The 67,441-nt window shown below is 33.3% G+C and overlaps 5 protein-coding genes across 6 annotated transcripts in view; 3 read left to right on the plus strand and 2 right to left on the minus strand.

The window, feature by feature from the left end:
- LOC21405354 (G-type lectin S-receptor-like serine/threonine-protein kinase LECRK1) overlaps positions 1–1,967 on the minus strand; it is a 2,593-nt gene extending 626 nt beyond the window's left edge. The window contains exon 1 of the mRNA XM_010095526.2: positions 1–1,967. This exon is cut by the window's left edge and continues 626 nt beyond it. Within this exon, the coding sequence (XP_010093828.2) occupies positions 1–1,967 (1,967 nt within the window).
- Positions 1,968–10,980: 9,013 nt separating this feature from the next.
- Positions 10,981–21,145, plus strand: LOC112091113 (non-structural maintenance of chromosomes element 1 homolog). 2 transcript variants are annotated; one of them, XM_024163958.1, is made up of 6 exons: positions 10,981–11,444; positions 12,663–12,859; positions 13,853–13,933; positions 19,679–19,909; positions 20,418–20,495; positions 20,570–21,145. In XM_024163958.1, exons 1-6 carry the CDS (start codon positions 11,330–11,332, stop codon positions 20,798–20,800), a joined length of 933 nt encoding a protein of 310 aa, XP_024019726.1. In that variant the 5' UTR covers positions 10,981–11,329; the 3' UTR covers positions 20,801–21,145. The 2 variants fall into 2 exon arrangements, with proteins under 2 accessions (XP_024019726.1, XP_024019727.1); XM_024163959.1 differs by lacking the exon at positions 13,853–13,933.
- Positions 21,146–29,749: 8,604 nt separating this feature from the next.
- LOC21405355 (nitrate regulatory gene2 protein) lies at positions 29,750–37,605 on the plus strand. The gene is given in 7 exon segments (XM_024163947.1): positions 29,750–29,906; positions 31,204–31,325; positions 31,327–32,438; positions 32,954–33,025; positions 34,131–34,348; positions 35,482–35,705; positions 36,443–37,605. Coding segments are annotated over 6 exon segments (2,403 nt in total). The 5' UTR covers positions 29,750–29,906; positions 31,204–31,263; the 3' UTR covers positions 37,158–37,605.
- An 8,035-nt stretch (positions 37,606–45,640) lies between these two features.
- On the minus strand, positions 45,641–47,434 carry LOC112091116 (cannabidiolic acid synthase-like). Its single transcript, XM_024163962.1, has one exon. The coding sequence runs from the start codon at positions 47,416–47,418 to the stop codon at positions 45,778–45,780; it is 1,641 nt and encodes a 546-aa protein (XP_024019730.1). The 5' UTR covers positions 47,419–47,434; the 3' UTR covers positions 45,641–45,777.
- A 3,326-nt stretch (positions 47,435–50,760) lies between these two features.
- LOC112091111 lies at positions 50,761–51,651 on the plus strand. The gene is made up of 2 exons (XM_024163956.1): positions 50,761–51,286; positions 51,401–51,651. The coding sequence occupies exons 1-2, from the start codon at positions 50,761–50,763 to the stop codon at positions 51,649–51,651; spliced, it is 777 nt and encodes a 258-aa protein (XP_024019724.1).
- The last annotated feature ends 15,790 nt before the right edge of the window (positions 51,652–67,441 follow it).

Raw genomic sequence — 67,441 nt, forward strand, 5'->3', positions numbered from 1 at the left:
AGTAGTATATTTTGAGGTTTCAAGTTGCAGTGTATCACATGGACTCCACACTCTTCATGTAAATAGAAGACTCCTCTAGCAACATCTAGTATGAACCTTACTCTTTCTCTCCAAGCAGGGCGCGGAATTCGCTTAAAGAGAAGATCCGCAAGTGAGCCATTGCTCATCAATTCATAAACAAGAAGCTTTCTGGAGCCTTGAATGCAGAAACCAATCAACTGAACTAAGTTTCTGTGATGAGTTCTTCCAATGGTGGCCATTTCAGCTCGAAACTCTCTTATTCCTTCTTCCACAACTTTCTCTAGTCTTTTCACTGCGACGGCTTTGTTGCTCCCTGCAGATAATACTAAAGTCCCTTTATAAACTGCTCCAAAACTTCCTCTTCCCAGCTCTTCCTTGAACCCATCAGTCGCTCTCTCAAGCTCGTCGTAAGAAAACGATTGCAGAGTGAAATCTTCGGCCAGTCCCACATTGGAATCCAACAGTTTCTTATACCTATGAGCTCGGTGCTTATAAACAACGAAACTCGATAAAGCGAAGACAAAACACAAGAATGCAACAGAGCCTAAACTTGATGCCAGAACCAATATTGGAGCATTCTTACTTCTAACCGAGATCTCCGGATTTACTCGATCTGGAGGAGAGACATGAGTTGGAGTATTAGAGTTTTCCAAGACCACTTTGAAGAAAGCCATAGGCGTGATGTCTTCGATTCTCTTGCCATACTTAAGTGGAAGTTTATATTTCCTACACTCATTAGCACTTGTGTACACTGCCCAACAATTACAGTCATCAAGACAGGACTTGCAACAAAGTTCTTCCTTCAATGGAAGAACTGAATAAGGATAGTTAATCCACGACACATTCTCTAAAGGACCAGTAATATTATACCTCGTGATCGATTCTGAGGCTTCATTTTCTCTACAATTATGACCTTCATCGAAATTCTGATAACACCCGAGAGATTTCGAATTGGGGTCAACGAAATCAAACCCGGGAAAACAACGACAGCTTGCTTCCTTTCCCTCCAAAGCACAGAAACTGTTGAAGCCACAGAAACCTTTGACATCGCATTTGTTCTCCAAAGCCAACCACTTGACCACAACTCTTGAGCTTTTGTTGCTCCAAAAATAATGCGAGTACAATCTGAAAATCCCGTCATCACCAAGCGTTGCCCGGTGGATAATCGCATGACTCTCATTTTTCTGTTCTGCAGAGCTTCCATCAGCCAAAATGCGTTGTTGAGACAAACGTCCGAAATCTGTACCTCTAACTTGCAGATATAAGAAGCCCGTGCGGTTAAGATAGAGATCTGATTTATAACCATAAAACCCAGAAGCCCAATAACTCTCTTCTGAAGCATATGAACTGTTTAAAGGGTACGCAACAAGGTTTCCATCTTCTTGCATACCGAGCAAAAATCTCCCACTTGAATGGTCTGAAACGGACTTACTGGACACCAAATTTTTCCCAGAAGTGAGATTTTGGCCCCCCAAAATGGTGTCGGTCGGAAAATGAAAGCTTTCCCAGATAACACGAGAATTATTGTCGTATAACACAAAGTTACCGGAATTAAGCATGGAAGCTGAGCTTGCTGGGCCTGACGTCGTAGCAATGATTACTTGCTCTCTGCGTTGGTTTTTTTCATCAGTCCGGAGACGAACTAGCACGCCGTTGAGAGTTAGTTCCAAAGTGGCTTTTGAAGAGAGTGGCGGGTCGTCTCGGTTTGCAGTCCAAACAACTGTTGTTTCTGGTTGGCTGAGCATAAAAATTCCGACCGCAAAGCCGTCGTCTTGGCTGTAGAAACCGAAGGCGAAGAGGCCGGAAGGTGAGAGCCATGAAGTGGTGTTGTCGTTTGGGGACAAAGAGGAGCCCAAAGCGATGGCGTTTGGTTGGTTTGTTTGAGCTTTTGTGTTGATGGAAAACAGAGCAATGGATAGTATGAGAAAAACTGGTGGAAAAGCCATTGAAGACATGAAAGGAAACCAGAACAACTTGTTTATTATTATTTTTAAGGAGATTCTCTGTTATTTTGAAACAGAACCTTTGTTTTGAGCTTATTTCAAGATTTTTTTTTATTTATTTTTGGTTGAATGGGTCAATCTTATTTCTTTTTTTCTTTTTCCTAGTCACGACGTGCATGCCAAATTTTATTTTAATTTATGACTTGTAAAACAACTTAGTACGAGTTTTTTATTTATCAAATTATCTTAAATTAATCATTCCGTGATCTGAGTGTAAAAATCTTGATGAAAAAGGATATGTAAGATTCGTGTACATGTTCAATGAGAATTAATTTTCTTTAAGAGTATGGATAAGTTTAGATTTTTACTATTTATTTTTAATTATTATCTTTTTAATTAATATAATAATTTGATTAAAAAGTATATTAATTAAGAGTATGGGTAAAAATTCAGACTTATACAGTCTAAAAAATATTTGTCTACTTTCCTTTTAATGTTAGAATTTTACACACTAAGATAAACTGTTAAGAATAAATCATATCATTTTTCTGTTAAGACTTCAATAAATGAAGAATGTGAAATAATTAATTTTAAACAATTTTAATAAATATGCGACTCATTCTAAAATGTTTTAAAAACCGCGTATTGAAAACGTGAAATCTATAGTTTAGAGGCTAAGGATGTATTTTTTTTAATCAACATCTTTTGTGGTGACATAGTAATCCCACATCCAACCAATGAAAAAGCAAAAAGAAATAATGACTGGATTTTCTATTTTTTCCTTTTAAATTGTTTTTTTTTTCCAATAGTTAAAAGAGTATTTTTTTTTATATTAAAGACAAGATATTCACAACATAATTCGGAATATAAAATCTTGGTGAGTGGCAATCTACATCATATTGTATGTGACATAACCTATGGGTATTTATTGACAAAAAGTTGGAAGTGTTGTAAGTTTAAAATATAGGTACAGGAGTTTATTTTTCATAGAATTAACGCGAGACACGCGAGTTTTGATGGTAGTGTCAATTTTTAATCGTAGATCAAATCAAAATTATATTAAATTAAAAAATTATGTAAAGTAGATAATTTTTAATATAAATCTGACCGTTAAAAATATAGAATTATAAATATATATATATATTGTAATTTTAGAAGAAAATTTTCTTAGGTGAATTGTCGTCTTTTTCACGTGCTACTTAATGAGTATAAAACTGTGAAAGTCACAAGATTCTGAGTTCCCATGAATTAATGAGTATTATACCATTAGACAATTAGAAGAATCTGAGAAACTATGGAATAAGCCTTTCATTAACATTAATCAAATATATATATACAAGCAGAGAGAGCACAACTAGTGTCTAGATACAACGAACTTGTTAGTTTCCTAAATTCAATCAGATAACCTAAAATCAGAAAATATACAAGTTGGCTAATTACAAATTAGATGCATAATATTAATATATCGTACAAATACATAAAAAGTATCACACATCCTTAATTAAACAGAAATTGTTGATGATTGGAGTTAACACAGTGCAAGGGGTCAAGATAGGCTTGTAGGGTTGTATATCCGGTGGATTGAGTGGGTTCTCAGGATTTTTCAACCCACATAGATTAGTTTTGATATCTTACCCAAATATTGAATTAAATGATTAGATGTCTTAGAATTTATTTATTTATTTATTTAAAAAAAAAACTTCAACTAAAATTCATAACATCATATTTCCATTCTAAGTCTCAGTCTAAACTCGCGCATATATATATATATATATATATAAGATAAACAATATTAGTCTGGATACAGGTCATTCATTATTTCTTTTTTTTATTTTAAAGAAAACAATAGAGATCCTTTCATTCAAACTTAAGAAATATGAACAAGGGGATCATTTTCTTTCCTATTCATCTATATTTGAATGATAAACAATATTAGTCTGGATACAGGTCATTCATTATTTCTTTTTTTTTATTTTAAAGAAAACAATAGAGATCCTTTCATTCAAACTTAAGAAATATGAACACAAGGGGATCATTTTCTTTCCTATTCATCTATATTTGAATGACTACAATCGTGTGTGTATATATATATATATATATATATATACATACAATACAGTGAATCAAATAAGAGAGCTAATCTAGGCTAAGAATCCGGTTGACCCTTAAACAAAGGGGATTTCATATTACAGCTGGCTAGTTAATAATTCCTACAATCTCTCCAATTCAGTATTGTTGACAACTCACGCTAACACTCCTCCTCAAGTTGGTGCATAGATATCACAAATGCCCAACTTGTTAAGTGAGTTGTGGAAGATCTTGCTAGAGATGGCCTTCGTAAGTATATCCACTAATTGGTCTTCAGATTTAACAGATGGGAACCAAACTACCTTGGACTCAGGATTCTGCTTGATGAAATGTCGATCCACTTTAATATGTTTTGTCTTGTCATGCTGAACTGGATTATGAGAAATGTCAATGGTTGCCTTATTGTCGCAGAATAAGTTCATTTCATAATTAGGTGCAAAGCCAATCTCAGTCAATAATCTCTTAAGCCAAAGAAGTTCACAAAGTCCTATGGCCATGCCTCTAAACTTAGCTTCAGCACTTGATAAAGCCACCATTATCTGTTTCTTGCTTCTCCACGTGACAAGATTTCCTCCTACAAACGAGAAGAGTAGCCTGATGTAGACTTCCTATCAGAAATGCTCCCAACCCAATCTGCATCGGTGTAGCCATCGACATTGAGATGATTGTTCTTGGAGAACATAAGTCCTTTCCCTGGAGCAGATTTCAAATACTGGAGAATTCGAATTACCGCATCCATATAGTCTTCACTTGGTGAGTGTATAAATTGACTCACTACGCTCACTGCATAGACAATGTCAGGTCGAGTGTGTGATAAATAAATTAGCTTACCAACTAATCTTTGATATCTCTCGTTATTAGTTGGTACTTGATCTGGGTATTCTCCAAGCTTATGATTATGAACAATCGGAGTATCGGCTGGCTTACAATCAAGCAACACTTCATATAATAAGTCTAATACATATTTCCTTTGATAAAGAAATATACCTTTACTTGATCTGGCTACTTCAATCCCTAAGAAATATTTGAGATCCCCAAGATTCTTCATTTCAAACTCAGTTGCTAAATTTTCCTGAAGCCTATTGATCTCTTCTGTGTCATCTCCTGTAATAATCATTTCATCCACATAGATTATTAAAGCTGTTACCTTTCCCTGTTGATGCTTTAAGAATAAAGTATGATCTGAGTTGCATTGTTGAAAACTGTGCTGGGTGATTGTTTTAGTCCATATAGTGAGCGTTGCAATTTACATACAACTCTTGCTTTTGAAGAAACACTATATCCTGTTGGAATATCCATATAAACCCCTTCTTTAAGATCGCCATGAAGGAAGGCGTTCTTTACGTCAAACTGGTGCATCGGCCAATCTAAATTCACTGCAAGAGACAATAGGACCCTAATAGTATTTAGTTTTGCCACTGGAGAAAAGGTTTCTTGTTAGTCTATGCCATATGTTTGCGTGTATCCCTTCGCCACAAGTCTTGCCTTGTATCTTTCAATGGATCCATCAACCTTATGTTTGATGGAGAAAACCCATTTGTACCCTATTATCTTCTTTCCTTCTGGCAATGGGACAAGATTCCATGTTTCATTTTTCTATAGTGCCTCTATTTCTTCTTTTATTGCTTCAGCCCACTTTGGATCTTCTAAGGCCTGTTGTACTCTGTTGGGAACATGACATGAAGACAAATTGTATACAAACACCTTAAGAGGTTCTGCTAATCTTTGAGTCGATACATAGTCCGCAATTGGATACTTTGATCTTCTTTCCTCCAAATCTGGTGAATATCGGTTTGGGGGCTTTCCACGATTATGTTTGAAAGGCAAGTTATAACCAACGTAGATATCCAAACTATCAACATGAGAGGGTGTAGTGGGAGAGCTTACCTCAAGAATATTCTCGACGTTAGGTACTAAAGAGGGTGAGGGTGTTGTAGTTTCAGCCTCAGTTTCTTGTGTAGTTTCGTTACTCATCCTGCCTCCTGACCCGGCTTCTTGCTCAACACTAATCATCGCTTCATCATTTTCAATCACTGGACTGTCTGGGTGTCTTCTAAGATGTTCAACTTCAACTTGTTCTGGGGTGTGGGTGTCTTTAAATACCTCACAATTCCACCAATTTTGCTTTTCATGTATTATCTCCCCCTGAAGAGAAGAATTGGTTGCTGGTGAAGAGTAAAAACTTTCAGTTTCCACAAATGTAACATCCACGGTGACATAAGTATGTCGTGTTGTAAGATTGTAACAGTGATATCCTTTTTTCTGTGTAGCGTACCCCAAAAAAATGCAACGTACTGCGCAGGGATCAAGCTTAGTGCGTTGATTTTTATGGAGATGAACAAAGGCAACACATCCAAACACTTGAGGAGGAATCAACAAAACAGATGGTAGAGAAACATGGTGCGAGAGAGCCTGTAACGGGGTCTTGAATTTTAGGTCTTTTGAAGGCATACGATTCAATAAATGTATTGCCGTGACCACAACAGAATCCCAATATCTACTCTGCATATGTGCTCCAATCAATAAAGCATGAGCAGTTTCTAAAATATGCCCGTTTTTCCGTTCGGCCACCCCATTCCATTGCGGTGTTTGAGTATAAGAAGTCTCATGTAGAAGACCATAATTCTGGACGCAAGCTTGAAATTCCTGATTAACATACTCTCCACCATTGTCAGAACGAAGAATCTGGGGGTTTGCTAGAAACTGAGTCTGAATCATTGCATAAAAAGACTTAAACAAACCAAAGACCTCATCTTTATGTTTCAGCAAGTATAACCAAGTCATTCGAGTACAATCATCAACAAAGATCACAAACCAACGAATTCCAGAACAAGTAGTAATTGGGGAGGGTCCCCAAACATCAGAGTGGATTAAGGCAAATGGAACATCACTTTTATTCAAGCTTATTGGAAAAGGTACACGATGACTTTTAGCTAAAATGCAAGTTTCACACTTAAAGTCTGAATCATGTAGAGTTGAAAATAAATTTGGAAATAAATACTTCATATAACTGAAAGACGAATGTCCTAATCGACGATGCCATAGCCAAATCTGCCTCTCCTTGACACTAGTTGAGTGGTGCATGTTATTTGTTTTCCCCAGGCTAAAATCATCCATGTAGTACAACCCCTATCTCTTAGTACCACGCCTAATGATCTCCTGTGTGAGAATATCCTGAAAGAGACAAAAAGTGGGATAGATTAAAGCAACACAATTTAGTTCTTCAGTGGCTTGGGCTACAGACAATAATTTATTTGAGAGAGATGGAACAAGTAGAGTATTGGATAAAGAGAGAGAGAGTGATAAAGTAACGGTTCCAGCTCCTGTAACGGGATATGTGACGCCATTAGCATTAGCAATGCTACTGCGTCTTGGTTGGGTAATCTTGGCAAAGTCGTTGACATCGAAAGTTATGTGATCAGTCGCTCCTGAGTCAACAATCCAGCCACTGTAATTATCTTGACTAGAACCAAGTAATGCAAATCCACAATTACCTTGGTTATTGAGAGAATTTGACTCATCTGATGGTTCCACCAACAAAGTAAAAGATAATAGAGGTTCTGCGTTTACCAAAGTAGCCCGTCCTGGTTCGCCATTAGTGTTGGCTTCACGTTCACGTTGTTTTCGTGCCTTGAGTTCATTCCACCACTCCAGGTAACCATGTAACTTAAAGCAAGTTTCACGAGTATGCTTCATGTTCCCAAAGTGTGTACAACCTCCCTCGTTGTGTCTTGGCCTTAGAAGTTGTAGTGACTTTTCCACCACCTGTTGAGGAAGATCCGGCCTTGGATATTTAAAGTGTTAGTGGCTGCAGGGGTCCTGCCTTGACTCCTTTAGAGGCCATAGCAGCGGCCTGTGTAGGCTCCGTGTTCGACTTCATAACCGATTGTCGTATAGCCTCCCTTCGAACATGGGCATAGGCCTGTTCAACCATAGGAAATGGTCGGATTTGGAGCACATTAGCCCGAATTTTATCTAGGCGATCATCTAACCCATTGAGGAAGAGATAGACTCTATCCTCCTGTAGAGCAGAATTATATCTCTGTATATCAACAGGACATTCCATCGGGTTTGGCCAACGAAAATCGATTTCTCTCCACAAGCCTTGCAGACCATTGTAATATTCTTCAATGGATCCTCCGGCTTGTCTCATTCTAGTCACACGTCTCTTCAAACCATACACTTGAGAAGTGTCGGTTCCGTCAAAATAAGTGGTAGCAACTGCATCCCATTCCAATTTTGCAGTTGGAAAGCGAATAAAATTGTTGATTAGAGTCGGGTCCATGGAATTAATTATCCATCCCTTAACAATTGCATTTTCTGTTCTCCATTTCCGAAACGTTGGGCCTGATGATTCAGGTTGTAGAATGTCTCCATTGATGTATCCCATTTTGTCTTTGCCAGAGATATACATCTCAACAACTTGGGACCACAAACCATAGTTGGAGCCGTCTAGCTTGATGCCGATCAGAGCAGCGGGAGGTTCGTAGGTCAGCACTTGATTCTGGGTTAGAACTTGCATCATTCGGGTCGTTAAATCATCGAGGATAGCAACGGTAGAGTTCTCACCATATCTCTGGTGCACCACCACGTCCGTCGGTTCTGCCATAGTTTCTGATCAGTTTTGGGGAAGTCTGATTGTAGTAGAAAACCTTAGGATCTTGTCTCTGATACCATGATCACAAGGGGATCATTTTCTTTCCTATTCATCTATATTTGAATGACTACAATCGTGTGTGTATATATATATATATATATATATATACAATACAGTGAATCAAATAAGAAAGTTAATCTAGGCTAAGAATCCGGTTGACCCTTAAACAAAAGGGATTTGATATTACAGCTGGCTAGTTAACAATTTCTACAATCTCTCCTATTCAGTATTGTTGACAACTCACGCCAACAAAATATAAACTAACATGCAAATGATTGCTAATCTCCAAGCATCACTCTATGTTCTAGTGATGTAATAAAATAACATACGACTTTGTAATTTCGTATTTCAGTTTCCTCAGGTTGGGAAACTTAACCCAAATCAACCTAATGAAATTTTGAATTCGATGGATCAATTTCCCTGACTTTAAGTTCGGGTATCACGTCGCCATGTATTCTTGTTTTGACAAATAATTAACAAGAAAAATAAAAATGACTAATTTAATAATAGTTGTCTCATTTTGTCCTATAACTCCATATGACATAAAACTTTCCTTGAAGTTATAAGTTACAATTTTGATATTTCCAATATTAATGAATCAACGTTTTAATGGCTTTAATCACATGTGTGGCGTACTATATATATATATTTTGAATGCATGGCTTACTTAAGTATTTGGTGAGTGAAACACAGTAAATTTAAACAAAATAGTATTTAAAATTTCAAACAATCTAACAAAACACAAATTCTTCTTGCTTTAACATAGATGTCACTTCGTCCTTTACTCACAACCCCCCGCATTATGGTCACCCACCTTTTTAGTAACTAAAACCTAACCTCTATATGATTAAAAAGGTTAAAAAATTGACATTTAAGTGATGAAAGTATTAAAGTTTTAACTTATGATAAACTTATATAAAAAGAGTATTTTGTACCATTCTAAGTTATAAGGAGAAAAATGAGATAATTTCTATTAATTGGCGGCCGAATTTAGATTTATCTTAAAAAAATAGTATCACAATATTATTATTATTATTATATATATGTGTATATATAATATATTAAAAAAATCATAAAACATATTACAGTCGATGACAATGATTTTTCATGTTTTGGAAGTGCTGCATAATAACTCATTTTAGAGGGGGCTAATGAGAGATTATTTTTCTTGAGTGGGGGTGAAATGGGAGATTCCAAAAATTTGAAAGCTAATAACTAAAATTAAAAAATTTCAGTGGGGACGGCAGCGTCCACTGATCCTAACATGCCTCTACTGCTACATCCTTAGTCGAATGTGAAAAAATGCAAATATGAAATATTTTTTTAATACTCTACCATAAATTTCTCATTGCTTTGAAACTGTTTGGTTTGGATTTTATTTTCAGTTTTATAGTTTGATTTTTTTAAAAAAGAAAAAAAAGGTATAACTTGTTTGTTTGCTTCAACTTGAAATCAATGGAAACAAGATTTTGGAATCAGATTCAAAATCCTTTGTAGAAAATGAAGTGTTGAAAAATGATTTATTTGATTCTATATTAAAGGGTTAATTTCACAAATGATATCTTAACTTTATCATCAATCTCACTTTAATTCTTAAAATTTAAAACATCTCAAAAACTCATTCTGCTCCGTTAGTTTGTTTTAGTTTCAATTATTTTTATTAATTTTAGGTGTACAAAAGATAGAATATGCAGGTGGTGTTGAAAAAAAATATATTTTATTAATAGAATACTGAATATGCACGTGATTCTAACATAAAAATGTAACATAACACTTTGTTATCTAAATATTATTCATATTTTGTTTTATTTTTAATACCCAACTGATTAGAAAGATTAAAATTGAAAGAAACTAATAGATCAAAGATTTAAGTTTAGAGCATTTTGTTAATAACGTTTGATTCTCACCATTGAAAATTCGTCTACATATATATAATATATATATAGATATATGTTTTTTATGATTATATGTTTTTATTAATGGTTACTTATCAAATACATAAATTTAATGTGTGATGTAAAAAAAAAATACAATCTCACTAATTCTCATATTTTTTAAATCAATTACTTTAAGGGAGTTCTTTTAATAATCTACTTTACTGATAATTTTAATTTTTAATTATTAAATCTGATTAAAATTACATCAATTTAAAAACATATTTAAAATAAATTTAACATTTAAAAAATAAAAAATTACCGCTAATTCATTTCTTCAAAATTATAAAAAAAAAAAATCCCTTACTTTAAAGCTATATCATAAAAATAATAAATATCGGCGCAACCATCTCGAATCATGCATGACGATATTGATTGCCTATCCTCTCGATTCTTCTACCATTAGTTCACTTCCCGCCAAACCCATATAAGATAAAATCCCCTAAAACCTTCCTTCAAATTCCCGCCATGGAGTAATGAAGCTCCATTAAGCAGTCTCTGGAAAAAAAAACCCCCCTTTATTTCCCGAGAAAAATCCCCCATTTTCTTTCAATCCAAACACTCCTCCTCAGTCCCTGAATTGATCGAAAAACCACTAGCCAATGATCGAGACCCCGGCCTTCGTATTCCAATCATAGACTAGCCTAATCCCAGCCCCCAAAGTTAGGGTTTGGCAAATCGCAAGGATGGCGCAATTGAATGTGAAGCAACATACGCTAATTCAGGCTTTGCTCTTGCGAGGCCCTCTCAAGGAGAACGAGTTCCACGGCATTTTCACGGGCCTCACCGGCAAAAATCCAGGTCTTTAATCTTCCGAAATTCCCAGTTTCCGTACTTCTCTTTGAAATTCGCTTTCTTTCTTTCTTTCTTTCTTTCTTTTTCTAACAGTGAATTTGGTAGCTAAAATGACGATTTTCTTCGAAGCCTGCATCTTTGTTAGAATCAAAATTTTGAGTTTTCAGTATATAAATATACCAAATTGACAAATCGGGTTTTGTATAAAACTTTTTTTTTCCCCTATGTTTTTTAAAGTTAGGTGTTGATTCTATGTTGTAACCACAAAAGCTCTAGGCTTAGGTTAATGGTGATTCATGTCATCATGTGTGTAAAGTTAGCTCTTCTTTTTTTTTTTAAGTGGTAGAGTTAGCTCTTAGAAATGCAATATTTAAAAATGGTATAAAATATAATCATTTAAACCACGTGGTAACTTGCTAACCAGATTATTATTAAAATTTTTTTTTTTGAAAAACTAGATAACCAGACAAACTGATCCTAGATCCTGAATATGAATATATATTTTTTAATCATTTCTTGTCTCTTTTTTATTTGCGTTGTGTTATAATTGAAAAGTATGTGTGTTTCCAGAGCTTTTAGCTATTGCAATTATGTTAAGTTTATGCATTTGCAAAACTGGTCTTAGAAGCAATGAGTTGGAGTTCATGTGTCACATTTATACATGTGCCCTTGCTTGGGTGTGAGCGTGCGTGTGTTTTTTGAAACTTTAAATGTGCGTGTATGTTGTGTAGCATAGGCGTGCACGCGCGCTTGTCTGCGTGTTTAAACTTTCTATCTGCAATTAGAAATCTATCAAAGTTCATATATCTATATTGGCCTTCCACATGATCTTATTATATTACCATAAAAGATCCCAGCAAAAAGGAGAAAAAAGAATTACCGGAGACTTGGAGTTGTTGAGTTGGGCTGAAATCACTTAGATGATCTTCTTGTCGCAAAAATTGTCATAAATGTTCTAGCGTCAGTTGTTTTATTTCCTTTTACAGATTCTTGGGCACAGAATCAATTGTAATTGAAATTGATACCAAACAAGGTCATAGTTTTTTATAGTCTTTACTTTTGATTTTTGAATACTCGAGTTTGGAAGTCACAAAAATTGTCACGAATCTTTCAGCAGCAGTTAATGTTTCGTTTTCTTTGTTTGTTGTTGTTGTTTTCCCCTCCTTTTCTAAATTTGTGGACACAAAATCTGTTGTAGTTTGAGACATCTGTGATTTGAAACAGCTACTCATCAGCAGCTATTTGATGATTATCTTCTGAAGATAAACAAGGGGCTTTCGTATGCTCAGCTTGAGTTGCGGGGCTGCAGACATCAATATGATGGTCAAATTTATTATGGAGTGGTCAATAATGTCTCCGATGAACAATCCAAGCTGGGAACAAAATATTCAGTTCCCCAAATTGCGTTTTACAAGGCTATTGTGAGTATCTCTAGGATGTTTTACTACTGTTGCTTGAGCATATTTGATTTTCTGGTTCTATCTGTTATCAGAAAGTTGAATTGTGTGATCAAAATATGGGAGCTTATTTCTCTTGAAATTAGCAACATACTCCTGCGGAACAGTACCGTGCTAAGTTGGGTATATACAATTATGCGAAGTAAATATAATGTGTGGATGGTAGAAATCACGACATATGCCTTCTGACATAGGAAATAGTTTGGCGTGAAGTGGATGAACTTCAATGAAATAGTTCAAGAAGAGTTTCATGGATATGATTATCCATTTAAAATGCATCAAGCCATATCTCCAAGACCTATTGTTATCTAAAATATCTCTATTTTTTCCCTAGTATCTTTTATATACTTTTTATACGTCACTGCCCTACTTTCAGTTTTGGCAAAGTGGTGGTTGTCATTTTCTTCCCTAGAGTTTTGCCTTCTCGAGAAATTTCTGGAAGAAAATTTAAATTTCTTCAATCTTCCGCTAAATTTTCCCCCTACTTGGATACTTGGATACTCTGCATAAGTAGCAAATGAAGATGACAATGAAAGCTTCTCTCTTGCAAAAATTCGGACACCCATTTTTCTAAAGCGCCTTTTGGCATTCTTTTTTAACTTTTCAAGCATAATCTTTCTTTCCTTCCTCTCTCTCTCTCTCTCTCTCTCTCTCTTCAGAAGAAAAAAGAAATTCTCTGTAAAAGTTCTATTAGACATGTTTGGTCTCTCTCTCTCTCTCTCTCTCTCTCTCGCGGCGTGTGGCGCTCTATAGAAAAAAAAAAAAAAAAAAATCTCTGTAAAAGTTCTATTAGACATGTGTTCTCTCTCTCTCTCTCTCTCTCTCTCTCTCTCTCTCTCTCTCTCTCGTCGTGTAAGGCTCTTTAGAAAAAAAAAAAAAAAGAAAATCTCTGTAAAAGTTCTATTAGACATGTTTGGTGTCTCATGTATTCTCATGTTACTCTGGTTCACATGTCAGATAGAGGCTATTGTGCAAGATGATACAGCCCAAGGTAGCATATCCAATATCGCTGCTCTTAATCTACGATTGGAGAATCAGGTTCGCTTACCAATGATTTATTTTTCATCAGGCAATGTAAAAGCTTTCCCTGTTGAATTAATTTGTCTTCCATTTTATGGTATGCACTTACATTTTGTACTTAAATTGTGGAAATCCGGTGTAAATAGGCTAATCTTGTACAGTTGTTAGTTTCCTTATTTATAGGAGATTTAATTAGTTTCCTGATTTTTCTGATTACTAGATAAGTAGCTTCCTAGTTTTGTTATCTAGTCTGCTAGAATTAAGGGATTCAACCGGCTGTGGTTATCCCCTAAGGTGTATATATATATTTGGCTGTATAGCACGTTTTTTTAATAAGAATGAGAATAATATTCTTTCTCAAAACCCTATTCTGGTTCTCTGAAAATCTTCATGGTATCAGAGCAAGGTTGCTAATCCGGTTTTAGGGGTTTCTCTATTTTATTCAAGACACAACCTTCTCTCTGTTATAGTCATCACTGCAAACCCAAAATCCACCTCTTGGCGTCGGAAACAAGCAATACCCTAGGAACCTCGGCTGGTCAGGATTGCTTGAATGCAGGTAGATCAGAGGGCTCAATTCTTCTCATCACTCAACACAAGTTGAATGGTCAGAATTATCTTCAATGGGCCAGGTCTGTAATGATGTTCATCTCAGGCAAAGGGAAAGATGATTATCTCACGGGAGTGGCTATTTCACCAAAACCGAATGACCCCAAGTACAAAATCTGGAAAGCAAAAAACAATATGGTTATGTCTTGGCTAGTCAATACCATGGACGCAAAAATTGGACATAATTTTTAGTTCTATGACACTGCACACGAAATATGGATGGCGGCTCAAGAGACCTACTCAGACAACGATAACACTGCAGAATTATTTGAGATTCACGACCTAAGACAGGGTGAGTTAAATGTGACTCAATACTATAATTGTCTAACACGTTTTTGGCGACAATTGGATATGTTTGATAGTCCGGCTTGGGAATGTCCTGGAGATGCAAACCTGTATAAGAAAATTATAGAAAAGGAGAGAGTTTTCAAGTTTCTGCTAGGGCTTGATAAATCCCTTGACAAAGTAAGGGGGAGAATTCTTGGAACCAAGCCACTTCCATCCATTGAAGAGACATTCTCGGAAGTCAAGAGAGAGGAAAGTAGGAAGAAACTTATGCTAGGAAGTCCACTACCTACAGGAATAGAAGGTTCAGCCCTTGCGGCAAGGGGAACTTATGTAGCTCATGACACAAAGCAGAAGAAGACTCTGCCTTGGTGTGATCACTACCGGAAAACTGGACGTACTAAATAAACCTGCTGGAAAATCCATGGTAAGCCTATTGATTGGAAGCCGAATCGAGAAAGAGAAGCTCAAAGTTTTGTTGCTGCTCCCGAAGACAAGGAAAGTCTATCAAACTCGGAACCTAGTCTCTTCAGCAAGGAGCAAATTGAATGGCTACAGAAGATGTTCAACCAGAACTCAAACCTTGCCCCCACTGTTTCCATGGGATCCATTGCCCAGAAAGGTATTTTTTCAGCCACTCATTGTATCAAAGCTGAGGATTCCACAGGTTGGATTGTTGATTCAGGAGCCTCAAACCACATGATTGGTGATGCTTCATTATTCCAAGAATGTTATCCTTGTCTTAAAGATTATAAAGTCCGGATTGCTGATGGATCACTTTCCTTAGTAACAGGAATTGGAAAAGTTGTCATCGATGATATGTTAACTCTTCAATCTGTTCTTTTGGTTCCAAAATTAACTTGCAATTTGCTGTCAGTTAGTAAACTCACTAAAGATTCTAAATGTGTTGCTCAGTTTTCTCCCACTTCATGTTTATTTCAGGATTTGGATTCGGGAAAAATGATTGGCAATGCTAAGGAAGACCGGGGACTCTACTGGATTAGGGACAAAGCCTATCCTTACTCTTGGGCTCATCACTCCACTTCCTCAACAGTTAAAGATTCAGACCATCTTATGTATTTTGATTCCAATAAAGACAATTCCATTAGGTTACTGCACTTTCGTTTAGGACATCCAAATTTCTTGTATTTGGCAAAGATGTTTCCTTCATTGTTTATCAATAAAAATCCGAAAATTTTCCAATGTGAAGTTTGTCAATTTTCAAAACACTGTCGTAGTACTTATCCTCTTCAAGGTTACAAACCCTCTCATTCTTTTTCAGTCATACACAGTGATATTTGGGGACCATATCGGATTCTAAATATAACTGGTGCAAGATGGTTTGTATCCTTTATCGATTATCACACTCGCGCTGCTTGGGTATTCCTTATGAAAGAAAAATCAGAGGCTGAACCCTTATTTAGAACATTTCATTCTATGATTAAAAACCAGTCTAGGTGTTTAGAACCAACAATGTTAGGGAATATTTCAACTCAATCCTAGGACCCTATCTACTCGAGAATGGCATTATCCATCAGAGTTCCTGTACAGATACCCCCCAACAAAATGGAATAGCAGAAATGAAGAACCGACACCTTCTTGAGGTTGCCCGTTCTATCCTATTTGCCAGCAATGTGCCAAAACATTTTTGGGGGGAAGCAATTTTAACTGCCACCTATATGATTAATAGGATGCCATCTCGAATCTTGGGATTTGATACACCATGCCAAATTCTTAAACTCTTCCCACAAAGCAGGGTGGTGAATACTATACCTCTCAAAGTGTGGGTGTTCAGCCTACATCCATATTCCTTCTTATCAACGAAGCAAACTTGATCCCAAGTCTATCAAGTGTTTGTTCCTAGGGTACTCACCTCATCAATAGGGTTACAAGTGCTATTGCCCATCTACTAGGAAAACATATAACACTATGGATGTGACTTTCATGGAGAATGTCCCATATTATTCCAAAACCTCTATTCAGGGGGAGAAACTACAAGAAGAATATCAGTTTTGGGATAGTATGATGTTAGAAGAACCTGAGAAAGAACTCATGAGTGATCTCCCTCCTGAACCTGTGGTTGAGAAGGAACTCTTAGTCTACACCAGACGTAAGAAGACCCCTAAATTAGTAGAGCATCTTGAGACTCCTACGCCTTGCCAAGCAAACAACCCGAGTTCAACTCCAAATGAAGTGATACAAGGTAACACTGGACCCTATTCCTCTTCTAATGATGTGTGCTTGCCTGATGATCTTAGCAAGTCAATTGCTCAAAGGAAAGGGATTAGATCGTGCACTCAACATCCTATCTCATACTTTGTGTCATATGAGAAGCTATCTCCGAGTTACAGGGCCTTTACCACAAATCTGGACAGTATCTAGACGCCAAGAGACATTCAAGAGGCACTACTACATCCAAAATGGAGAAAAGTAGTAAATGAAGAGCTAAGAGCCTTGTAGAAGAATGGCACGTGGGAACTCACTTAACTCCCTTAGGGAAAACATGTTGTAGGATGTAAGTGGGTTTTCAATGTCAAATACAAAGCAGATGGGAGTATTGACAGGTACAAGGCAAGACTTGTGGCAAAGGGGTTCACACAAATCTATGGGATTGACTATCAGGAAACCTTTGCTCCAGTTGCAAAAATGAATACCATCCGAGTTCTACTTTCTTTAGCCGTCAACCTTGACTGGAAGTTGCACCAATTTGATGTTAAAAATGCATTCCAAAATAGAGATTTGAAAGAGGAAGTATATATGGAGATCCACCCGGTCTCAAGAAGCCAAGTGATTGCAAAGCAGGTTTGCAGGCTTCGGAAGTCACTATATGGTCTTAAACAATCTCCAAGAGCTTGGTTTGACAGGTTCACCAAGGTAGTTCAGAAGCAGGGGTATTTGTAGGGACAATCTAATCACACTTTGTTCATCAAGAGAACTCCAGATGGTAAGATCACAATCCTTATTGTCTATGTTAATGACATAATTGTTACAGGAGATAATGAGATAGAGATTACTCGGCTAAAAAGGGTTCTAAGTCGAGGATTTGAAATTAAAGATCTTGGAGTCCTGAGGTGCTTTCTCGGAATGGAGGTAGCACGGTCTAGTTAAGGAATTTCAGTCTCGCAGAGGAAATATACACTGGACTTACTAAAGGAAACATGCATGCTTGGCTGCAAACCTTCGGATACTCTCATGGATCCTTTCAACAAAATTGGAACTAAAGGAGACTCAGGTCCAGTAGATAAAAGAAAATATCAAAGATTAGTGGGCAAATTGATCTACTTGTCTTACACTAGACCAGACATCAGTTTTGCAGTCAGCACAGTTAGTCAGTTCATGAATAGTCCAAATGAAGAGCATCAAGAAGCAGTGTACAGAATTCTGAGGTACTTAAAGATGTCTCCTGGCAAAGGTATACTCTTCAAGAAAGGAATCAACAGGGGCATAGAGATTCTGTCAAATGCAGATTGGGCAGGGTCTTTGACTGATAGACGATCAACTTCCGGATATTGTTCCTTTGTGTGGGGAAATTTGGTTAGCTGGAGGAGTAAAAAGTAATCAGTAGTTGCATGGAGTAGTGTTAAAGTTGAGTTCAGGGCCCTAGCTCATGGAATTTGTGAAGGGATGTGACTAAGAAGACTCCTAGAAACTTCCAATTAAGACTCCTATGAAACTGTTGTGTGATAATCAGGCAACCATCAACATTTCAAAAAATCAGCCCTTCATGATCGTACCAAGCATGTGGAAATAGACCGTCATTTTATCAAAGAAAAGATAGAGGATGGGATCATTGAAGTTGTCTACACGCCCACGCGACAGCAAACGACAGACATATTAGCCAAAGCCATTGCAAGAACTCAATTTGACATTCTTCTATCCAAGCTGGTAATGATTGGCATACATTCTCGAGCTTGAGGGGGAGTGTGGAAATCCGGTGTAAATAGGCTAATCTTGTACAGCTGTTGGTTTCCTTATTTATAGGAGATTTAATTAGTTTCCTGATTTTTTTGATTACTAGATAAGTAGCTTCCTGATTTTGTTATCTAGTCTGCTAGAATTAAGGGATTCAACTGGCTGTGGTTATCCCCTAAGGTGTATATATATATATGGCTGTATAGAACGTTTTTTAATAAGAATAAGAATAATATTCTTCCTCAAAATCCTATTCCGGTTCTCTAAAAATCTTCATAATTACAAATTTTGGCTTCTTATAGAGGAGGAAAAAATTGAAAAAAAAGTGTGTATGTGTCTTATACACAACCAAATTTTGAATGATATATTGTTTCGCATATTCATCTATCATTTGGCATTCCCTGGTTCTGGGAAAAATGATAATGGGAATGAAAGTTAATTGTTTCTAATTTCTAGATAAGCAGACGCTTTTAAAGATGGTTGAGGGGTTACATATTTAATTTTCCTATTGAAGAGTTCACTATGATGCATATGCTCACATTCCAATGACAGGAGATGCAGTGCAGGTTTAGCTACAAAAGAACATAGAGAAATCTATAGGTTTAAGGAGTATAAAAAATCTTGATGGTTAGAATAAGCTCTTCGCATTGTGCTAAAGCTCTCAACGATCACTTAGTTAAATGAAAGTTGTCGAGTGTCTACTCTAGTTTGCTAAAATTTTGTTCCACTTCTTTGTATATTAGTATTTGTTGTATATTCGTCTAGTGGCTTTTCTACGTGTGATAGACTGCGATAGACAGTTTTATAACAACTACATGAATAAAATTAGCATCCATACATTTATATAGGAATTCCCTTGTGAATTTCATTTGCCCATACGCCCACTTGCCCTCTGGTGAATTTAATTCATTTTTTGCATGACAATTTTGCTTGATAACTCTTGCGTTCTATCTTTAGGTCCTTAATGGGACAGGTTCGCAATCACAAGGTGGTTATATCCCTGCATTGAGGAATTTTTCTGCTACTCAGAAGGAAAAAACTCTTCGTGAACTTCTGCGTGACCAGTGGCTTAAACAAACCCCAGATGGTAAAATTGGACTTGGAATCAGATCCTTCCTCGATCTGCGAAGTTGGTTCCGTAATAATGATGTTCCTTCATGTGAAGCTTGCAACGAAGCTGGAGTAAAGGTTGTACTCGCACTTTTGGTTGCCCTCTTCTTTTCCTGCCATAACTGAGAATGGGCAATCTATTCCATCTCTTATGTTGGCTAAAGTTTTCATTTTCCCCTCATTTTTCCCCGTTTCTTTCAGTTGCTTAGTTAATTTTGCATGTTTCACATTCACTCAATTGAATAATCTGAAATCAGCCTGCAGTTTCCTGGCTGTTCTTGAACTTAGTTTTTGTTGTTGCTTTCGTTCAATTGAATAGTTTGAAACCTGCTCTGCAATTTGCTGAGTGTGCATTTCATACTTATTTTTTATGGTTATTCACTATTGTCATTACCTATTATACCCAGTATTGATACATAGGAAGATGAATATAATTGGACGAATTGATTTTGAAGTTAAAAGTAGAACGAAATGCTAATGCTAATTATTTTGAAGTTGTATGGTTCGAATGCCAATTTTCCTCATATTTTCCAATAGTCTGCTGACACTTTCAAATCTGACACTTTTACTTGGCTGTTTCTGACAGGCACAACTGTGCCAGAATGAAGATTGTACTGTCCGAATTCATCACTACTGTTTGAATAATATGTTTTCCCAGCGCAAGGTATGGATATTAGCGCACTTTTATATTTTTAGACATTCTAAAAAATGCTATTCCATAAATGCCTTGTGTTTTAGGGTGGACGAGTTTGTCCTCGCTGTGGCACGCAATGGCAATATGAAGGACCGAAAGAAGAAGCTGTTGAGGAAGATGACAAGTCAACTATGGCTGCTTCGAGCCGAGCACCACCGGCACCCAAGCGAAAGAAGCCAAGAATTGATGATGCAAGTGAATGGGGTTCTTCTCAAGCTTCCGTACCCAGTTCCCAGCCGCGGAGAGTTACTCGCAGTTCTGCCAGCGCTAGATAAATTTCTTACTCAACGCCCCTTCATATGTTTTGAAATATTCTCTATAGTCTATATACATATTGGTACAAATGTGCATGCATTTAGAGCTTTTTTGTTATCGGCTTACGTGACATCTTCCATCCTACGGCGTTTTTTGTTGGTACTGAATTTGTGAATGCAAATTTAGTTGTCCGGGTATGCTCTTTTTGTACATACCTTATAATTGGGACTGTTGAATTAGGAACTTGAGAGGGCATGCTGCAGAAAGCTTCTTGGATGTTTGTTCTATGATCACCAAAACAAAAATCACAACTTAAATTATTTTTTTAAGTTTTGATTTTTTTTTTCCCTGTGCATCCAAAACAAAACCGGTCAGCGTCCAATTGTCTTAAACCTTAAGATATTGAGAGTTCTTTGACGTGTAAACTTTAAATTTGTCCATGAAGTTTATCTCTTAACTAATCTTGAGATTAATTTTTCATAATTAAACTCTTAAGCAACCATAGGAGTTAAATTTATGAAAAAAGGAGACAAATATTTCGGAAATAGTAGAAAATATGTCAATATGAAAAGCTTAAGAAAATATATAGGTTAATATTTAATTATAGAAATTAATAGGTCATAACTTGTCAAGTTATGGTTCATAACCAGATAAGTTATGGACAAACTTGTCAAGTCATGGTTCATAGTCATACAAGTTATGGACAAAAATTGTTAATAACTCATCAAGTTATGGTTCATAACTAAAGAAATTATGGACAAAAATAATAATTTAGCATATTTATTAATTTATGTAAACTATTGACATATTAATTTTAATTTATCTCTTGATCTATTTCTCTCTTTCTCCCCGAATAGTTCTTAAAGTGCATGGGTCATCATCAAGGCAACTTATAGGATGTTTTTGGGCTGGGTTAATGGCGCATTAGTTACCATTAACTGTAACATTGGAGACCACCATCTCTCCGGTGTGTTTTCCCCTCCTTTTGTAAAGCGAATCGGAAATCTATTATAAGAATAACGAATACTAAAAAGAAAATTCTTATTATCCCGGTAGGAATTTATCTCTATAAATACAAAGAGATGACCCCACATGGTGGGTCCCACACGTGGATCTTACAAATGAGCTTTATTTTTGTGTTTGAGAGATAAATCTCGGGATATATATGATTGTTCATACTAAAATGTCAGATTTCTATTGGACATTTGTGCCACATGAGCGTGATAATGTGGTGCACTGGTCATTGATATAGCCAGTTTGAAATACTTGGATAAAACCTACCCTACTATCCTCTAAAGACGGTCCAAATTGCCCCGATAAGTATTATTTAGGGTTCGTTTAATTCGTTAATTCGAGTTGAGATGTGACTTTATGTGAGAATTTTTTATTATAATAAAAAAGTCAAATATGACTGTTTTTAAGAGTTTTTTACTGCAGTGAATCGGTGAAATGAACGAAATTTTAGTTAAGTTGACATTATTTGTCATGATTTATCAATATAAGGATATGAGTAAATTAATAAAAGAAAGAAAAAAAAAAAGAAACGAGCAATATTAACTTAGGCTGCTTTAACGTACGTAATATCACATGGTGAGAATAATGATGTCTTTGATTATTTGGCATTTTTCTATGGTTTGATAGATAGATTAGACTATATCAATTCATTTAAAAAGTACAAGCCAAATATTAAAAGCGGTGGGGATTCATTTTCAGATCTCCTTAGATCATAGTCACATGCATTACATTTGTTTGTTCAACTTTATTGTCCTTCTTACTCTCGTTTTCTTTTCTTCTCTCCCTCCCTATGTATATATACTAGTTTTTAACAGCACCATACGTATTGTCGGGTTAAAAACACTTGATACAATTATTATTTACTGAATAACGAGAAATTCATTTATACTACCATTTAAGAATTTTTTAAATTTATTTTTTTTTAAAATATGCGTAAGGATAACATCTGATATAATAGGATTTTTAAACTACCATTAGTTCTTATTTTCAGCAATTAAATTTGTATCATAAATTATTTATTTTGCACATTTTTTAATCTGGTGTGATTTTAATAAGATCTAAGAGTCTCAAAAATTAGTGACTCTACAAATAAAGAGGGATGTATAGATATAAATCTAGATGTAGATAGATAGATAGATGTATGGATATGCAAATGTACAAATAGATGTATAAATATTGTATAATAATATATTATATCATGCGCATAGATAAATATAGTGTAAGAAAAGATTTTGAGAGAGATAAATTAGATAAAAAGTTAATTTAAGGTATATGTAAGAAATTAAAGGATACTTTTTTTAAAAAGAAAAATAAAAGGATACTTAAATAGGAGTGTACATTGAAAAAAAAAAAAACAGGGCAAATAGGTAAAAAAAACAAACGAAAAATTTACATATAACATATAGGAATATTTTCTTTTGTACATATAAAAATGTTAGAGCAAAATGTACGATGATCTTTAATGAAAAATAACCAATAAGAGTGGTTTTGGGTGAGAGAAAGGTAAGAAAAAATAAAAGTAAGTTTCTTTAAAGGAAAAAAAAAAAAGTCTTCAAGCTGGCATCGTCAATACAGAAGGAAAAGAATTAAAGAGAGCAAAAAAAAAAAAAAAAAAAAAAGGAAAAAAAGCAAGAAATGACACGTGGACGAATATGGGAAGAGGATTTTGCTTCTTTATAACGTTAGATTAGATGGATGCATATATAATTGCCAAATTCTATTCCTTTCTATTCCTTTTACCTCTTTACACCCTTGATATTCATGCCGATCTACAACTTCTGCTTTTTTATATGATTTAACAATTGCTATTGTCTTTAAGCAAAAAGCCAAGTAAATCCTTGTAAGCACTTTAGAGTCAAATTAAAAAGGAGTTATTTATGATGACCTATCTTTTGTTTTTGTCAGAATCCAAAGAGTGCTTTTTTATTACGCACATCCTTGAATGATTCTTTGGAGAAAGAAGAAACAGCTTTTACGGCCCAAGTAAAATACCTTAAAAGACTTTTCTATTTTAACTTCTTGCACTATTTATTTTTTATTTTATTTTCTTTGTCCTTTTCGGAGAAATGGAATCCAATAGTCAATGGTATGTAATTGTAATCACCAACATCTTGCCCGGCTTGACAAATATCCGAGGTGTTACGCCAAGATTTGAGTCGTCCATTCACAATTTGCTTAGCCACAAAAAAAATAAAAAAAATAAACCTCCAGGAAGAAAAGAAAAAATCTTAGTTTGGTTTTAATCTCGGCAAAACTCTTATTGAACTAAAGTGTTGATAGAATTAGCATTGAGCACTAACAACAAAGAATTGGCGAAAAAGGTGGATATCTACGCCAAAAGCATGCATATGATGTATGTACAAGTCCTAACTCAAGGGTGGCTTAATGATATAGAGTACCGTGGTGAGTTTATGGTTATAAAAGTCCGTTCGGTTCGCTAATTCGAGTTGAAATGTAATGGTGTGTGAGAATTTTTTATTATAATAAAAAAGTTAAATGTGACTGTTTCTTAGAGCTTTTTACTGTAGCAAAACTCAAATCAGCGAAAAAACGGGGCCATGTGAACTTTTGATTTTTGTTAGTCTAGTATTTGATTTAGAGCTTCTAGGTAAAAAAAAAAAAAAAAAAAAAAAAAAAAAAAAACAAAAAACCCCTGTTGAGCCGATCTGGACTTAAAGGTCTGTTCGTAATGGTTTAAAAAAATTGTTTTTAGTTTAGTCTCAAGACCGCTTTTGAACCTATTTTAGACAAACACAATTAGCTTTTAGCTTTTATAAGTTTTTTTTTTTTTTTTTTTTTTTAAAAAAAGTTAACTCCTTGATGCTAGCACATTTTGATGCTAGCACATTTCTCTCTCCTTAACTACGAAACTTGTGGAGGTTTAGAACGTGATACTTTGAACATCAAGACCTTCTTGAAGGATGTATTCATTTTTTTTTTCTTTTGGTGCCAGGCATGAACGAGAAAAAGATTTTACCATGGAGCCTCAATCGAAGCTTACTATTATTAAGATGTTAGAAGATAAAGGAGAAATTGAGTACGAGATTATACTCATTTCTGGATTCAATTCCAAAGCTTTCCATCTAAAGTTTGTCATTGGAGATGACTTGAAAGATGAATTGTTATTAGATTAGTTTGTCTCTTAAAACTAGATTGACAAGTGACAATAAAATAAATTAGAGTCTGTAAAAGAGTCTGAATGAGAGTCTTAGCATGTTTACCTGTAATCGGAATGGGCATGATTCAGAGTGGGTAAGATTTATAGTCAGAATAAGTTGTTTATTTGGTGACATGATTTGGAATCGGAATCACTCTAAATCTCATTCATGCGTTTACTTACACTCATAATCAAAATGAAACAGTGTAAAAGTATTAATATATCTTTTAAGTCAATTTGATATTCTTAATTTAAAAAATAAATTGTGTACTTATTATATTAAAATTAATCATAATTAAAATATTTAGTGTAATAATAGTGTATTAAAATAATAAATATAACTTGTACAATTATTTAAAATATAAAAATAAATTGTTAAAAATTTAAATAAAATAAAAAAATAAAAAAGTGTTAAAAAATTCAAATATATTATTAATTTATCAAACAAATAAAGTACATACTTTATTATATTAAAGTTAGCAATAATTAGCTCATATTATAATATTAGGCAAACGAAATATGTTGTAATTATTATTTTTTTAATTTTATATTTATAAGTAAAATATGGGGTATGATAGTAATTTAATGTTAATATCAAGAATGAGAGTTCTAATTCAAAGGGGGTATGAGAGTGTCAATTCCATTCCTCAATCTTAAATTTGAGTGGGGTCCATCAATCTCACTCCTATTGTAGAATAAAAGAGAGTGAGTAAACATTGAATTGACTTCGATTCCCTATTTTTATTTTTAAATCTTGATAAGTAAACATGCCATCTGTGTTTAGCACTCCTCTTGACTATATAATTAGGTTTGTCATTGGAAAAATGACACAACTTTCTTCTTAATAGTCGTACTTTAACATGTAAAATTATAAAATTAATATATAATAAAATCACACACGGTCCTTTTGGTCCTTGCAAATGAATTAGGAGCATTGTAAGTTTATTACTTCACAAACATGTATCAAAACTTAACTTGGATAAAAATAGGACGACGATAACAACTTTTCGATAACATCTTAGACAATAAAATTAATAATTTAATCAAAAGTAGTAAGGATTATATGGACACCCAATTAAAAGCCTTTGTCCAAAAACAGATGCACAGTAGAACCGGATAAAAAAAATCCATTTTTTTAGCTCGTTTAGTTCGCTGATTTGAATTTTTAATTTAAATTGAGATGTGACTTTATGTGAAGATTTTTTAGTGTAATAAAAAAATTAGATGTGATTGTTTCTGAGAGTTTTTTACTGTAATAAAACTCGAATTGATGAAGTAAATAGGGGCATTAAGTGTTTCATTTGTTCCTTTTTATTTTATTTTATTTTTTAAATTTTTGGCTCTTTGTTTGTCTTACTTCCAACCAAACCGACACATAAATTACTTTTACTTCGGATCACTTCATATCAAACCTTAAATATTATCGGCATAGCGTTGTGGTCCTCAATGTTTAACTCTTACCAACTATTGTACTTTTGCTTCAGAGAAAAACTTATTTAATTTGAGAAGCATATTATTTAAGAATGAAAGAGAAATGAAAAGAGGACTAATAAATTTTTCATTTTTTGAGATTGAAAATGAACGGCTATCTAAAAGACTAACATTTTTTAATTTTTATATGAAAAAAGTGAAAAAAAAATTATACGTGATTAATTACATTTCATTTACTCCCAAGAACCACATTGTTTTCAGGGAGTTTCTCTGATATAAAAAAAAAAAAAAAAAAAAAAAAAAAAAAAAAAACTCACTCATAATTTCTTATTTTGAACCGTCATATTTATATTAAAAATTATTTATTCTGTATACATTTTTAATTTAATGTGATTTTAACTAAATTCAATAGTTAGAAATCTAGTCCTAGGCCTATAAAAGAAACTCTCTTTATTCTTAAATTTAAGATTCATAGAGTTGTGTCTTCACAATTGGACCTGTATTTTCTTAAAAGAAATATTAATTATTACCACAAACCTTTCTTCATTGTACACAAATCTTCTACCATTTAATTTTCCCGCATATTTTCTTCCCAAAAGAACAGTCTTTGATATCACCCTGCAGCTCGGACCGTTTGTTGACCATAATTCATGACATGGCCTTTGTGCAAGCAAGCGCGAGAGAAGCAAGCAAAGTAGAAGCTTTGCAGAAGCAAGACGAGGAAGCGGAGCTGTCACGTTCCTAGTTGTCATGGGAAAGGCAGAAATAAGAAAGAGATTATTTCTTGAGAGCTTGTCTAGTACTATCGATATTTTTAGTGTCTCTCTTATATAGCATGTTCAAGATGTGAAAGTTTGATTTTTTTAGTCCGAACTACAAAAAAGTTTGAACAGTATGGTTTGTAGCATGAATTCAAAAAGTTATAATTTTTTGTGGTTTGGTTAGTTTAAGACATTATATATAATGGTTCAAACTTAGGCTAAAACTCGTGCATCTTTACATCGGTTTCTAATGGGTTCATGGTTTAACTCACATGACTCATGTGCCAAATGGTAGTGGCTTGACAACTTGGTCTTTACATTTTTAATGGGCAAAAGGAGTTGAGAAATAAAATTTCCCGAATTGTCGAGCTTAGAAGGGTTAACAAGGTGATGGCAAAAGGAGAATCATAAGGATGCAAATTTGGGCGTGGGGAAGAGGAGGGGGAGAGAGGGAGGGATTAGAAGTCGCAATTTGGATCATAACAAAAGAAAATGACTTAAAATTTATACGAAGTTATTGAGTTTGGTTGTATTATAAATACGGTTGGGTCATAATCAAGTTGATACGATTAACACGATTAATAAAATGATAGTTCTATTCACACATTCCTTTTTACTCTCTCCCTTTACCTTAAATTTTCTTATGACAAAAATACCCTCACATACAATGAAAAAAAATGACAATTATAACATATTTAATTATGAAATTTAATTTCATTAAAAAAAGAAACTAATTATATAGTTTTATCTCTGCACAAACCCCACATGTTATATCTTAAATTATAAATTGTTGCTATTTTAAAATTTATAAAAAGCTCTTTAATTTTCACCTTTCAATGATTATTTTAAAAGTTATATTGATATAATGTTAAATTTTCTTTGCTATTGATTGTATGACGATATGAAGGGATAGAGAAATAATACTATCTAAATAACAAATAAAATAAAATGGTGGTCTGAAAAGAAATTGAAGTGGACAAGAATTAATTATTTTATAAAATAGTTAAGGATAATCTTAGAATGTAGGGGTGTTTAAAAGGTAGATTTAGTTGTTTTAAATTTATGTGAAATATGTATTTAAAGAGCTGTGAAAAGTAAAATAAGAGTTTGCATGGAACAAACTCTTAATAAAATGGGTTGAGATTGAGTGACCTTCTAATCTAATAAGAATTGACACAAAATGACATGATTAATTATATGTACTATTTACAATCCAATTGTACATACATAATCTAAAATATAAATAAAGACATTTTTAAAAATACTAATAAAAGTTATACTTGTCAGTTACAATAGGGGTGAATTTAACTATTAAATTTAATATCCACGTGCCACACACGTGATTTGTTTCATCCAAACATCTAAGGGTGTTCAAAAAATCTGCCAAACCGTGAAAATTGTTCAATTCAAACTAAATCGTTAATTTTTTTTTGAATTATTAGGTGGTTTAGTCCGTTTTTTAATCTAATTTTTTTGAGCAGTTTAGTTTGTGGTTTGGATTTCCTAAATCGCACAATAATCCGCCTAAAAATGTACATATATAATTTTTAATTTTTAAAATATTTTTTATATTTATTTTAATTTTTATTAGTCATAATAAAGGTTTTACACTTACAAAATACACCCTATCATATTTTTGTTAGTTTGTATTAAAACTTTAAATGGTAAATTATTAGACATTTGTTATTTTTTAGTTATATTGTAAACTTGAATCTTATTTTTTACTTTTATTGATTAACAATTTTATAATTTTTGAATTATTAATTACTTTTATTGATTAATAATTTTATAATTTTTATGAATTATTAAAAACTTTTTTAGTCTTAAACCATCCAAACTGCTTATGAGTAATTTGGATCAATTTAATTTTTGTCAAAACCATCCAAAAGAAAAAAAATTATTTTTAATTTAGTTGGTGGTTTCTAAAAAAAACTGTCCAAACCGACGACGAATACTCATGCAAACATCTAATACTTCTCAATCAATTTAATAGCACTCTTAGACTTTTTAAAAGTTTAGGGACATTTTTGCTAAGAAGAAAAAGGATCAAATTGTAACCATATGTGTAGATTGGGGACAAAATGAACTACTTACTCAAATGAAAATTTCAAAATTACGAGTAAGGACGAATTTGTCAAGCCACCGAAATACAAGGGTTAGTCGGTGTTAGAAACCTAAACAAGCACTACGAATTATAACATTAATAAAAACTTGAGCAAAAAAAAAAAAATGAAAATTATATCATAAACATTACTTATATCACCTACCTTGCAAATTAATTAGTAATTTTCCGTAAATCAAATATTAGTAACGACTAATGAGAAGACTCAATAGTACGACGACAAAAAAAAAAAAAAAAACCTAGGAAAGATGCAATTGCAAAGAAAGTGCGTGTGACACACGCGTCGGAAGTGGAGAGAAGTAGGGCCCATAGTCCACGCAGTGACGGTGTGAGAGTTTGAGTGGAGAAGTGTATGCGCCCACCTTTTTGCATGCATTCGCTGCTCTCTCTCTCTCTCTCTCTTTTCTATCTTTTCTTTCATTTTCATCCTCTTCTCTCTCTCCCACACAAAATAAAAAACAAAGAAAAAAAAAAGTAAGAAAAACTCTCTCTCTCTCTCTCTCTCTCTCTCTCTCTCTCTGTCTGTCTCTCTCTCTCTCTCTAAACTCTGAAACTGCTGGTACAACTGATTCTTTTCTTCTCGTATGCTCTGAAATCCAAGCTATCATCATCGTCAGCGTTCACCTTCTTCGATTCTTCCGGTATTCAATCCAAATTCCTTTTGTTTAATTTAATTCCTTCAATTTTTCTCTTTTCATGTCCGATTTTTGTTTCTCAAGAATCGAGATTGTTCGTTTCTCGATTGGCGGTTAGTTTCTACCAACTTTTCTTTTCTTTATTTCCTTTATTCGATAAATTATGAGATTTTTGTTGCCAATTCGTTTGTATATCTAGTGTATGTTCTTTCTTCGATTGTTCAATTGCTGAATTTTGTCTGCTTTTTCAATGATTTTGCTGCGAAAAATGATGCTCTGAACTAAGATTTTTTCTATTTCTGGTCTCTCTCTCTCATCTGTTTTTGATGTGATTGTCGGTTTGGCTTATCAGAGCAAAGATAAAGTTCATAGCAAAGATAAAGTTCATAGTTTTATGCATTTTAACTCGGAGAAACTGCAAGTTGATAGTTTTATAGTCTATGGAAAAATAAATAAATGGATAAATAATCGTCTCTTTCATTTAAACTGATTTGAGTTATTAATTTTAATTTTATTATCATTAAAAATTCTCACAAAAAAAATCATAAATAGACGAACTGAACGATCCCAATATATACATAAAAAAAATCATCCTCTCCTTGTTTCTGCTGTTCTTGTTAACATTTTTAGCTTTGGATTTCTTTGTCATATATTTCAGGTGTTTCTGATCTTCTCTTGGTTCTTAGATTGAGCTTGTATTATATATTAGTATAGAACAAGTACTGTACTTGTAATTTTCTGTAATTGCTTATCTATGCTATTTTGCTTCCCCAAATGAATACTTAGAAGCTGGTATTTTAATTGTGGTTGTTCCGCATTGCACGTTAGTCTTTTCTAAAGAAACTTTTGCAACTGTTCTGTTGTATATTGGTTCCGCATTGCACGTTAGTCTTTTCTAAAGAAACTTTTGCAACTGTTCTGTTGTATATTGGTCGGTAGATTTTCATTTTCCCGCTTAGAAATAGAAATCTCTAGTAAAGTCTCTGAAGCTCGTCCTACTTGCTGAACTTTCTGGTGGGTGTTCGTTAGATTCTTTTGTAGAAGCTTTTGTCAAGAACCCCAAGAGGAGAAAGTTTAATCAACCAAGATGTCTTCTGAAGTATGCTATGATAATTATACTTGGGAATTTTACCCGTCATTTTTAACTTTTCTGTGGGCTTGATTTATTTATTTATTTATTTTTGTGTGGAATAAAGAACAAAATTCTATTCATCCAAGTGCTTTACGAAGAGGGTTCCTTTCTGTTACATATAATTCATTCATCCTCCACTAATTTTGACGTGTTTACAAACTGAATTATCAGGAAGGAGGTGATGTCCATGTCACATAGTGAGTGAGATATATAGCAGCCAGGGGTTAGAAAATGGGGGCGTCAACTTCTAGAATAGAAGAAGATAAAGCCCTGCAGCTATGTCGAGATCGGAAGAATTAGGCAAGCACTTGATGGCAGGTGCTCATTGGCAGCAGCTCATGTTACATATATTCAGTCACTAAAAAACACAGGACTGGTTCTTGGGAAATTTGCTGAGCCTGAGGCTCCAATTGAATCTTCATTGTATACTTCCACTAATGCAACACCGGAGCCTCTTACTTTAACTGAGAAGGCACTTTCTCAATTCTCATTCTCTTCTCCGTCTGTGTCACAACGCGTGGATGCAACAGAAACCTTTTCTCCTACACCTTCTCCTCCTAGCTCTAGTCGAATTCACACAAACTATATGAAATTTGGTGGCTTCACTTTCAAAAAGGTTGAAGAAAAACCATCCATACCCATTGTTGGGACGGTGACCTCCTCGAGTACCCCGCAGAATACCACACCACGATCTGCTAGTAGACCTGAAAACTCACCATTTGAAGATTCTTCCCTCCCTTCTGGAACTCCACCATGGGATTTCTTTGGTCTTTTCCATCCAATTGACCACCAGTTTTCTTTCCAAGATGGTAAGGGTGTAAACCAAGGGGGTGAGAGTTCTGATGATATAAGACGTCTAAGAGAAGAGGAGGGAATTCCAGAGCTGGAAGATGACGAAGAGAAGGGTTCTGTTCATGGAAAAGAAGGATCTGAGGATTCTGAAGATGAATTTGATGAGCCAGCCACAGTTTCTCTGGTTCGAAGTTTTGAAAATCGTAATAGAGTACATGATCACAGTGAAGTTGATACTTCAACTGCTGTGCCTTCTGCAGGAATTGCAACTTCAGAAACTGAGTTATTGAACGGCGAAAAAAGCCACTCTCCCGCCATGCCTTCTGCAGGAAGTGTAGCTTCAGAGACTGAGTTATTGAATGGGGAGAAAAGTAACTCCCCTGATTTATCGCCATTAAGGGCCACTGCATCAGCAGTATCAGTTGCATCTGAAACAAATAAAGCACAAGTAAAAGAGGGTTGCATAGAAAACAAGGTTATCCCCAAGGACTTCTTTTCAAGTATAAAAGATATTGAGTTTCTATTTATAAAAGCTTCTGAATCGGGTAAAGAAGTTCCAAGAATGCTTGAAGCCAATAAGTTGCACTTTCGTCCAATATTTCCAGGGAAACAAAGTAAGATTCTTCATCTCTCTGTATCTCTCTCTCCCTCCCTTCCTCCCATGCCACAATGCAACTTTAGACCAGGGGAAGGCTTTGAGTTTTGTTCAGTTGTTTCTTGAAGATTATCAGCTCAAATACACGTGTTAAATATATGCTGGAAAATGAGATTTGATAATGATATTTATGAGAATATTCCGCAATTTTTATCAACCTCATGTAGAAGTTGTACCAATATCTCAATTTCAATGTAAAAGTTGTTTCCTTACACTCCACAGTTTGCTAATTTCAAAACAAATAAAATACAGCTTCTTAGAGGGGCTCACGGCTCAAGTGATGGCACATTTAGTCTTCATGACTATGAAATAGTTGATCTTTTAAGGATTTTAGAGAAGTTTCTTCTTTCATGCTTTCTTTCTTTTTTTTTTTCTCCCCTATAAACACCTAGAAGGGTTTTTGTTTTTATTTTTTATTTTATTTTTGTATTTCTACGTGAATGATAAAAATAAGAGAACCCTCCATTGTATCAGGTGGTTCAACAGCATCTACACTTCTGAAAGCTTGTTTGTCTTGCGGAGAAGATCCAAGTCAGGTTCAAGAAGGTAGCGTCCTTGTATATGTGCTTTCTAATTTGTTCTGCACAATGTAGATTTGAATGGTTGTGATTTTGGGTGTGTATGGCTTACATCTGATTAGCAAAAGATTCTCAGATCAATAACTTATCCCCTGTTTAATAACCATTTCTTATCTTAATTATACTTTAGACACGTATGCATGAAAAATACCTGAAAAAATGAATGTGCTATTTCTTCTTGATGTTTTCAAAAGGCTTCTAGTCACATAAGGTTTTTTGTATTTCGTCTTGACAAGAAAGGGTATGGACTTGGCATTTTTGAAGTGGAATTGGAAGAGCTGAGGTATTAAGTTTAGTTTTGCATAGACCATGTTCAAATCCTCAATAAATATTGCTGGAAATCTGATAGAACCTGGAACACAGAGGAAAACAAAACTGAAATTATATTGAGTCTCAAAAACTGGAATGAATACAGGAAAATAAAGATAGTTCTTGAGTTTTCGAGAGGCTCAAGTCTCTCCCAAGAGTCACACTCCACAATCACACTCCAAAACATGACCCTATCCTCCTCTCTCACTCTCCCTTTATTTTGTTACGTCACTAACTATTCTCACGACACAGAAGCACAAATCCCCATGACATTAGCTAATTCCCCAAAATAGCCCTCCAGTACCAAGTAAAAAGCTAACTCACGTGCTTAGGGGCTTAACAAAATACAGGAAATCTGATTAGGGGCTTAACAAAATCTTCAATATTCAGCTGAATTACTGCTTTCTGCAGAATGCTGCGTGGATATTTTAATCAATTTAACAAAAAGATTAAATTTTAAAATGATTACATATCAAGCATTATGCTTTGTGTTTCGTATATTGCTAAAAAAGCGTACTTTTTTACCTTTCCTCTTTTACTGTCATTGCACTATTAGTATGCAAAAAGTCTAGTAACATTTCTATCCAGTTCCACTGAAGCGTCGTCCAAGCTACTAAGCACACTCCTATATTCAATAACTGAATTGTAGAGTATCTCCTGCTTAACTATAATTCTTAAACAGAGCATCTTGTTATCTCAGCCATAATTTGGCTGATTATTATTATTATTATTATTTTTTATTTTTTTTTTCTTGTCCATTGCAGAAGAACCTGCTCAAACAAATACTAAGTATCTAACTTGGCATAGGACAACATCATCTCGATCATCTTCATCTAGGAATCCTTTAGGAGCAAACTCAAAGGACGATATCGAGGAGTTAACTGGTAGTGTTTTTGAAAATATCTGCATGATCTCAGGAAGTCATGCCTCAACGTTGGATAGGTTATATGCATGGGAGAGAAAACTCTACGATGAAGTGAAGGTACTGTCAATCCACTAACAACCTCACCATTACTTTTGTCATAATTACGTTGGTATGATTAACATTGTTATTCTTTTATGATTTATTAATTTTTATTCTATTGAAAAAAAAAAATCTATTCAATCTGAGCTGCAAATAATTTCCTTTGCTCTTGACCTACTTTGTAGCATTTTAGTTGAGGGAAAAAACCATTATGGTACCTTGTAGCTTAGCATTTTATCAAATTGGTGCCCTCTTATTCAGCAAATCTCATTGCAGTACCCTGTAACATTTTAATTGAGGGTAAATATCTTTTCTTTTTAATTTATTTTGTAAAATAGTGAGGTACTCGAATGAGGTTATCAAAACACCAGGATACCAATATGATAAAGTGTTAAACTACATAGTACAAAAATGATCTTTTAATGTCCATCTTTTTATCGGTTTTGATGTTGACGTCTTTTGATCTTTGTACTTCCTATTTCCTAATGTTTACGAAGGTCAAAGGTCACCTCTGGTCATATTTGGTTTTCCAAGAATCACTCACATAAACAAATTATTTCGAGGAACCTTGGAAATATGGAATCTAATCTCACTTTGGAGGTAGTTAAAAGATTGTTAATATAGTTTATAGAAAGAGAAAACTGAAGCAAATATACTTTACCAACAAGTTAGATACATGTGCAGTGATTATGTGCGAGTGGTGATTAAAAGCAAAAAAAGATCAATAACGTCCAACTCTAGACCTGAGGAGAAATAAGGGACGTGGCCCTAATTTTCATGTACTTTTGCAGAAAGTTCTTGCACTAAAGATGCATACAAGATCAATAGTGGCAATAACAATGTACTAGTATGTGCCTTGGAATAAGAGGCCTTAAAAAGGCTTTTCCATTGCTCGTTACATAACTATGGTTTTTGTTTATTGGAGAAAATATCAAACTTCATTTACGTGTTTACTTGAGATTTTTATTCTGAAAGTCACATGTCACTTTTACTAGAACACACATTTTGTAAATATTTTTATGCAATCCTAATCTAAGTTGCTACTTATAGGTAGGCAGTAGGCTATATCTTCGTTGTTGTAGTATATTTCATTGGTACATGAGATTTCCCTGTCATTGATTTCAATAACTTCATGAAATTCCTCATATTAGGCTAGTGAGATTGTCAGAAGGGAGTATGATGCCAAGTGTAGGACTTTAAGGCAGCTAGAATCAAATGGGGAAAGTTCTCAGAAAATTGATAAAACTCGTGCTTGTGTCAAAGATCTGCATTCAAGAATTAGAATTGCTATTCACAGAATTGATTCTATATCAAAGAGGATTGAGGAATTACGGGACAAAGAGCTTCAGCCACAACTTGAGGAGTTGATTGAGGGGTATGTATTTGATGATTTCACTTTTACTCACTGGTTGGTTCTCGCTTCACGTGTCCTATTTTGTTGTGGAGAATCTTAGAATTATTTTCAAAGCATATCTAAATGCAGCTAGAAACATTTGGTTTATAATCTGTCTAATGCAAGAAACCCCTTCGACCTGAGACTATTGATAGGTGGTCTGACAGATGTTCTTGGGATGATTTTAGGCGTGGCGTTTTCTCTGTGGCTATACCATCTTGTGGTTTCTAGAAATTTAGAGCCTGATTTAGAAAAAAACAAATGATAAAAATAAAACAAAATAAGAAATATTGGTGCACTAACTATATTCCATGGATTTTGAATAACTGAGACTGATTTTCTTTAGGATTTAGAAAACCTGTTAAAAGTTAAGATAATCTTGGGAATGAGCAACTATGGTGATACAATTAGGAGTTATTTTCATGTGTTGCATGTGGTGTTTATAAATATAGTAAATTCTAGGAACACCAACTGAAATCCCAACTCTTGTCTACCAATTGATGTGGCATGTGAGTTATCATCTCTTTATTGGTAGATGCAATCTCTTATCATAAGTTGATGTGGCAAAAAATGACAACTCATTACCACATTAATTGGTATACAAGAGTTGGTGTCTCTAGCATTATTCTCATAAATATATGTGTACTTTAGTAGGGATGTTAATTTTCTGAGTATATTTCTTTTAACTTCATCTGCTTTACTCTCTGTGGAAATGGTAGGTTAAGTCGTATGTGGGAGGTCATGTTTGAATGCCACAAGCTTCAGTTCCACATCATTTCTATCGCATTTAACAATGGCAACACCAAAATCTCCATGCACTCAGAATCACGTAGGCAGATTACTGTCCGTCTTGAAAATGAACTTCGCTCTCTTGCATCAAGTTTCCTCAAGTGGATTGGCGCTCAAAAGTCCTATTTCCAGGCATTAAATGCCTGGCTCTTCAAATGTGCCCCCAACAATGAAAAGTCCTACAAGAGAAAAAGGAGACAACCAGCCCCAAAATTGAGAAACTATGGTCCTCCGATATATGTGATCTGTGATGTCTGGTTGGAAAAGATCAATACATTGCCTGTAAAAGACGTAGCGGATTCCATGAAGGATTTAGCTGCTGAAACTGCCAGACTTTTACCACGTCAAGAAAAGAAAGATAGTAAGGGTGCAACTCTTTCCAATTTAACATCTTGGACTGCCGATAATAACAGTGAAACAGCAGTTAATGGACTGAGAGATGAAGCTTCAGAAGACTTCATTTCGAGGTTTGATCATTTCCGATCACGCTTGGTGGCATTTTTCGGAAAGTTGAATAACTTTGCAGCGTCTTCTGTCGAGATGCATACCGAACTAGACAAGGCCATCCAGGATGCTAAGCGTACTTACGAAAGATCGCAATCCCAACCCCGATCCCAATCTCAATCTCAAACTCAAGTTGTTTGATTGGGGAAGACAATCTTACACGTAGAAGTGGAATGCCTTGGCATCGTCACATAACAAATTCCATGGAAATTGTCGTCTGCATGGCCAAGAAACACAATAAATCTCAGGTACAAGGTCATTTGAGCATTGCATTTTGTGTATTGAGAGAGGAATAAAGGAAATTGGTATAAAGTTTTACGTTTAAGAATCAACTGGAAAATAAAGGAGTTGGCTTAAAGTAACTAATTTGGGTTTGATAATGGGGTGGTAATTGTAGTTTAAGGCTGTTAATTACAGGGGCCTGGTGAGAAAATGAAGATTTGTATGCAAATTGAGGGAGGAACTTGTACAGTGTCTTTTCTTTTTTTTTTTTTTTTGGGTAATCATAGGAACTCATATAAAGGCCCACCCCCTCGTTCTTATGTAATTATCAATAATTTATAATGCATTTGCAATAATGTTTTGTTTATTTGTCCTCTTTCTAGATATATTTTCTTGTATCTACATTTATTGTAATCCATAAACATATGCATGTGGTGAATATAAGATATATTTATCTTTGCTTGTGATTCATCAATTTTATTTTCTTTTAGCCTCCCTTTGGGCTTAAAGTGCACCTGGTGCATTTGCTACCTTTAGTCTTTTTTTTTTTTTCGCTCCCAAGTACCGGAAAAAGAAAACATTGCAAAAAATATTTCCCCCTTTTATTCTTGCTTCTAAATAGCTCCAAGGAGAGGGCATATGGCTTTTGAGGCCTCACTAGTTTCTTTGGGGGAAAGGGCGTTCATTGAACACTACCTAACGTCACAGAACTTTCCACCTAAGCAATTCCGTCCAAAAAAAGTTCTTAATGGAGGGGTAAAATTGAAGATGTCTCGTATATAGATTGGGAGGTACAAAAAATCTTGGATTATTTTATAATTACCTCTCAAATTATGTACTTTATTTTAAAATGTATCTTAATTTTGTTAAAAGGTTTCGAAACATCTGTTGATCTATAGAAAATAGGTTAAAATGTTCATTTTCTCTATTTCCGTCTATAAACAGTCACTTTAAAATATTAAAACTTTATTAAATTAAAAAAGGGCTTTTAATTCCCAAAAAAAGGATTTATTATTAAAAATTAATTAAATTTTCAGAAAAAGAAACCTGAAATTCAACTTAAATAATCTGAAATTATTTTTCAAAACCCCACCCAACTTCTGAACACCAAATCAACTTCCAGCCCGTTCTCTCGACGGCGATTGCCATTTCTCCCAACGACGATCAAGCTTGCTTGCTCCATTGCACCCACGAGATGCTGGATACCGGACTCTGGCTATAGCGCAATCAACGGCTGAGTAACAATGTCAGATCGTCGATGCTCAAAAGCCCCGTCTCCGACTCAAGAAATCGCTCCTCGTCGCCGTCATTAACACTACCTTCGTACTAGATCTGGGCTTGGGGTCGCTGCGATGAGGCTATGAGGCGAGGCTTGGGTTGCGAGGTGGTGGAGGGGCTGGGTCAGGGTCGAAGGGCCTTGAATGGCATTAGATCTGATCTTCTTCTTCAGATTTGGTTGCACAAGCTGTTCAATGGTCGCACCACAACTACCAAAGCTTCAAATGGTTGAGACGTCAGATTCAACTCCCTCAAGCATAAACTAAAGCGTAAATTTGCCCAACGCAAAGCGGAAGAAAAAAAGAACAGGATGGAATTTGCTCTGTGAATAATTATTGAATAAAAGACTTGAACGTGTTTTGAGTGTGTGATGGTAGACTTTTGAAAAAAGAAGAAGACAATTTTTTAGTCTCTATTCGAATTTTTAATTTAAGTTTAGATGTGACTGTTTTAAGAGTTTTTTATTAAAAGAAAAAGAGAAATATGTCAAGATTTAAGATGAATTAAAATTAATAGACTAATAGTTTACATAAGTTAATAAATAGGCTAAATGATTATTTTCGTCAATAATTTGTCTGATTATGAACCATACCTTGACAAGTTATGGATGGTTTTTGTCTATAACTTATCTGGTTATGAACCATAACTTAACAAGTTTGTCCATAACTTATTTGGTTATGAACCATAACTTGACAAGTTATGGCCTATTAATTTTTATAATTAAAAATTAGCGTATATACTTTCTTAAGCTTTTCATATTGACATATTTTCTACTATTTTTATTTTTTATTTTAATAAAAAAGTGAGATATAACTGTTTTTAATTATTTTTTATTATAATAAAATTTAAATTTTAAACTCAAATTGCTGAAATAAACATATTATTTCCTATTAGGTTTTCAAATTTTTGAAAGAAATTAGTTGCTTTGTTTAATTTTTGAATTTTTTAAAACTTAAATTTTCTTATTTTATTTTTTAATAAAATAATCAAGTCTACTGATCTAATTAGAATTTAGTAGCTTTAATTAATCTTTAATAACACCCCACAAACACGTTTATACAAGAAATTTTTAATAAACGCTCTTTAAAAATATATAAATTTTAATTTTTACCTTTTATTTTTATAGGAGAAATGACTTATAATTTGTATCTATTTGATTTTTACGTTTTAAAAAGATATTAATTAAAAATAAAAAATAAAAATAAAAATTTATGCATTTTTAAAAATAAATTTAATACATTTTTTATATAATAATATTATAATATATATTATATAATAATATATAAATACAAGTATAGTTTAGGAGGATCTGTAAAATCTATCAAATATGTGTAAGTGCACGTGCGCGTTAGCGCCATCAATGTGAGTCGGTCGACATTAAATTTTAGAGTGCGTTTATTTACATAATTTAAGCTATGACTTGAGTTATGTATGTGAAAAAATACTATAGTAAAAATGAATTTAAATTTATATGAGAGAAAATACTGTAGTAATATGATTTGAGTTATGATTTGAGAGAACACACCTTTAGGCCTCGTTTGTTTTGCAGATTTGAGTTTTCAGTTCGAGTTGAGATGTGACATTTTCTTAGAGTTTTTAATTGTAGCAGAAAAAATTAAATGTGACACTTTTTAGAGCTTTTAACTGTAGAAACTTAGGCTCCGTTCATTTCACCGATTCGAGTTTTGTTATAGTAAAAAACTCTTAGAAACAGTCAAATCTAATTTTTTTACTACAGTAACAAGCTATCACATAAAGTCACATTTCAAATCGAATCAACGAACTAAATGAGCCCTTAAAATTAAGAACTCAAATCGGTAAAATAAACGAAACTTTAGTTTCTTAACAAGCCTTAGTTCCTTAACAAGTGTCATGTTACTAGTTTCAAATCGCCGTACACACACGTTGCATTGCTTGTAAAAATAAAAAAATAAAAAAACTCCTGCACTTTTATTTTCGGTCCTTTTTTTTTTAAAGAAGAAAATGGCAGTGTACAACATAGATTATAGCCACAATTCTTTGTTGTAGAAGCCAAAATTAAGGTCGATATTCATATTTTGTACTACATCTTGCTACCACTATTTGTTTTTTAGAACACTAGCAAATTAATCAAATCACAACCTAAAAAAAAACACAATGACCACTAGTTCAAGATTACTTCCCCAATCGACATCAATAAAACCTTCTAGATTGAGTGTTGCAAGCTCGAATCGAAGATTGAAAGTATAACGAGTCCCTTACAAATATCTACAAATTCTCTTACAAGTTGACCACTGATTTATTATAAAGGCTTGCAAAAATTGAGTTAGCTTGTTCACAACAAAGATGGCAATGTTTGGCTAATCATCGTCGAGTGCCTCGGAGCATACTAAAAGATTTTTCTATAAAGAGAAGATGACCAGAGAAGGAACCGTCACTAGAAGGAACCATACTAAAAGAGTTTCATAGTCATTGGATTAGGTTTCATGATTTGTATATGTTTATTTTAATTAGGCAATAAATTTAGGTGCAACAATTAATATTGTCTATTTACAAAAAAAAAAAAAAAAAAAAAAATCAATATTGTTTGTGTCAGCTTCAAAATTCCCAAAACTAGTTCACAACAACAAAATGCGCACCAAGGCTCCCGGGATTAGGGTTGGCCCTCAAATCTGAGTCATCTAATTTATGCTCAAATGTTGATCTGCTATTGGTCTTAGGTCAAAAGGTAAAGTAATAAACAGTTATGTCTGGTCCATATATGAATCTACTAGTTAATGTACAATTCAAAATGCATTATTTTATTAATGTAATGTGTTACACACCTACCAAGCATACCACACAACAATCTCTAGATCGTTTAAAAAATGACAATTATTTTATCAATCTGACGTGTCACATCTCTAGGGTTCTGGTGATCTCCTAACCGTAGTTAAAAAGTGATAACACTAGTCAAGTCCTAGTTGGTTTATGGTTCCAAATCCTAGTTGGTTTTTTGAGTGCCTATATGTAATGTAGAGGAAACCTAAAGTAAGAAGGCGTTAATACTCTCAAGTCACCTTGAGAGAAAAGTTTCCCACCTTTTAAGGTATGTTTGTTTCATGCATTTAAAGCTGTGACTTTAATTCTGTTACAGTGTTTTTCTCTTATAAAAAATTAAAATTTTAACTGTCAAAATTAAGAATCACTGGTTTGAACACATGAACCAAACGAGCCATCAATAACTAACTTTTTACGGCTTACCTTTCAATTATAAAAAAAAACTTTTCGCAGCTTGGAAGTGTTCAAGCCTTCAAGGGTTAAAGATTATTGAAGAATTCAACATCTATTCGAAGATTTGAGAAGATACCTAAACACTAATCAACCCGAAGAAGAAAGATAAAGAAAGAAGAAGTGGTGGAACATTAATTAGTTAGAGACTATTGTAGATTGTCGATTATGTATAACAAAAATCTGAAATATAAAGGCTTATTCTAACATGGGAAAGTAAAAATTGCTCATGAGAAATCATAATATCACATTCTAGCCAAGAATATGACAAGATGGATTAAGATTGAGGAATCTCAATATCCCATATCGCTAAGGGAATGTCACAACTAAAAGTTGATAAAATTGGAAATATATGTCATGACAAGTTTTGTAGAGTTTTTACTTATGATTTTGGTCGGTAGAAGAAGAGAAATACAAATTGTGTCTTTTTAATTATTATTCATAACTATATTTTAAAAGAGCTTAAAATGGACCAGAATGGTTGTTAAACTTTTTAATAAGCAATAAAAATATAATAAAATTTTATTGAAATTCTGGTATAAATTTTAAAATCTATTTCAGAAGAATTTTTTTTCACTGGAAGCTTTTCTGGAGTGTTAAAGCTTTCTTGACATATCATACAAAACACTTTCAAATGCATCTTTTGGGGATATGAAGCCAAATACACCTTCTAGAAGGGTTTGCCAAATATGCCCTCAAAATAAGACGAGACCTTTTGATAGAAAAGTCCTCTAGAACAAAATTGTATGATAAGTCTAAAACGAATAATATCATATGAAGCAATATGAAGCAGAGATGTGGGTATTATTAAAGTTAAAGTAGTTTGGCTACAAATTGTTTTTAGTCAAAATTCTATCAAGATATCCCATTTGGTCAAAAAGTGATATGGGTGTTCTCTTTGAATAATATAGTATGAAAATAGATTAGTTAGTGACTCAAAAGTCTGTCTAATTTTATAATATTAGTTCAACTAACACGTATTAAAAAGATAAGTTTTTTTAACTTAAAAAAATTACAATGTGAGAACAATTGTAAACTTCTTAAAATGCTATTTTAAATTATGCATTTTACTCGAATTCATGAGAGAATTCTACAATTTTCTCAACCAGAAATCACGACTGTTTTCTTTCTAATTTTTATACACAAGATTATGAAGTTCCACGTTGTCTGCAGAATGTTATAACTGAAGGTTGATAAAGTAGTAACTACATTGTCAAAATAGTGTGAGCTTTTTTGAGGTAAAACCCTCAAGAACAAAACTATACAAGTTTAGACTTAAAACGGAGAATTTCATATACCAAATAAAGGCGTAGGCAATACACAAACATTTGTTCTTTTGTGCCAAATCCAATGAAAGAATGTACCCCAAAAAATGACAATGACACAAAAATTCAAATACACCAATCATGGAAGTTACTTTATGCATTCTTTATTCTTGCGTGTAATTGTAGCTAATAGGAAGAGCTGACCAATTAGTCCTAAAGTTTTAGTGTAGACTCTTTTTGTCAAGTAGGGTCTACCTTCTGGGTCATGGCTAATTAGGCTGTGGGCGGCAATCATAAGAGGTTTTTGTGCACGTTTGATAGAAATTGACCTTCAAATTAAACAATGAGGATCGATTATTAGGATTCTTAACGCTTTAATTCTATTTAATGGAGATTAATAAAGTCGCAATAAAAATAAATCAAGCAAAAAACAAACACATAATTTGTAAAGATCCGTGTCAATGTGAGATTACGTGCTTGATCTGCAGATTCCTCTATTGTCATCAGGATATAATTAGACTCCATAATTTAACATTCCCATTTAGTTTAGCTACTCTAGCAACACTAGTCCAAAGCTATACGCACATCGTTTTTGTATGTCAGAGGTTATGGGCAATGCAACTTGTTAGGTTTAAAAAGGATAACTAAACCACCTAGATCAGCAACTTTCCACATAGAAGGCAGAAATCAATTTTAATTTTTCTACCTAAAAAGAATTAGTAGTCATATGGATTTGGTGAGTGAGAGTGGCTTTTTGCGACCTGTCATTGTGATATCTTGTGACATTGTTTTCCTAATTTGTAGTCATATGGATTTGGCGAGTGAGAGTGATATTAACGAGGGTTCATTTAGTAAAGGGGTTCAAATCACAATGACCTGTTTGAACTTTGAATTTGAACTGTGTGGGTTTTAAATTGTGAGGTATGAACCTGATTTCAAGCTTTAAGAATCTAAGAGGGATGTGAGTTTAGAAAATTCTTTTATTTTGAGGGTTTCAATGTCACATCAAAGGACTCAAACCCTTTTTTATTTTTTACAAACAAATACTTGTTTGAACATAAACGTGGATTCAAATCCTTTAAACTCTCTGATCAATACATATATACGTGAGATCAAAGCAAAACTATTGGTAAACTTATTAAAAGAGAACATTAATATTAATAATAATAATAATAATAGTTTTCTCATTTCTACATATATAATGACCACGCCATCAGGAGTTCAAACATCATAAATCATATTACTGTATAAAACCTCCAAATATATGTCTTTTTTTTTTTTTTTTTTTTTTTTTTTTTTTACAAAAGAGCACCCTTTGATTATTTCTCGAATCTGTTCACCAAGAAATTAGACCACAAATTTCATAAACCAAAACACCCTCGGAGTTTTTGTTGTTGCAAAGGAAAAAGCTTCTTCTTGATGTCGTAAATGTTAAATTTTAAAGCTTACTTAATTGCCCTAACAAGTTATTGCCTTACACAAAGAAATTTGAGGGTTCGTATAGAGAGGTTCAAGAAAATAGAGAGTTGTGAGATGAACGTTTTCTCTTGTAAACTTCTCCTTCAAGAAAAAAAAAAAAAAAGTAAAAAAAATTTCGTGATACAGAATACCACTATACTGACTCGTGGAAACCAGAATGATCCCCAAATGTCTCACATCAGTGAAGACCACAACGAAACCACCACCTAAGCCAACCACCCATCCACAAATGACACTCGCTCCAAAATCTAATCCATTAGGCCAAGAGGCCACACTTTTAGTCATTTTTTATTTTTTATTATCATTTTCTTATCTCTAGAGCAGAGAGAGAGATATATATCAATTGATTTTTTTATACGAAAAGTAATCTCTTAATAAAATTATAAAACGCATTTTTAAAAATGATTTCTGTTTAGGATTAAAAACATTTTCAATTTTATTTTTATATGAAAAATAAAATTATTTTAAAATGAGTTCTAAACGCGCACTTAGAGTGCCATTTCTCGGACCAATGGAGCGTAAATGCCGAACTCTGGCCCCAAGAGAGAGGCACGGGCAAAGTAACCCTAGCGCAAGTGTAACTCCTTAGTAAACTTTTACTTGCACGTTTCTTTTTTCTTTTTTTCCTTTTTTTGTTTTAATGAAACAACCATGAAACTAATAATAAAAAAAACTTCACAACTTTCAATATTTTTCGTTAGGAACTTCTCCGGTAGACCAACATACTGGTAGGTCAGGTTTTTTGTCCGTCATATATGCTTAAAATCTCATAAAACTTAAAAGTACACATATCCAACGGCTACTTTTCATACCTTATAGATTATTTCGTAATCTACAGATTATTTTTTGAGGTTATTTTCTGTAATGACATCAAAATTTTGTGTAGTGACAAATAATAAAGTTGAAAAAAAACAATAGATAAATTTGAAATTTTCTCAAAGGGTCATAAGACAAAATGGGAATCACACAACATTAAACTTGGAAAAACAAAAAGGGATGTATTTAAATTAATGATTCAATATCGGTCAATTCGTGTAAATAATTCAAACGAAAATGATCAATCTAATTGCGCATGTGTAGCACCTTTTCAATCAATATGTTGCCATGGAATTTCTAAAGCATAGCCAAGAATTTTTATTTGTATTAATTTCTAAACTATAAGAATACATATGATACGGTCGCAAAAAACATTTATTTAAAACGCAGAAAATAGAAAAGCTAATGACAATTGTTTATTCTAACCCCAAGGACCTCTTATCACATTTTTATTACACAAGAAGAGGTGGGATGCTTTGTTCGTTTGTAAAGAAATTAGTTGGATCAACTATACTCTTTACATGAACCAACCTATTGAAATTATTCTTGAAATACTTGGTGCCCCAAATGCTTGCATGTGAAATACTGTTATAAATGGTGCCATCCTTGTTGTTATTCATCCCAATATCAAGATCTCTGAAATTGAAATATGTAGCTCTTGGATTTTTAGACACATAGGGAGTCATGTAATCATAAAGTCTTCTTAACCAAGTTATATGTTTATTGGGTGATGTAATATCCACTTCTTCTCGCCATTGTACGAAGTAATGGATGTAGTAGAGGTTCCCGACTCGGTGTGGGAATGGGATTGCAGATTCGGAAATCTCATTCATTTTTCCTCCGTAAGGAAATACATCAATCCAAGCACTTCCTACCTCTTCTTCGTATAACTTTTCCAACATTTTTTCCATCACGTCATCAGGAATAGGCTTTTTCACATGATCAGATTTTGCCTTGAAAGACGCGATGTTGAAAGCAGATTTCCTGTTACGTAAAGCATTCAAGGATTCTCCATTTCTGAATAAGTTGAAATAGAGAAATGACTCGACCCATCTCATTTCGGTGCAATCCTGTCTTAGCAAACCTAACTCAGAAAACTCCTTTTGCATTAATTGAAGGAACCTATCCACGCTGCCATGGTACGTCCCTCGGGAGAGAACTTCTAGTATAATTGTTTTATTCCCTTCTTTATTAATAGAACTCGCAGTTTTAAATGTGATGTAGATTGACAGATCCTCATCGACTTTGTCTGCACGACTTTGCCACTGATGAACGAACTTCTTTGTTGCAGCATCGTTCATATCCCGCTTAATATCAAACACAGTCACTGTCGATGGCACAGGAACCAGTCGAAGTTTCCATGCAAGAACGATTCCAAAGCTCGCAGCTCCACCACCACGTATGGCCCAAAACAAATCTTCACCCATAGATTTCCGATCAAGAATTCTTCCTTTAGCATCGATTAATTTCGCGTCAAGAACATTATCAGCCGAGAGGCCATATTTTCGAGTTAAGTAACCGTAGCCTCCTCCGCTGATATGTCCACCAACACCTACAGAATGGCAATCACCAGCAGGGAAGGCAAGATTTTCACTTTTCTCACCAATCTTATAATAAAGCTCACCCAGTGTAGCTCCAGCTTGAACCCATGCAGATTTTCTCTCCACGTCTACACTAATTGAACTTAAATTTCTCAAGTCAATTAGGACAAACGAGACACTGGACACATAAGAAAGACCCTCATAATCATGGCCACCACTTCGGGTTCTAATTTGAATGCTATGTTTCTTGGAGCAAAAAACAGTAGCTTGAACGTGGGAGAAATGAAATGGAGTGATAATGGCAAATGGTTTTGGGGTTGAAGGAGAAGAAAAACGTTGGTTATTTATGGATGAATTCAGTGTAGTGGAATACGATGGATTATTTGGAGTGATGTAGGTAAAGGTTTTAGAAGTGTTGGTAGAGTTCTCGGATATACGAGTGGTGAGGCATTGAAGAAAGTCTTCATGAGTGTGCGCTGAATTTGCTAACGAAATTGAATAAAGAACGATGATAATTCTGGCAAATGATGAAGATAATGAAAAGTACTTCATTTTTCTTGATGAGTTGGATTTTGGAATAATATTGTGAGAGTGCAAGGATGCTAGTTGCATATTTATAGCACACAAGTGCTTCATATTTTATTAATTTCTTGACCGATCGACAGCTATTTTGAAACCTTTATATAGAATGTATAAACAATAAGATACTTTTCAAAAAAAAAAAAACAGATTATTATTATTCATTTAAGTAATATTATTCATTTTAGTATATATATAAAATATTTTCAATAGCAGTATGATTGAATATGTCATGTGATATGTCATACGCAGAGGGCTGGCTCGTTGACATTGGCAAATGAATCAAAGTAATATGGATATGTGCATAAATGGGCCTTTAAAGGTTTTTTTTTTTTTTTTTTTTTGTCTAATACTAATTAAAATTTTATTACCTTGAAAAAATGATCGTTTTAAGAATGATTTATCACTGATAATTTACCAACATCAGTTGCTAGTAAATTATTGATAAAGCACTGATAAATCACTGGTAGATAAAGGATTGGTCATCATAAAAAGTGATCATTTACCCAAAAAAAAATGATCATTACCTAAAACAAAGTTCGGCTATAAACTAAAACAAGGTGGTCAAAACTAGTTATCCATCTACTTTTCCCATTATATATAATGAGTTTTTTGACTTTTAAAAACTTGACTATCACATAAAATAATGTCTTTGACCTTGAATAGTAAAACAACGGCAATTTTATGGAAGATACACGATGAAAGTGAAAGGACTAAACATATTATTATTTGAGTTTTGTCTCTTATTCTCTCTCTCCCACACAAACTAGAGAAAAAAGAGTGAACGATGGTCGGAGTTTTGGGACCACTTTCGGGCGCGTTATCAGACTCCGGCCATGAAACTTGGTCTTCTGGCTTGCCTCATTATGGGCTTCTCATTGGTGAGGGTAGTGTCTCATGGCCTTCTATCTTCCTCGACGGCCCATTGGCCGCTTGCCCTTCACCGGAGTCTTATAATGGCTGTGATAAGAGGTTTTTTCTATTTTTTTATATATAACTTTCGTGTTTGTAATAAGGGTAGGGTTCTCCCCACTCGACCCTCGTTTGATTTGTTGTTAGTTGGTAGATTTTGGTGATCGACTTAAGGTTGTTTGTATGTCTCTTAACAGGGTTGACTTGGTCCGGTTAGAAGTTTTTCTTATCCATGTAGATGTCACCTCTTTGTAGGGTTTGACAATCTATTCCTCCAACGCTCGAAAGCCTATCTCGATAGGAGGGTTTTCCTCTATTCGAGCCTCATATGTGCTCGTTGTTAGTATGCTGAGGTGTTATCCCGTTTTTGAGCCTCAAGTATGTGTCCGCCCCTCTAATAGGTCATAAACATTACACCGAGATGACTGTTTATCAGTTTTTAATAAAATACAATTTCCCTTTAAAAAAATTGTGAAACAACGAATATATAGCTCATTGACTATCAAATTAATTAATACATCATGATTGAATTTCTATTTTCTAAAACGAATGTAGTGAAAAATAAATGTAATTAATTATAATAATGTAAAGGGTGCTTCTATTTACAAACCTCTTTTTATCCTTTCTAAATATTCACTCCACATAACTTTAAAATGCTCAAATTTACTTTTTACACACCCCTATTATTCTAAAATTATCTCACATTGTTTTTATAGAATTATTAACTCTTAACAATTTCATTTTTCTTTTCACACCCACTATTTTATTTTATTTGTTATTCAATATTGTCAATTCTATATCTCTGTTTTTTAGTAGAAACTTTACGCTTGAAGCTTTTTTCATACATTAGGAGAATTTACTATAATATTTGTTTTCAGAAAAAATAAAGGAGATTTCAGAAAAATATATCATTGATGTATGATAAAAAAAAAATAAATGCATAAAGTAAAAATAAAAATAAAAAAACTTAACCGCAACAAAACTATTATATCATTGAGCTATGATAAAAAAGAGAATGGAATCCAGCTTTATAAGAAACGTAAAAGAAAAGAAAATTAAATGATTTGCTTTCTAAAAAATGAATTGTTTAGAAATAATAATAATAATAAACATAAAATAAATAAAAGGTAAAAGAACAATCATCATACAACAAATAGCAAATTAAACATACCTCTATGCAAATTTATAGAATTGTCATTAATTAACAGTAAAATTTAGGATTTTGTGTTATAGATTTCAAAATAGCAATATGGTAATAGTTTATAAAAGCTTTTGATCGGGTAAAGAAGTTCCAAGAATGCTTGAAGCCATTAAGTTGCACTTTCGTCAATATTTTCAGGGAAACAAAGTAAGATTCTTTATTGTAGCTCTAGTCCAGGGGAAGGTTTTGAGTTTGGTTTAGTTGTTCCTTAAAGATTATCAACTCAAATACACGTGTTAAATATATTCTGGAAAATGGGGTTTGATAACGAGATTTGTAACAATATTTTGCAATTTTTGTTAGACTTTGTGCAGAAGTTGCACAAATATCTCAATTTCAATGTATAACATGGATTTTATTCACACTCCATAGTTTGCCAATCTGAAAACAAATGTAATAATATAGCTTCTTGTTAGAGAGATGGTAATATATCTCTCAATTTTAATATCGCAAAATTGGATTAAAACACATTTGGGAAGAGTGGGCTGATGCAAGCACGCGCTGCAGCGCGCAGGAGTGCGCGCTACAGCGCACGGACGCGCTGCAGCACGCTTGGGCGCTGCAGCCTGCGCAAAATAGACCTCTCAGGTCTGTTTTGCTAGGCGCGCGCGCTACAGCGCACAGAAGCGTGCGCTGCAGCGCGCCCTGGGCACTGCAGCCTGCGCAAAATAGACCTTTCAGGTCTGTTTTGCTAAGCCCGCGCGCTGCAGCGCAAATCATCGACGAAAAATGTGTTCGTGTGTTTTAGTGATCTGAAAAGGTCTCGAACCGTTGCATCTATTTGTGATATATTTTCTCACATATTTGAGCACTTATTAACAATAGAAATAACTATTGATGTACGTGCATCAGCATATAAAAGATAACCATCAAATTGAAAAGGTATCTTTATGTGAAAGGTTGTAACACTTAAAGAGGATGGATGCATCCCTGTCTTTATATGATGGACTTCAGAAAATACAGATTACAATTGTTCTGGAACTCAATATTTTTACTGGATATTGTGTTCAAGGGTTTGTTGTATGTTGGGGGTAATTTGCCATTTTAGAACTCGTTAGCAAACTTTGAGAAGTGAGGGCAAATAAAACCTTAAAGGAAAGTATTCCTATATGCCTCAAACCCTTCTTTCTGCATTCTCTATTTCTTTTCATCCTCCCAATTCCGAATTTAATTTCACAATCTTTAAGGTTTTAAACGTTGCAATGGAGGTTGAAAAGAACATGACGTCTTTCCTCAATCCTAATGTTCAACTTGATCGTTTTGATGGTACAAACTTCACCCGCTGGAAAGGAAAGTTGTTCTTCCTTCTCACCGTACTTAAGATCGCCTACGTACTTGATCCGAAATTGGAGCCACTTCCTGAACCAAAGGAGGATGATTATGAAGAATTGAAGACCGTAAGGAAGAAGCAAGGAGATGATGAAATCATGTGCCGGGGTCATATTCTCAACACTCTCTCCGATAGGCTCTACGATCTTTACAACTCAATGGAGTCTCCGGTGAAGATTTGGAACGCTCTCGAATACAAATACAAAACTGAGAAGGAAGGTACGGACAAATTTCTCATCTTGAAATTTCTAGAATATGTCATGGTTGACACCAAGTCCGTTCTAGATCAAATACATGAATTGCAAGTCATTATTACTAAGCTTCGTGAATTGAAGGTTGAGATTTCTGAATCATTCCAAGTGGGGGCAATTATTGCAAAATTGCCTCAAAGTTGGAATGGTTATAGAAAGAAACTCCTTCATAGGAGAGATGACATAACTTTAGAGGAATTACAAAAACACTTGAGAATCGAAGAAGAGACTAAGTCTCGTGATTCCAAGAACAAAAATGTAGATTCCTCTAAAGTTAATGTTGCCGAAGCTAGTAAGTTTTCAAAGAACTTCAAAGTCAATAATGACAAGAAGTTCAAGAAGGCAGGTAATGGCCAAAAGAAATTTTCTGGAAATTGTTTCTTTTGTGGAAAGAAAGGTCATCGCCAAACTGACTGCAGATACAAGAAGAAAAAGGAAGAAGTGAACACCAACAATGCTAATGTCGTTGAAGAGAAATACGAAGACATATGTGCTATGGTCTCGGAATTATAAATTGGCATGATTACCGAAACTAACATGGCTGCATTTAAATCCTCCGATTGGTGGCTTGATTCCGGTGCCACAATCCACGTTTGTAATGACAAGATTATGTTCTTATCTTACAAAGTGGAAAAGGAAGGACAAACGGTTCTCATGGGGAACAATGATGCATCGATGGTTGCCGGGAGAGGAGTGGTTGAGATTAACTTTACTTCCGGAAAGAAGCTTACAGTGAACAATGTACTTCATGTTCCTGATATTAGGAAAAATCTTGTATCCGCTAGTCTTATGTGTAAGAATGGGCTTAAGATTGTACTTGAAGGCAATAATTGTTTTGTATCTAAGAATGAGATCTTTGTGGGAAAATGGTATTCTTGTGATGGCATGTACAAACTAAGTGTTAATAATAAAGATGATGTGAATTCTCTTTATATTGTTGATTCTTTTGATGTTTGGCATGCACATTTAGCACATTTAAATTTTAGATCTTTGAAATACATGTCTAAGCATGGTTTGATTAATTGTAAAGATATTAAAAATGATAAATGTGAGATTTGCATACAAGCAAAGATGACTAAGAAACCTTTTCCCAGAGCCGAACGTAATACTCAAATATTGGATATGATTCATACCGGTATTTGTGAGTATAATGGAATTTTGACTAGAAGAGGAAAGAGATACTTTATCACTTTTATCGATGATTGTTCTAGATATACTTATGTGTATTTACTTAGAACAAAAGATGAAGCCTTTGATAAATTTAAAATTTATAAGGCTGAAATTGAGAACCAAAAAGACAAGAAGATAAAAATGGTTCGAAGTGATAGAGGTGGTGAATATTTCTCAAATGAATTTGATGCTCTCTGTGAAGAGCGTGGAATTATTCATCAAAAGTCAGCCCCTTTTACTCCTTAACAAAATGGACTGGCTGAAAGAAAGAATAGAATCTTTACCGATATGATTAACTCTATGCTTCTTAATTCTAAATTGCCTAATAATTTATGGGGGGAAGCTTTACTTACAGCATGTCATGTTCACAATAGGATTACATCTATGAAAACACATGTCTCTCCATATGAAGTATGGAAAGGAAGAAAACCAAACTTGATGTATTTAAGGGTGTGGGGCTGTCTAGCCTTTTATAGAATTATTGACCCTAAATCATCAAAGTTAGGAGCTAGAGGTATTAGAAGTGTTTTCGTAGGTTATGCTGAAAATTCCAAGGCTTATAGATTATTGAATCTAGATTCTAATGTTGTTGTGGAATCAAGAGATGTTGAATTTGTTGAGAACAAGTTTAGCCTTGATTCTACCATTGAATTAGAATCTAATGTTAATCGACCATATGTTGACGTTCCCGGTACCTCCACAAATAAAAGGAAAGATTCTATGATATCTTTCGAACCGAGAAGAAGTCAACGTGAAAGAAAAGAAAAGAACCTAGCACCGGATTTTATTTCATCTCAAGCTTTAACCTTTTTGGTTGAAGGAGAGAGAAATGCTGTACTTAATAAAATACCATTATTGCTTAATGTAGAGGAAGATCCAAAGACATTTAATGAAGCTATGACTTCAAGGGATGCCTCCTTTTAGAGAGAGGCCGTGAATGATGAAATAGATTCGATTATATCGAATCAAACTTGAATCTTCGTCGATCTTCCTCCGGGATCAAAACCAATAAGCAACAAATAGGTGTTTAGGAGAAAGTACAATACCGATGGGTCTATACTAACATTCAAAGCTAGATTAGTAGCTAAAAGCTTTAAACAAAAGCGTGGTATAGACTATTTCGATACATATGCTCCGGTAGCTAGATTGACATCCATAAGAGTGCTATTTGCAATTGCATCGATATGCAATTTGCATGTGCATCAAATGGATGTTAAGACGGCTTTTCTAAATGGTGATCTTGATGAGGAAATCTATATGGAACAACCCGAAGGGTTTGTATTACTTGGAAATGAAAAGAAGGTTTGCAAGTTAGTCAAGTCTCTTTATGGTTTAAAGCAAGCACCAAAACAATGGCATGAGAAATTTGATAATGTCATTTTATCTCATGGTTTTAAGCATAATAATGTGGATAAATGTATATACTCTAAATTTACAAATTATTTTGGTGTGATAATATGCTTATATGTTGATGACTTGCTTATTTTTGGAACAAACATGCAAGGGGTAAATGATACCAAGAAATATCTAACTTCACAATTTAAGATGAAAGATCTTGGTGAAGTAGATACTATCTTAGGCGTAAGAGTGAGGAAGCATAGTGGGGGTTACTCGTTGTGTCAATCTCATTATATTGAGAAGGTGCTTCTTAAATTCAATCATTTGAAGTTTAAAGAAGCAAATACCCCATATGATTCTAGTATTAAATTACTAGAAAATGCAGGCAGAGCTGTGGCACAGCTTGAATATGCTAGTACGATCGGTATCTTAATGTATGCTATGCATTGTACAAGACCCGACATAGCATTTGCGGTATGCAAAATGTCTAGGTTCACGAGTAACCCGGGTATCGAACATTGGAATGCAATTGGAAGAGTACTTGGTTATCTTAAAAGAACCATTAACTTGGGTTTGTCATATAATGACTATCCTACTGTACTTGAAGGGTACTCGGATGCAAGTTGGATAATAAGTGCAAGTGATAATAAATCTACATCCGGGTGGATTTTCACAATTGCAGGAGGAGCTGTCTCTTGGGCTTCTAAGAAACAAACATGCATAACTCACTCTACGATGGAGAGTGAGTTTATAGCACTTGCCGCTGCAGGCAAAGAAACGGAATGGCTAAGAAATCTATTGCTTGATATTGAGTTGTGGCCACAACCGATGCCATCTATTTCTTTGTACTGTGATAGTGAAGCTACTTTGTCTAGAGCTTATAACAAGGTTTATAATGGTAAATCTAGACATATTAGCTTGAGACATGAATATGTTAAACAATTAATAACCGATGGTGTTATTAATATTGTTTATGTTAGGACAAACAAGAACCTAGCGGATCCTTTGACAAAAGGTCTTTCAAGAGACTTAGTCAAAGAAACATCTAGTGGAATGGGACTGAAACCTTTCTTTGAAAGAGTCACTAATGATGGTAACCCAACTATGTAATAGTTGTACCGCTATTCCATAGTTAAATGGGTAAGAACAAATTATTGTTATGTGACCGGGTTAGCACCGAACTTTAATTAGTCCATTCCAGGATATCGGTGCAAAAATAGCTACGTTGTTGAGGTTGAGTTTAAACTCTTAATGAAGTTCGAGTCTCTTAGTAGCTAGAGATATAATTCGAACTTCACCTAAGTGAACATAAGGAATGGTGCCGTTCCTAACAAGACCTTGGTTTAGCCTTGTAAATGTTCATAAATCCAAGATAGAGCACAAGGCTGGAATAGTGCTAAACGATTGGAACAGTTTTGAAATCTGGGATAACACATATGTGATATATTTCCGGTATTTGCTTAAGAGACAAAGTTCAATGCAAAGCACACTATTGTCTTGTGAATACTTTGAAGTATAGTCACTAAGTAAAGGTTAAAATCGAAAGATACCTTCATGTATGTATGTGTTTATCGTTGTTTAATTATGAAGAAATATTACAATCTAGTGGGAGATTGTTAGAGAGATTGTAATATATCTCTCAATTTTAATATCGTAAAATTGGATTAAAATACATTTGAAAAGAGTGGGCTGACACAAGCACGCGCTGCAGCGCGCTTGGGCACTGCAGCCTGCGCAAAACAGACCTCTCGGGTCTGTTTTGCTAGGCGTGCGCGCTGCAGCGCACAGAAGCGTGTGCTGCAGTGCACGGACGCGCTGTATCGCGCCCTAGGCGCTGCAACCTGCGCAAAACAGACCTCTCGGGTCTGTTTTGCTAAGCCCACGCGCTGCAGCGTGCCTCTTGGGCACTACAGCGCAAATCATCGACGGAAAATGTGTTCGTGTGTTTTAGTGATCTGAAAAGGTCTCGAACCATTGCATCTATTTGTGATATGTTTTCTCACATATCTGAGCACTTATTAACAATAGAAATAACTATTGATGTAAGTGCATCAACATATAAAAGATAACCATCAAATTGAAAAGGTATCTTTATGTGAAAGGTTGTAACACTTAAAGAGGATGGATGCATCCCTGTCTTTATATGATGGACTTCAGAAAATACAGATTACAATTGTTCTGGAACTCAATATTTTTGCTGGATATTGTGTTCAAGGATTTGTTGTATCTTGGGGGTAATTTGCCATTTTAGAACTCGTTAGCAAACTTTGAGAAGTGAGGGCAAATAAAACCTTAAAGGAAAGTATTCCTATACGCCTCAAACCTTTCTTTCTGCATTCTCTATTTCTTTTCATCCTCCCAATTCCGAATTTAATTTCACACTTCTTTTTGAGGCTCACGACTCAAGTGATGACGCATTTAATCTTCATGATTATGAAATATGTTTGATTTTTTTATTTTTTTTTTGAAGATTTTAGAGAAGTTTCTTCTTTCATGCTCTCTTTTTTCTCCCCTCTAAACAACTAGAAGGATTTTTGTTTTATTAGTTTTCTTGTACGTGAATGATAAAAATAAGAGAACCCTCCATTGTGTTAGGTGGTATTTGTTTATGATTTTATTTTATTTTATTTTATGGGAAAGTAACGCATTTATTGAAACTATTTGTTCTATTCTTATCATTTAATAAAAAACAAAAACAAAAACAAAAAAACAAAGAAAGATATCCCATAAGCTGTGAATCTCACAATTCACATTTTCCATCTCTTCTAGAGGCATGATATTCTCAATTTCCCTCAAACCGCGTGAACAACATTCAAGGCAACAATCTTGTCAACTAATGTGTTGCATTTTTAACCATTGAAGCGAGCAAACTGTTTCGAAAATTAACATTTTAGAATTTGTCCGTACCATTTTATGTGAAAATTAACATTAAAATTTTCACAAAAAAATACGTTCATGATCCAATGCCAAATTTCTTAAAGTACTATTTCTCTAATTCACCATAATAAGTGAGTATTCGCTTGAAAATCTTTTTCCATTAGCAGTACTACAAAAAAGCACAACAGATTACAATTTTGGGTCATCCTAAAAAAAGTCGTATAAAAATATATAGGTACACATATATATTGCGTTGCTTGTAGAAAAACAAAATTTAGTACTCTTTGACTTTTATTTTAAGACCATTTTTTTTTAAAGAAAAACAATGTCGTAGAATCTAGACTTGAGAACATAATCGTAGCCAAAGCTCAATATTCAAATTTTTTCTTTAGAGTCTAACTTTTCAAAGCTTACCTTTCAAAACAAAAAGAAAAAAAAAACAAAAAAACAAAAAACACAACTTTTCACATCTTGGAAGTGTTCAAGGTTTGAGTTATTGAAGAGTTGAAGAATTTGTCTAAGATTTGAGAAGATACCTAAACACTATCCAACCCGAATAAAAAAGATAAAGAAGGAAGATAAGTGGTACAAGAAAGCATTAATTAGTCAGAGACTATTGTAGATTACCGATTAGGTATAACAAAAATCTGGAATTATTTGATGTAGCTTCACATTTGTAGTTCTCTTGTTGAAGAATATATTTAAACTAATTTAGGAAAGATCTAACTTATCGTTGATTACTTCATTTTAAATAATTCCTTACGCAATCTAGAGACTTATTCTAACATAGAAAAGTAAAAACTTCACATCCAAAATCATACTATCACATTGTGATGGTCGTTTTATCTTCACCGAGAATATGACGAAATGGAATAAGATTGAGGAATCTAAATATCCCATATCGCATTAGAGAATGTTATAACTAAAAATTGATAAAAATGGAACACCAGCTAATGTCCCGTTTGACAGAGTTTTTACTTATGATTTTGATTGGTAGAAGAAGAGACGTAAAAAATTGTGCCTTTTAAATAAGGTTTAGAACTATATTTTTAAAAGAGCTTAAATGGATTGAAATAGTTGTTAAACTTTTTAATAAGCAATAAAAATTTTATAATAAAATTTATAATGTGTTATTAAAATTCTGGTACAAGTTTCAAAATCCATTTTAGAAGAGCTTTTTTGAGAAGTTAACTTTTATGCCTTCAGTCAGAAGCTCTTCTTGAGGGTTCATTAATAGGCTCTTTTGAAACATGTTACATGTATAAACACTTTTAAATTTTGGAACATGAAGCATAAAGCACCTTCTGAAAAGGTCTGTCAAACAGGCCCTCAAAATAAGATAAGACCTTTTAATGTAAAAACCCTCTAGAACAAAATTGTACAATCATATGTCTAAAACGAATAATACTATATCAACCAGAGACGTGGGTAATATTAGGCAAATACCAACTAAAAGTAGTTTAGCTTCAAATTGTTTTTAGTCCAAATTCTATCATGAGAATTTTCTTTGAATAATATTTTATTTCAAATGTAGGAAAATTTAATAGAGTACGTTGACATGAGAGTTGTCTTTGAATAATATTTTAATAATGTAGAAAGCCATTCTCTTTTAATAATGTATTATAGGTTATAGATTATAAGTATAATAGATTTTAAATATTCTATAGATTATAGATAGATTTTCCTAAAAAAAAAATAGAAAAGTGACAAGGAATAAATAGACAAAAAAGATGTAAAAAAAAGAAGAAAGAAGGACTAAAAACTAAAGTAAAACACTAAAAGCAAGATAAAAAAGAGCGAAATGTTTCATCGTTTGAGGAGGTTTTCCGAAAAACTAATTGTTTGTTATATATATGTTAAAAATTATTTATTGGCCACATATAAAGAAATGTAATCGAGATGGTCAATTCATTAAAAAAAGTTTAAATAAGAACATATATGAAAAGAAATTATTTCAATGGTGGCAATTAGAAAAAAATATTTTGAGAGACATTATAAGAAAGAAAAACAAGTATAGTAAGAAAAAGAGTAACAATAAAAGAAAAAGAGTAACAATAAAAAAAAAAAAAAGAGGGGATAAAAAAAGAAAGGAAAAAAAAAACAGAAAGTAAGCAAAAAAGAACCATTGATGAAAAGAAACAGTCATTTTGCTAATTGACTATTTACCTCTATATCGAAGAAGAAGGGAAAAAAAAAAAAAAAAAAAAAAAACTAAGTGGGAAGCGTCACGCACTGCACCGTGTGAAACGAATTCGCACTTAGTAATAGGTAATGGATATATAGCATGAAAATAGATTACTTAGTATAGACTTAGCATTTTGTCTAATTTTATGACATTAGGTCAACTAATACGTATAAAAAAGATAAGTTTAAAAAATTACAAGGTGAGAACAATTTTATAACTGCTTAAAAATGTTATACTAAACAATACATTTTACTCGAATTCATGAAAGATTTCAGCAATTTTTTTAACGAGAAATCACTACTTTTTTCTCTAATTTTTATTGTGGAGTTCCACGTTATCCGAAGAATGTTATAAGTGAAGGTTGATAAACTAAGGGAGAAAGAAGTAGATATCATATTTGAAAATAATTGAAGTAAATAGTAAATTTAAAACTATTTGAAGTAAATAATAGTTTACCGTGAAAATATTTCATTTACGATTATTCTTTTTAGGACTAGTAAAAAGATTTTTTTTGAAGTAAATAAAGACTTTTTACCACGTAAATTATTTTCTACCAATCGTAAATGAATCATTTACATGATAAACTACTGTTTACTTGAAATAGTTTTAAAATGTGTTATTTACTTAATTTAGTTTTATAAATATGCTATTTGCTATAATTTCCATAAAGTAATAAGAACACTGTTGTAAGGTTTTTTGAGGTAAAAAAACCAAAGAGCAAAATTTTGTAAGTTTAGACAAAACGGAGAATTATGTACCAAATAAAGGTGCAGCTTTCCTCAAATTTCTAACCTAAAAGTAATCTGGCTTCAACTTTTTTTGGCCAAAATTGTGTCATGATATTAAATTTGGTGAAAATTGGATAAGTGTCGTCTTTGAATAATATAAAAATAACTGCATGAGATCAGTTGGTATAAAGTTAGTATTGTCTCCAATTTATTATGACAATGAATCAACTAAAATGTATCAAAAGTGAGGGATACTAAACGATATGTAAGAATAATTTTATTATCTTGGAGAATGCAGGACGGAACAATGCATTAATTTAGATTTTACTTGAATTCATGAAAGAATATTATAATCTTCCCTATCTAGAAATCGCAAGTTTCGTATTCCTCTTTTAACTTCTGTCGATACGCATAACACTCAGAAATACTAAGATCATCTACAATGTAAATTTTAATATTAGTTATATATTTGGTACCCAAAAGAAAAAATATAATAATTGTATGTTTGATATGTTATGTTCTATTAATACTAATACTATTTCAAATTTATAAGCTTTGACAATCATAAACATAAACCTTTAATTAAGTTTAAAAAAAATGTGAAAATGTGAAAGTTGCAATAAAGTAACGAAAAAGTAAACATATCAACTAATAGCAATTAAAAATATCAAATTTATCATATGTTATACTTAGTAGCAAATTATAGTATATCATATGACAAATTTAACACAACAAATGGATTGCGCTAGCGAGTTTTTTTACACTCAAATATCAAATTTGTCTTTATCACATCAATTATGGCATTGAATTGAAGATGCTCCGAGTGCAATAACGTTTACGCCGTTAGTTATCCACTAGTAGAATTTTAATCAAATTTTTTAAATTTGCCAAATATTTATTGGAAAATATCTTGTAATTAGTTATAATCGGGAAATTTACACTAGACTAGAGAATTAAATATCGCTTCTTTCAAGCACTTTTCAATTATTTAGTTGTCTTGTGATACCCAAATAGATTTTGCTTGTGCTAAAGTTACACCTACACAAAATGATAATCAAATTCCATGGGATGACTTTCATAAAGTTAAAAAAACCTAGGTCCAATCTTATCACAAATTTAATAGTTCTTTACTTAGTTTATTACTGAAAAATAACGTACAGTTTGCCAAACCAAACTTGACCAAAAGACTTTACATGATTCTAAGTACTCATGCAGAGTGCATGGGATTACAAAAATAAATAAATAAACGAAAAGAATAATTCATCAGAAAAATAATTTCTTAAAAAAATAAAACCATTGAATTTGAAAAGGTAAACATACTGGAAAATCGAAAAAAAAATGAAAAAATAAAAAAGCGTCTGTCGTCATTCATTAACATAATTTTGAGAATGCTACACGACTTTTAGACATGTAGAATACGGGGACTTTAGAATAATTAGAAACTATTTACTTTCTTAAATTTGGCCAATATTTCTTTGAAAATATGTTGCTAAATACACTAGAATATGAAATAAGGATAGCTTGCTTCGCACAATTCTTTAGTTGTTTTACGATGCACCAATTACCGGGCAATGCAAAGTTAAACTTAAATAATAAAATATGGACTAAGACACAAATACAGTTAATGGGTACTATTAGACTACACCCATTAATCACTAAACAAACTTTTGCATTCTTTATTCTTTGTAATTGTAATAATAGGAAGAGCTCATCAAGTCCTCAGGTTTTAGTAGACGCTTTTTGTCAACTAGGGCCTAGCTTTTGGTTCATGGCTAATTAGGCTGTGGGCGCCAATCATAAGAGGTTTTTCTGCACATTTGATGGAAATTGACCTTCAAAATGAGGATCTATTATTATGATTCTTAACCGTTAGAATCTTCTCTTGCTTCGAAGAAGTGATCTTTCCTACTGAAAAATGTTGGTGCTGCCCGTTAAATATTAGACGACTTAATTCTATTTAACCGAGAGTAATAAAATCGCAATAAAAAATTAACACATAAAATTTTTAAAGATCCGCTTCGATGTAAGATTACGTTTTTCATCTGTGGATTCCGCTATTATCGTTAGGACATAATTAGATTAATTTAAAGCTTTACGTGCATCGTTTTTGTATGTCCAAGGTTGTAGACAATGCAACATGTTAGGTTAAAAAAAATAATAATAATAACTAAACCATCTAGATGGAGGAAGTCAACTTCAATCTGTCTACCTAAAGGTTTGATGCGAGCATATAAATTGGTCGTAAAGAGAAAAGCTGTATAAAATATGAATTTAAGGATTCTTGATAGAACAAGGATTCAAAATTCCCGGAAAAATATATTCGAACCACTTAAAGTAGATTTTTGCGACCTGTCACTATAATCTCTTGTGATGTTGTTTTCCTTATTTTGTAGTCCTATGGATTTGGTGGGTGATCGTGACGACTACGATGTCAATACATAAGTACGTGATATCAAATCAAAAATATTGGTTAACTTAGAAAAGAAGGAACGTTAATAATAATAGGTTTAACCGTTTCTATATGATGACCACGTCATCAGGACCTCATATTTCATAAATCACACGACTGGATAAAATCCCCAAATATATATTTTTTTATCAAAGAAAACTCTTCAATTGTTTCTCAAATTTGTTTACTACCCACAAATTTCATAAACCAAAACACCCTCCTCAGAATTTTTGTTATTGGAAAGGAAAGAGCTTCTTCTTGACTCTTGATGTTGTAAATATTATATTGTGGAGCCTAACAAAGGCTTGTTCTTTTGGAGTAAAATTCAGAAAAAAGTTTGAACTCAAGTTACAATTTTATTTAAGTTCATGTTCGTTTGTAAAATTCTGAGTTTGAACTTGATATTTAACTCGAGTTTTAATTTGAGTTTGAAGTTAAAATTTGAGTTTAAGTTTTCCCTTCAACTTAAGTTCTTAAACTCAAACTCAAGTTAATTAACAGTATTTTTTCTATTGATACAAAAGTCATTTTCAATTTCTCTACGTAATTGAATAGTTTTTTATTTTTTAGTTTTTATTTTATTATTTTTGCCGAAATTACAAATTGGTCTTAAAAGAGAAAAAGTTAACGTGGATAACAAAAGCATCTAGATTAGCAACTTTTCATATAGGATTGCAAAAGTAAATTTTCAATTCTTCTACGTAAAGAATTGTTGTAAACTTTTAAAAAACATTTGAAATTTTCACATAGATGGCAAAAGTCAATTTTCAATTTTTCTACCTAAAAAAATTGTTGTGAAATTATAAACTGATTTTAAAAAGAAAAGTTCACTAATCAATTTAAATATTTATAATCATTCGGATTTCTTGATAGAACAAAGATGAAAATGCCAGGAATGAAAAAAAGAAAAGAAGCAGTGAAACTTACCGGTCAATGACTGAAAGGTTCATTTAAATACTTCTTAAAATTAAAGAAGGCGATAGACTCGTTAAATCTATTACGTTACGTATCTATTATCTATTACTATAATATAAATCCGGTTTGCCTCTCAACCACTCTTCGAGAAGTTCGTCGCTCTCTATTGTCCATTTCTTCTTTTTCTTCCTTTTTTATTTATTTATTTTAATCTTTCCTCTTTGTTTTAAGGTTCATATATTCTTTCTTATAATCATCTAAAATGTTATCTTAACAAATACTAGCTAGCTTCGTAAATACCGTTTTTATAATTTGCCCCGCTGAAATATTATTTTCAAATGCGTCATTTTTTAAATATTTTTTCACTCATAGTTGCACTCTGATTATTTTTTTAATTTGAACTACCTTGGCTAAAATATTCGTTTTGTAAATATGCTATACATATATAATATTTGAACCAAACACAGTGTCTGAGAATATGATTGCAGCGTACATTCAGGACCGGCTCAAGGCCTTAAAACTTATATACAGGCCTATTTTTTCTTCTCCACTACAACAAAAAAGATTATTTGTAGCGACTCATTATCATCGCAAATAGATAAAATGTCATCGTAAATAATACATTTTTAACGACATGTCGTCGCAAATTAGTCGCCACAAAAAATTAACCGCAAATAATATATTTGCGACGATAAATTTTTGAGCTGTCGTTACAAATATATTTGTGACGACAGTCGTCGCGAATAAGTCAGCAAAAATGTTTTGTTAAATATGTCGTTGATGATGACGTGTCATAGATTATTTGCGACGACAAAGTGTCGACGAAAATGTACTTGAAACCTTTTGCGACTACACTGTCGTCGCTAGTAATGTGCAGTATTTGCGACGACATCGTAGAAATATCGTCGCAAATAGTATTTTATTTTATTTTTATTTTTTTAATAATATTAATTATTGAAGATAAAAATTTTAAAAAAATTTATAATAATATAATTGATATAAAATAGTAAACACAACAATAAAATAAGTCTTAAAAGGTAAATTAATTAAGAAATACTAAAAAGTATTGATAATAAAAAAAAATAAAAACAGATATTTTAATCTCTTAAATTAGTAGCATCGTCATCCTCATCCTCGTCTTCTTCGTTTTGTCTGAACGATTCCTCCGTGGTAGTGTTGGTATCACTCCCTTAGTGTGTCCTTCGCACTTTCCCAAGACTTGGGATATAATCCCCTCCTCATTGACCGCCGTGGATGAACCTTCCCCAGCAGACTGTGTCATCTGCGTGATTCTTTCCACCTCCATCTGAGCCTAGAAAGGTAAATAAAATAAAAATAAATAAAAATAGTATGATATGTTATGTTGAATATGAAAAAAGAAATAAGTTTAAAATTTACTTACAAATGCATGTTCCGCATCCGGATTGATAAAATTCTGCATATGACGGTGCATGTCACCCCAATTGTCAATTCACAATCTTGGCTCTTGGCTCTCGGGATTTGCCTAATCAAGTTGAGCATGTTAGAATAATTATTAAGCCAAAGTGACAAAAACTTAACAAGTATGCAAATTAGTATTAGCCTTCCAAGAACCTGTCTCGTCAAATGTAACATCGAGCTTCCCATCTTTGTGTACTTTCTCTACTATATCTCGACCTATAGCTACTCATCAACCAGACCGACATCGAGATGTCGGCTCCGGAACTGTACGAAAATAAAAATAATAAAATTTGATTATAGAGAGTTCAACAAGTAACAAGTTTTAGGATAATGTGTTATAGCGTATAATACCTAACTGACATTGTGCCGGGAGTCTCATCGGATCATGTGTCAGGGCCTCATTCACAATGTATGCCTCGGCAATTGATCCCTCTGGACGAGCATGATTGCGAACATATTTCTTCAATGATCCAAGAAAGCATTCAAATGGATACATCCACCTTAAATGAATAGGTCATCCACAAATGGTTTCTTCTGATAGATGCATCAACAAATGAACCATTATGTCAAAGAAATGCAGCATGGATCTTAAACGATGCATTTGAAGCAGCGTCACGAACAATGATTCCCTCTTCCCATAGCTCTTTAAGTTCATCAACAAGTGGTCGTAAAAATACATCAATATCTTTTCCAGGGGCATTTCGGCAGGGAATCAATAGTGTCAACATCTTGTATGGATCCTTAGTGCATAACCAAGGAGGGAAATTGTAAGCAACAAGAACCACACACCACATACTATATGATAAGCTCAGGCTTCCGAAAGGATTAAAACTATCAGTAGCTAAACCTAATCGAACGTTTCTTGGTTCATGAGCGAATTCAGGATACTTCATATCTAAATCTCTCCACTGCTTACCATCAACTGGATGACGCATTAAGTCTGGATCTTTCGAATGCCTCCGCATGTGCCACGACATTTCCTTTGCAGTGTGACGCAATCTATACAGACGCCTCAATCGATCCTTCAAAGGAAAATATCGTAATACTTTTTGAGGTAATTTTTTACCTTTTATTTTTTTACTCATCCCACGACTGGTGTTACATACTGGACAAACCTATAGATCAGCATTCTCTTTCCAAAATAACGCACAATCATACTTAGAGACATATATTATTTTGTAGCCCATACCGAGTTTACCCAATTTCGTCTTCGCCTCGTAATATGAATCTGGAAGTTTAATTCCTTCAGAAAATGCATCTTTCAACAGCTTCAAAACAGAGTTCATACACTTATTGGACCATTTATACAGCACCTTTAAATGCATGAGTTTCACTAAAAAATTCAATGAGGAATATTTAGTACACCCGGGATACAATGCCGATTCGAGCTCAGATAACAACTCTTTAAATTCATCGTGTTGCGCATCACCTAACACTTCAGCTTCTACTTCTTCTGGCATATCATGATCAGAGCTATTTCCAACAACATCTTGTATTACTGCGACCATCTCGTCAACTGATTCATTTATTGGATTGGTGTATGTGTGCTATAACTATTTCTACTGGAAAACACTTAGGGGGCGTTTGGTATGGGGTAATCATAAAGAATCATATTCCCAGGAAAGTGATGGAGGGTAATATGATTCCTAGGAATAATACATTATTGTGTTTGGTTCCATACAGAAATCTTTCTAAAATTCCTAGGAATATTACATTACTGTGGTTGGTTGTGCATAAGAATGTTGTGAATTAAAAAATAATTTTTTAAATGAATAATAATAATAATAATAATAATTTTATTATAATAATTATTGTTATTATTATTATAATTATAATAATTATAATTATTATTATGATAATAATTATTATTATTATAATAATTATTAATATTATAATTATAATTATAATTATAATAATAATAATTATTATTATTACTACTATTTTTATTATAATTATTATTACTATTATTATAATTATAATTATCATTCTTATAATTATAATTATTATTATTATTGTTATTATTATTATAATTATAATTATAATAATAATTATTATTATTATTATTATTGTTATTATTATTATAATAATAATTATTATTATTATTATTAATATTATTGTTATTATTATTATAATAATAATTATTATTATTATTATTAATATTATTATTATTATTATTATTATGACTCGAGTTTTATTTTTGTTAGGAAGAGTTTCATGTTCCTTTCAATTTGAGTTGTAAAGTGAATATTATATGAGAGAAAAATATTATAGTAAAAAAATTAAATGTGAATTTTTTTGAGATAAAATATTATAGCAAAAGATTTGAGTTGTGAAAAGAATATGACTGTTATAGAATATTTCTCTAGTGATAATATTTACTAATTTGGTATCTTAAATTTTTGAAAACAAATAATTTACTAATTTGAATAGATTAGGGTCAAAATTAGGGCGACCAAAATATGAGTCAATTATAGAGGTTATAGTTGTGACTTAGGGGGTTAATGAGTGGAGTTTTTGGATGCTTTTTTGTACACATTTATTTAGTTTAGTGTACGTAAGATGACTTCTACTTACCAAATTATTTGTTCCTTTATTTATGAAAAGGAAGGCTTCATGCTAAAAAGCATCAACCAAAAAATAGAGAGATAGAGAGATAATAATATTAAAATAACAGATTAAAATAAAATGGTGAATGTGAAAAGAATAAGGTGGCTAATGATCAATAATATTATAAAAATAGTGATGAGTAATTTTAGAATAATAAAAGTGTATTGGTGTGTAATTAGAAGGGGTGTAGAAATTAACTATTATAATTATAATTATTATAATAATAATAATAATAATTATTATTGTTATTATTATTATAATTATACTACTACTAATAATAATAATAATAATTATTATTATTATTACTATTACTAATAATAATAATAATAATAATAATTATTATTATTATTACTATTTAGTACTAGTACTACTACTAGTAGTAGTAGTAGTAGTGGTGGTGGTAGTAGTGGTGGTAGTAGTGGTGGTAGTCGTAGTGGTAGTCGTAGTGGTAGTGGTAGTGGTAGTGGTAGTGGTAGTGGTCGTGGTAGTAGTGGTGGTAGGGGTGGTAGTAGTAGTGGTAGTAGTAGTAGTGGTAGTAGTAGTGGTAGTAGTAGTAGTAGTAGTAGTGGTAGTAGTAGTGGTAGTAGTAGTGGT

This window comes from Morus notabilis, unplaced genomic scaffold (genome assembly GCF_000414095.1).
Source record: "Morus notabilis unplaced genomic scaffold, ASM41409v2 Scaffold306, whole genome shotgun sequence".
NCBI classification, from domain to species: Eukaryota; Viridiplantae; Streptophyta; class Magnoliopsida; order Rosales; family Moraceae; genus Morus; species Morus notabilis.

What these genes read in the sequence shown, in the direction of transcription:
- LOC112091113 (XM_024163958.1), top strand. Translation starts at nt 11,330, where the DNA reads ATGGCGCAATTGAATGTGAAGCAACATACGCTAATTCAGGCTTTGCTC. An exon ending in CCTCACCGGCAAAAATCCAG is followed by an intron (nt 11,445 to 12,662) that starts GTCTTTAATCTT and finishes GATTTGAAACAG; the next exon opens with CTACTCATCAGCAGCTATTT. An exon ending in TTGCGTTTTACAAGGCTATT is followed by an intron (nt 12,860 to 13,852) that starts GTGAGTATCTCT and finishes TTCACATGTCAG; the next exon opens with ATAGAGGCTATTGTGCAAGA.
- LOC112091111 (XM_024163956.1), top strand. Translation starts at nt 50,761, where the DNA reads ATGGAGGTTGAAAAGAACATGACGTCTTTCCTCAATCCTAATGTTCAA. An exon ending in ATTGCCTCAAAGTTGGAATG is followed by an intron (nt 51,287 to 51,400) that starts GTTATAGAAAGA and finishes ACAAAAATGTAG; the next exon opens with ATTCCTCTAAAGTTAATGTT.
- LOC112091116 (XM_024163962.1), bottom strand. Translation starts at nt 47,418, where the DNA reads ATGAAGTACTTTTCATTATCTTCATCATTTGCCAGAATTATCATCGTT.